This window comes from Malus sylvestris, chromosome 11 (genome assembly GCF_916048215.2).
Source record: "Malus sylvestris chromosome 11, drMalSylv7.2, whole genome shotgun sequence".
Taxonomy (NCBI): domain Eukaryota; kingdom Viridiplantae; phylum Streptophyta; class Magnoliopsida; order Rosales; family Rosaceae; genus Malus; species Malus sylvestris.
Window position 1 is genome coordinate 14,591,106 of NC_062270.1, and position 68,473 is coordinate 14,659,578.

At 36.4% G+C, this 68,473-nt stretch overlaps 4 protein-coding genes across 6 annotated transcripts; 2 read left to right on the forward strand and 2 right to left on the reverse strand.

The window, feature by feature from the left end:
• Positions 1-32,436: 32,436 nt before the first annotated feature.
• LOC126590582 (agamous-like MADS-box protein AGL61) lies at positions 32,437-33,358 on the reverse strand. Its single transcript, XM_050256043.1, has one exon. The coding sequence runs from the start codon at positions 33,236-33,238 to the stop codon at positions 32,681-32,683; it is 558 nt and encodes a 185-aa protein (XP_050112000.1). The 5' UTR covers positions 33,239-33,358; the 3' UTR covers positions 32,437-32,680.
• A 771-nt stretch (positions 33,359-34,129) lies between these two features.
• LOC126590581 (nucleobase-ascorbate transporter 12-like) lies at positions 34,130-44,367 on the reverse strand. Its single transcript, XM_050256042.1, has 10 exons — positions 43,612-44,367; positions 43,247-43,344; positions 42,977-43,147; positions 40,600-40,700; positions 38,080-38,215; positions 37,899-37,949; positions 37,448-37,735; positions 36,503-36,737; positions 35,644-35,930; positions 34,130-34,691 (listed from the first exon to the last, which is right to left on the reverse strand). The coding sequence occupies exons 1-10, from the start codon at positions 44,120-44,122 to the stop codon at positions 34,470-34,472; spliced, it is 2,100 nt and encodes a 699-aa protein (XP_050111999.1). The 5' UTR covers positions 44,123-44,367; the 3' UTR covers positions 34,130-34,469.
• Positions 44,368-52,949: 8,582 nt separating this feature from the next.
• LOC126590769 (probable ribosome biogenesis protein RLP24) lies at positions 52,950-55,637 on the forward strand. Of its 2 annotated transcripts, none has more exons than XM_050256271.1 (5): positions 52,950-53,112; positions 53,900-54,009; positions 54,615-54,728; positions 55,041-55,177; positions 55,276-55,637. In XM_050256271.1, the coding sequence occupies exons 2-5, from the start codon at positions 53,929-53,931 to the stop codon at positions 55,430-55,432; spliced, it is 489 nt and encodes a 162-aa protein (XP_050112228.1). In that variant the 5' UTR covers positions 52,950-53,112; positions 53,900-53,928; the 3' UTR covers positions 55,433-55,637. The 2 variants fall into 2 exon arrangements, with proteins under 2 accessions (XP_050112228.1, XP_050112229.1); XM_050256272.1 differs by having other exon boundaries at positions 52,974-53,151.
• A 325-nt stretch (positions 55,638-55,962) lies between these two features.
• On the forward strand, positions 55,963-59,757 carry LOC126590767 (probable 2-carboxy-D-arabinitol-1-phosphatase). 2 transcript variants are annotated; one of them, XM_050256270.1, is made up of 9 exons: positions 55,963-56,444; positions 57,402-57,507; positions 57,631-57,847; positions 57,943-58,061; positions 58,269-58,367; positions 58,530-58,583; positions 58,674-58,772; positions 58,975-59,082; positions 59,269-59,757. In XM_050256270.1, exons 1-9 carry the CDS (start codon positions 56,050-56,052, stop codon positions 59,386-59,388), a joined length of 1,317 nt encoding a protein of 438 aa, XP_050112227.1. In that variant the 5' UTR covers positions 55,963-56,049; the 3' UTR covers positions 59,389-59,757. The 2 variants fall into 2 exon arrangements, with proteins under 2 accessions (XP_050112227.1, XP_050112226.1); XM_050256269.1 differs by having other exon boundaries at positions 55,966-56,444; positions 59,303-59,757.
• Positions 59,758-68,473: the final 8,716 nt, after the last annotated feature.

Here is a 68,473-nt window from a genome sequence, read left to right on the forward strand (position 1 = left end):
TTTTTTTCTTTTTTTTTTCTCTTCTTCTTCTTCTTCTTCCTCCTCCTCCTCTTTCTTCTTCTCTTCCTCCTCTTTCTTCTTCTCTTCTGGATTCGGTCCCTTCTCTTCCTCCTCTTTCTTCTTCTCTTCTGGGTTCGATCCCTTTCTTTCTTTCTTTTTTTTTCTTCTTCTTCTACTTCTTCCTCCTCCTCCTCTTTCTTCTTCTCTTCTGGGTTCGGTCCCTTTCTTTTTCTTTTTCTTCTTCTTCTTCTTCTTCCTCCTCCTCTTTCTTCTTCTCTTCTGGGTTCGGTCCCTTTCTTTTTCTTTTCTTTTCTTCTTCTTCTTCTTCTTCTTCCTCCTACTCTTCTTTCTTCTTCTCTTCTTCTTCTTCCTCCTTCTTCTTCTGGGTTCGGTCCCTTTCTTTTCTTTTTTTCTTCTTCTTCTTCTTCTTCTTCCTCCTCCTCCTCTTTCTTCTTCTCTTCTTCTTCTTCCTCCTTCTTCTTCTGGGTTGCAGAGGTTCGGTCCTTTTTTTTTTCTTCCAATTTTAGGTTTTTTTACAAAAAATTAAAATTTTATTTTATTTGCCACGTGGCAGACATTTGGCAGCCACATGGCATATATGTGGTAGCCACGTCAGCATTTAACAGATCCATGGATGGAAAATGTAACGGTTGTATGAAATTGAAATAAAATAGTACTTGAGGTATGAAAGTGAAATGTTTTAAAGATGTTGTATAAGATTGCAAATAGACCTCAAACCTGAGGGGCTACTATGTAATTTACCCATAAATTTAATAAATAAAAACCGAATTTCACTCCAATTAGAGGCCTCAGAGAATGGAGGTGGAGGGCTGGCGTGCTCAATTCTGCATGCAATTACCTGCAAATACAAAGCCAAAGCTATAGAAAATTCCTTTTGGTCCAACCCCTATCTTAATTTTGACAAACCTATCACAAAATTCATTCATAAAAAAAAATCACACCAATTCACAAACCCATCACAAAATTCATTCAGAAACTTACAAAGATACAAATATCAGATCACTTACCTCGGCGAGTGGAACCATTCTAGCTGCAAAGTCTCGAAAATTGAGTGAGGTGGGAATTGGAGGTTGGGGAAGTGGGTAAGCTTGATTTCTGAGGTGAGATTTCTAGGTTTTGGTTGTGTTTGGTTGGAGGGAGGGAGAGAGAGAGAAGGAAAGAGAGAAGAGGACCTTGAAAGAATTGGGAAGTGGGAACGAAGCAACTACTGGCTAGGGTTAAAAGAAAAGTTGGGAATTTGGATGAAAGATGGGAATTAATAACCCATTAAACAATTATGATTCGGATTTTATAAATATGTTAATCATAACAGTACTACCAAGAATTAACTCGCTATCAAGTTGGTTTAAGGGAAAGATACTCAACAAGAGGGAATGTGTTCGAACCCCCATGGTTGTATTTTTTTTGCTTTTTATAATTAAAATATATTTCGCTTCGGTTTGGTTTTCGAACCTTAGAAACCGAAACTGAACTAACCAGATTCTATTCGGTTCAGTTTGACAGTTTTGGTTCGGTTTTTTTCGACCTCGCTCTGGTTTTCAGTCCGGTTTTTTTCGGTTTTCGATTTTTCGAACCCACCCCTAATTGGAAAGAAGAGGTCAAGGGTTCTCATGGCTTTTGATTATGTAAGAAGCTGAAGTCCGTCAGGATGAGTCTTAATGGGTGGTATAAAGAAAGAGGTAGAAAGTCTAAAAAAATCATTGACAAGCTGAAAGGTAAGCTAAGAGAGGCTTACCAATCAAAAGGTTTTGCCTCGGTGGAGGTGTACCTAAAGAAGAGAGAGCTAAAGAAAGCGCACAAAGAGGAAGAGACTTTTTGGTGGGTTAAATCGAGGGTCCAATGGCTTAACGAAGGTGACAAGAATACCAAATTTTTTCATTCACAAACGATGAAACAAAGGAGATCAAATAAGATAAAAGGCTTAAAGGATCCGCAGGGGGTATGGCACATGGGTAAAGATGGGATTTGTTCGCTCGCGGTTGACTATTTCTCTAACCTATATCAGTTCAGTAAGCCGTGCCCAAATGATGAAATTGCGAGCAGTGTGCAGACCAGAGTTACGTATGAGGACAATCTATTATTGACAACTCCAGTAACAAATGGTGAAATTTAGGAGGCTGTTTTCCAAATCCCACCATCGAGATTCTAGAGGCTTGGAAGAGAAATATCGCTGAATATAGAGATGCGAATGAGCATGGGAGGTAGGAGGCACGGCCAGGTGAGAGCATGATAGCCTTGGCAGTGGGACGAAGAAAGGAACAATGTCAGAAACCGTGTTTTGGGGAGATAAAGATCAACACATATGCGACTTGGTGTAAGGACACGCTACGTTCGAGGCTGGGATGGGTGGCTCGGGATTTTGTTGGTTTGCTTCAGGGAGTGGGTGGCTCAGGAGTATTGTGCTTCCACTCTGCAACTGTGGCGGAATCGGCAGCAATTAGGGAGGCACTCAAGTTTTGATTGTTGCAGGATTTTGACAATGTGGTTATCGAGTCTAATGCAAAGGCAGTTGTCCAAATGATTAGGAAGGAACTAGCCCAAGATTTTAGGCTTGAATGTATCCTTGGTGATATTGAGTCTCTAGCACATAGGTTGCAGTCGGTGTCGTTTGACTTCGTGCCTAGAGAGAGCAACCATGCTGCTCACTCAGTGGCCAAGTTTGTATTTAAGGAATGAAGGGCTTATGTTTGGGATTGTATTGATCCTGAATTCTTGTTTAATATCTTAGCCCAAGATATTAATCTTTCTCTTGGAATTTAATATATTTTACCAAGATATTAATCTTTCTCTCAAAATTTAATATATTTTTGTTAGAAAATATTAGGATTTTAGTTTATTTGAATATTTGGTTTTCTGTAGCCCGTTAACATTAGGGTTTCGGTTTCTTACCTTTTTAGGTTAGGGTTAGTTTATTATAAATAGCATGCTTGTTATTCAGTTTAGAGAAGTCATTCACAATGTAGTATCTTAGGGTTTTGTAGCCGTTCCGGCATTGTTGTTTGTTTAATAATATTCCTACTATTTTGTAAGTCTTATTCATTGCACACTGATATTCAACTATTTTATCTTTGGAAAAAAAAAAGGAAACTAAAAGGGAAAAAAATTTAAGAAGAAGAGAATCCTACTCATGCATTGATAATGACTGCACATGTAGGAAGCTGGACTGCTTGCTACCGCAAGGCTGTCCTGTAATGTGGAGGACGTACGGAGGACCACACTTTCAATTTCAAATAAAGGGCACATGGCGAATTATGGCCCCTAAAAATGAAGGATATCTAACCTGAGATGCCCTTTCATTTTCCATTCTTGTATTCGTTCATCAAATTCAACACCACAATGTTCACGTGACTGGAATACTTAATTTGCTCACTTCCCTCTTAGTTTTAGCATTTTTCTAACAAATATCTCATTCCATTGGTTGAGAAATTGGGGTTATGTCAAAACAAACTAATTATAATCTTATATGAAATGTAGACTACGCATACATTTTTCATGGAATGCATGCATTATTGAGCAAAAACTCTGGCCAAAATTTCGTAGTATATAGTATTTCTTTGCTTAATATCGAAAAATGTAAAGCGTTATTTTGAACTCAGACACTTATTGTAATTGATCGGAATGTAGAATATGGACAAACAAAACTACTAAAAGAGTGGTCATTAGTGCTACAATGTAGTGATAATCATTTTCACTTGTAAGTATGAAGTTTTAGCTTCGACTCAAATGCATGACGAGTTTGATACTTATTATGACTTACTCAACTTGTAGGGATAGGCATCAAATTCATCGATTCAAACCAGTTTGGTCGGTTTGGTTTGGTTTGGTTTTAACCAAGAAAAAAAAAAGTAAAAAAAATTTAAAAACCAAATTGAGCAGTGATAGGAGCATATTTATGCGATTTAGTTAGCTTGTTTTCTTGGATTTTCATAGTGAGTTTGTGTTTATTATAGTGATTTAAGCTATTTTCGTGTATTTGTAGGTCTAATTGGCAAAGTTGGCAAGAAAGTGCATTTTGAAGCATTTTAGAGCACTTTTGGGCTGGATTGGATTGCATGCATGTGGAGCACAAGGAATGGACGTTTTTGAAGATCAAGTGAAGCTAGGAACGTGCTAAAGAGATGGAGAAATCAATTCAAGACTTGGAAGATGAGTAATCAGTTGCAAGGGAACCTAAAACCCTTCTAGAAGGCCTATCCCTTCTCTTATACATGTGCCACACCAACTTTTCTAGAAGCCCTAGAAAGGTGGCGCCTTCTTTCCTTCTAGAAGCTCAAGAACCTACCATAAGACATTCCTTCTAGAAACCCTAAAAGAATGCCGCACCTTATACCTTCTAGAAGCCTAAAAATCTGCCAAAAACCCTAGTTATTTCCCCCTTGGATTGGGCCAAGCCTTGTGCTGCAAAACCCTAGCCTTTTCCCTTCAGAAATTGTGAAAACCCTAGTCTATAAATATATGTTTTCAGCCACAATTTCAGACGACCACCCCCATATAATTCTACATCACATTCAACCGCAATTTTGGAGAATAAGAAGTCTTGCCGTGGCTTCCATTGGAGAAGGAGGACCTTGTGCTGCAAGCCACCTGCAACCATTGGAGTTCTAAGAGTTCTTTCTTCCATCGTTTCGTTTCCATGTTTATTTTCTGTTGCTTTTCAATTGTTATGAACATGTGGAACTAATTCCTTTTTAGTTAGAGGTGAATTCAAAGCCATGGGCATATGTTTAATATGAATTGATTACCTTCAGTTATTGTTTCGTAAAACATGAATGTGATTTACTTATCTGTTTGATTGAGAACTTATTCTTGTGTGTTGATTAAGGATGCATACTTAGTTTGCATGCATGAATTTGATGCTAAAATATAAAGGAGTTTCACCTAATAGTTACAAACTTATATTTACAAGTAGTGGAGATTGCTAGTCACAATCATGTTAAGTAGATTCTTGGCAGGAGTATCATGCAGTTCATAGTTACGATAGCTTTGTCAATGCTTATGATTTTCATGGAACCTAATGATCTTTGAATGTATCTCTATCATGTTGTTCATATAGGGAACTTGAGAAGAATAATTTGGTTGCGATGCGTTATCCATTCAATTCAATGAATTTAGGGAAATCTGAAAGTTAATTAGTGCATTCACAATTAATTTGGGGCATTGTCATTCATAGTTTGAAGAAACAATACTGGAAATCAATTTATGTGCATTTGTTTCATGTGTGGAGAAGGACCCTTTAACTAGTCTTTCACCCCTGAATTCACCTTAATTTCGTTTTAACTTACTTGATTTGCTGCAATTTACTTAGTTTTGTCAAATTCGTTCAAAAACCCCCTTAGTTCTTATTTGGTGTCTTAGTTTAGTTAATTTCGTTCAAATCTGTACCCATTTAGTATTTTGACTCAAGTTAGTTTAAAATTCGTTCAAATCACTCCTTCGTAGTTGTTTTGAGTCTTTTTAACTTAGTTTTGCTGTTTTGAGTCAATTTGGTCAGTTTTGAGTTATAAGAGTCTAGTTTAGTGTTTTATAATTCAAATTGAGTAGATTCGCATCCTTTCTAATCCCCGCCCTAAAACAATCTCTACTTACATATACTACAATCATAGGGTTTTAATTTGTTGGAATATTTCACATCAAGTAGTACTAATTTTGGCTTCATCCAACTTTGATACTTTTAATTCCAACCAAACCAAACCGACCATATGTCTAATTATTAATTTAATTTATTTAGGTGTCTTACCATTCACATTATAAGTGTGAACATATTATAAGTAGTAATGATCATTAACAATTAGTATATTTGTTTGCAATTTATGCTTATGTGTGTTTGTAACTAACAAGTCATTGGCTAGCATGAGATTTTAATTAATTGAAACTTTGTCCTAGCTGACAATTGATGAATTTGTTATGTTCTGAGAAACTTTATCTTTTTTATTGAATATGTGTGAGATTAGAGGTGTGTATGTTTAGAAAACTAGAACCTTTGGAATGTTGGACCTATTTTTATTAATTTATCGGAATAGGCTTATACTAATTGAACTAAACCAAACCAAACCAATTAACAATAATATGGTTTTAATGATAATATTATTCGAAACCAAGCCATATCAATCTGTTGAATTCCAATTGATTTGGTTATATAATATTGTTGGTGTCAAATTGAATCAAGACGAACTATGGTCACCCTTAATAGCCTGGCTCAAATTCTCTTTCCCAAATTTGATTATATTCTAAAAATTTAAACTTAGAGAACAATTTAGGTTTGTTCGTAAAACGTCATATCATTTTCAGCACTGTCGTTAACGATCAGAGTCATTGACTCATTTAATCATCATATCTGCACCTGCAATTACTCAGCAACATGTGCAGGAAACTAACAAGGCCACATAACGGTGTATAAGTAATGGGTAAATAAAATGGTGACATGTTTCTGACTCCGGTCATGGGCTTCCACAACCATTGGAAACCTACAAAGCAATCATGTCTGTAATGTGTAGCCGACCGACAACACACTCATCCGGATAAGACTAGCGTGAGATCTGTCAGAAAAAAACCACAGAGAAACTCGTCGTTTTGTGTTGTCGTTGTATGAGTGACCTAGTTCGGGCGGGCCCGATTTACAAATTTATCTTTAATTCTTAATGGGAAATCAGTATTAGAGATAGGACTAAATGCATGCTAGTTCCCTAGTTCCAGTGGCTCGAAAATATTAACTGTTTTTTTATACGACATATGTTATTATTGCTAAGTGGTGAGCTAATAGAATAAATTGGTTTCGAACTCGTCATGTGATGAGTAGATTTTATATTATATATTTTACCCTAATCTTAGTATATTTTGGTTAATATATTGGAAGAATTTTGATACTTTGAATTGTATTTTCAATATAGGACTTTCGACTTCCTCTGGAGCAAAACAGGACCAAATGGACGAATTTTGGAGTAATTCCAATTGGAGGACGTTCGTGAGTCACTTAGCTTGATCGTATCAAAATTTGGGATTTTTTCAACAAGCGGTTATTTTCTGGCAATGAAATAAAGAAGCAGTGCGCAGTGCTGGAAAATGACGTTTTTGGAGCCGAAGATGACCTCGGATGGGTTCGTGGCCTTCTGGAAAAGTGTTCAGAATATTCCAAACATTAAATCCAGCTATATTGGGCCAGTTTTGGAGCAGCTTATGGGCCAAAACGTGGCTGTTCAGATTTTAGACGAATTTTACTATTTTTATTTAGGGTTTTTATTAATTTTAGTTTGTTAGGGTTTGTGTGGGGGCTTAGCAAATATATTGCTTGGCCGTCTACCATATTGGGACGACGTTTTTCTTCTATACAATTTTGGAGACAGAGAATTGTTAGGGTTTAGAAGACTTTTTACTTGAAGGTGCTTTCAATCATTTTCTTGAATATATTTTCTATGATTTCAATTATGAATATGCGGAACTAATTTCTTTTGCTAGGGCGAAGCCTTGAGCCTTAGCATGAATATGTGATTTTTATTTAATTGCTTATGATTGATTGCATGCATATTTTGAATTGTTAATCACCGGGATAAAAACTATCTAATTGTCTTAATGCCTTATCACCATTAGGATCTTTAGAAAAGTAATTTGATGCAATTTTGGTCGGAAGGTTCCCTGAAATTGACGCTGGCTTCTTGTGATTAATAATTGTAATTTCTCTTAGGATGAATATCACGTCTTAAGGATTGCATGGTTTTTCAAAGGATTTTCATAAATCATAATGAGTCTTTCATGTTTAGATTTGATCCGAACGTCCGGACGGGTTGCATGTTAGATATACGTTCTATGTTGGAGGTTCCAAGTAGAATATGAATTAGGAAAATCTAACCTTCAAAGTGGCATGTGTAGATCATAAGTAATTGGTAAAAATTCATAGGATTGCTAGGTGATGGTGGAACCCTAGTGCTTTCTTAATTTGATTTTCTCAAAACTGTTTTCTTCTCTCTAGTCCTAATATTGCATATTGTTTATTTTAATTCATTAAATTCGTTTTTATTTTAATTAGGTTATAAAATCAATCACTTCAATTTCTATTTTACAATAATTAAATGGAATCTGATTAGTTCGAATTATTTAATAATCCCTGTGGAGATGACCTTGCGAAATCCGTTTATACTACAATAACCTTGTGATTCTTGCAAGTAAAATAGAAGATTTAGGCCCGTTAACATAAGTAGTAAAAATCCCTATCATCATGCATGAGATTAATTTGAATATAATACCTCTCACTTATAAGTGGAGAATAATATCATTAGATCGTAATTATTTCTTTTATTTATTTTTTAACTATAATTATTATTAAGAAGAGGGGAGTTTCGACTCAAAGACTTATGGATGGAAGATCAACACCTATGGACGGAGGGAGGGAAGGGCTTGTGCGGCGGGCGGGCGGGCAGGAGGGGGGGTTGGGAATGCCCCCTCTCACCTTTTTTTTTTGCATAAAAAAATTATTCTATTAAACATATTAAAATGGTAAAAAAATCCTCTTTTGTTGTAGGCATAATTTACTGAACAATTATGGAGGCCTTAGAGAGAGAGAGGGTGCGGCAATAGAGAGAAGAATAGAGAGATGTGTAATTGTGGGTGTGTGTTATCTCACCTTATTGTGCCTTTATTTATAGTAGTAGGAAGGGTAAAACCTTTCCCTTTAGGATTACAACATTTAATAGGTAATCTAATCCTAATAGGAATATAAGATACATTCCCATATTTCCTAGGATTTACACAATCACATTCCTATTCTAAATAGGACTGCAACACTCCCCCTTGAGTGTGTAAATACTCAACTAAATGGCGCATCAAGTCTTCATTGATGAAGTAAGTACAGTTGATGAAGTCGTCGGCACAATGGGCAAATGCGAGTCTCAAATCAACGGAAGAATGCATAAAAAAGTAAAACTCACAAAACCTCGCTATGATAAAACCCAAGATGGGAGAAAAACCCATAGTCTAAGGAGAAAAGTGAGAAGTTGCATTAAGTCAAAACTATACGTCTTTTGGACGCAAGTAGAAGAGCTCTCAAGGGTATGATCAGCCTAAGATGGGTGCCTCGTTAAAACCTAGTTAGGTAGCAAAAACCCAGTGGGAAAAATGCTCCTAATCGTAGGGAAAAAGAGTACATTAAGATCAAGTGAGTATACTTCTGGAGACTCCCCCTGAGTTTGACATAACTTCCAAATGAGAACTACAAGCATTGCATATGAGTAGTTAGGCATACCAATTCCTCAGACAAGCTTCTGGAAGGTTGACTTCGGCAGTGACATCGTGTAGAGATCGGCAAGGTTGTCTGGGATCGGTTTGCATGACTTCAATCTTCTGATGCTTTGCTGATGTAGATGTAGACGCAATATGTCTTGGTGTTGACTTCGTTGATGTATCATGGCTTGGTTGGGTTGATACATGTGGCATAATCTTCATGGATCGTCGTTGGGACTCAACGATGGATGAAAATATAGCAAGTACGTCGAATATGCTCACAAGAACTCCTAACCATGTCTCACTTGTGGCATAGTGAAGTAAGGTGAGTCTTGGAACGATTCGAAGATTTCGTAACTAGGGTCATATCGTGGACCTCCAAGATATTGCGATATCCCTAACGGTAAAGACATAACCATTCGGGAATTTTGCCTTGTGCGGGTTTGATAAGTAACCAGTGTCAGCATAACAAACAAGGCAAGCATCATTTTGAGGATCAGGGGGGTTAGATCCGCTCAAGATGCGTTGGGATTTTGCCCACGTAATACCTTCAGGGTACGTCTTTAATACCAATTCAGTGGTTGCGTGTAGGCGCGGTGCTGCATCTTTATCAAGATCAACAGCGAATGAGATGTCCTGTCTAAATACAATGAGCTAAGTACAACGAAGCGCAAAGTTGAACTTTTAGATATGGAATTTCGGATTCCATAGACTCTTCAAGAGTCTCATTTGCATATAACGTATGGATGATCATGGGTATACTCAAAGGTGACACATTCCGGGTGTAGTTCAACTAGTAGACCAAAATACCGTCAGAACAATGCTTCAACTTCAAGTCAAGGCATAAATGAGTTTTCCCAAGATCCTTCATCTCAAATTCCATCTTCAGGTGCGAGGCAGTTTTCTCAAGCTTTTCCAAAGTCTTAGTGAGATTTGTGTTAACTACATAAACTGTAACTCTAGCAATTTGGAATAAGACTTCATAGTTTAACACGCAAGGGCATAATTCATATCCTTGATTGATCAAATAATCACTTAGACGGGTATACCACATCCGTCAGATTTTTCAATCTATACGTGAACACCTTAAAACAAGTTAAAAGGGTGTTTCGTGGTTTTGAACTATTTGAACCAGTCCATGTAATTCTTCGGGAACTTACACGTAAATCTCCGTATTTATATCCCCATGGATAAATACTAACCACATTTCATAATGCTGCTATCAATCACAAGACGTTTTGAGAGAAACCTTGCGCCGTAAGGCGTGCATCATATCGCACTATTTCATACATCTCATAACTTTTCCTTTCCCACTTGTAACTCAACAGGGTTACCTTAGGCAGTGTAGGAACGACAGGTCCAATACACACTTTGGTAAGGAATTTGACCTGGATTGTAACTTTAGTTGTCTAATCAGTTTTACGTTGTCACTTAATCAACGGAACACGGTTCGATATCGTCGCTTTTCATTTATGTCGGTAGCTACCATATAAGTGAAAACATCATCGATTATAATCTCATTTCAATTCCATTTTCTCATCCAAACTAGTATACTGGACCAAGAACTTCAAGTCTCGGGGGTAATCCAGATTAATCTCATGAGATGGAAATGATTTGAGACAGTGATCGAGTTTAGATTTATTGTTGTGCCGTGTCTTCCTCTTCCAGGAAAGTGAATCCTACGAACCGAATGATATGTCGTGCTCTAAGCCAAGACATATTGATTGGCTATCTGCCGGTGTACCGGACCGTCCAACAGGGGCGTCCAAACCGTCCAACATGGGCGGCACACCCTCTAAGGATGTTGACTCGACGTCCGTTAAGTACGTCTATCCTTGCAGGCATGTTTGCAGCTGGTATATGATCTCATCACATTAGCTAGATTAGAGGAATGCGTCTGGAGCAACACTCTGAAATCTAGAATTCGTCGCACTTACTTATCACACTTGTGCGGTATGGGGATCGAGATGAGACATAGTGGGCAACGTCCATGCAAATTCGCGCCGTTTTACAGGAACGTTGACGTTCTTATCTCCCCCTAACGGCGGGAAGACTGTCTTATTAAAGTGACTACCCGTAAATAAGCAGTAAAGAGATCGTGTGCAAGGGCTCGAAGAGAGCTAGTGTGAAGGAGAATCATGATCGAAAAAAGATACACATCCTTCTTTGAAGACCCATGGTGGTACGTTGCGGCGGCGCAACTTAGCACATGGAATGCGCACCCAAATGCGTAAATACGAAAGTCGTCAGGTTCGTACCCAGTAACCAATTGTAACGTCATATAGGTTGGGTGGCAATGGGCCTCAAGGCGGACCAACATAGCTGCGTGCAAGATTGCATAGCCCTAGGCAAAGACCGAAAACTTGGTACGTTTACCAAAATTCGGGCGATCATTTAAATTGCGTTTTATGATCGCTAGCCTAGGCTATTTGGGGTGAACATGGGAATGCGATGTTCAATTAAAAACCCAAAATGACATGCAATACTTTATCGAAAACCGTCAATATAAACTCTCTAGCATTATCCAGTCTTCCAGACCAGTTTGTCGATTCATCAACCAAAACCATAAATATTTATATGGTCCGCATTTTGGTTGGATTAGTCCACATATATTCCCTTGAATCCACTGCGAAAATGGAGTCGTGTCGTATCTTTGCAAGAAATGATATAGAAAATCAATTTCCCTAATGAGCAGGATTGGCAAAGTGTGCTTGTAGGCACAAAATCCTTACTTCAGATAAGGAGATGTGTTGTAGCATCATTGTTCGACCTAAGTGTCCCAAAAGGTCGTGCCATAGCAAGTAAACTGCTCAATCACCAGGCTATAGGCCGACCACATGTGGTGTATTCCCAGTTTGGAGACAACCCATTGGCCCCAAATCAAAGCTTCAGGCTCATTTTTGGAGGTGGTGCAAAGATATTTCACTTTATTTTCTTCAGTCTCGAATATCCTTAAAAACTCAACGTCAGGAAGAATTTAAGGTCCTTTAAATGATAATTCAGTATTATTCATACAACAAGGAGCGTGGCAATGCTCTTAATCAGGTTGGATAGACCTGAAGTCGTTGTTAGAGATGTGATTTAGGTGTAAAGTTAGTGTGCGTAGTACGCATTCATCCAGACAACTAACTTTCCCACATTCCTACCTAATCACGTGTTTAATTGAATCGGTCACATGTATTAAGAAACATGATTCAATTAACTCATATTCGAGGACAATATCAATAAGATTATCCATAAGTAAAACATACACCAAACTTGAATCCAAGAACATGGGAAAATGTTCACAAAGTAAATTTACTAAGGGGATTCGGTCAATAAGGCCATCCATGTCGAAATTTTGGTCTGCCAACGATGTTCGGTGGAGCAAAATCAATCTCACATATTGACTACTAGAATGGTACTCCTCAACAACATTGGTAGGGGCACAAACATGTGCATAACCAATGATCTGTTCCATCAAAACGGGAGTAGATTCTTGCAAGGTTGAGGTTCGAGAATATTATCCCTTATTCTTGAAGTTTTAGGTCTTATGTACCAAGGATCATGCTTCGGGCATGATGCCACACCTTAGCAGACCCTGATTAACACAAACTCGAAATTGTATTGTGAAAGAATATGTCATTTAGTGTATCCCTGCTGAAGCAGTGCATCACCATTTGGTTAGGTTTTAACCGAACTGGGTCGAGCCATTCGGTAGACTCCAACCGAACTGGGTCCATACCTTTCTCTCACGTTTATGGTAGTAATCAGATTCGAGAATTTGCTAAATTTCCGCTATCTACACTGCTGCTTCAAGGGTGAGTTAGAAACAAGGAAGGATAAGAAAAGTATTCTCCAGTCAAAATTCGATCGGATTTATAAACTTCAGAATTGTACTCATTCATGGACGTAATCATGGTTTGCTTTGGGCTATATCTTTCATGATTAGACGGTCCGTAGAAGCGAGCCAAAGAGCCATGGAATCCTCGTCCGGGGAGTATTTCCATTTGTAATGCTTTGAGCATAAGTCTTCGAATAAAGATTATGGCGGGGGCTTATTTAACTCTTCCTTACCATTGTTGGCATCAATGGTTTCTCAGCTTCTTGATAGTCAAGTGGAGATTCACGTCTTGTACCCCACCTAAAGTGGTTTCTATTAGAAAACGTCCAAATCAGGAAAATCAAACTTGTGACGGTTCGACAATCCACTGAATTTGAGGGAACAAGATTGTGATTAGTGCTATGGGAATGAATCATCCATAAGCATCAAAGTTAGAACAATCGAGTTCTAAGACATGGTTTTCATGAAAAACGTTGGGTTTTCATGGGTGTATTGTTTTATGAAATCTTCAGGTTTCAAAGGCACTAAATTTGAAACTACAGGTTCAATTTAGTTTATGAACGTTTAGTTCATAAAGGAGAGGTTCCTACAAGAAACTCAGAATGCAATAAACTAACTTAGTGTAGTGGATTTGAGTTGTCTTCGGGAACTCAAGTGTGAGAGCTTCGTTACTACGAAAGTATGTGACGGTTCAAAGAAGAGAAATAAATTATTGAATCGTTAATGTCTAAAAGTGATCTTCAGGTCAATAATTTTGGATTCATTATCAGATTAATGGACTGCAGGTCACTTTTAATTAATTCAATAGATCGGGACCATTCGAGGTCGATCGTAGAAGCAAAATAATATTAAAATAATATTATTGGATCGAAAATAGAGCCCCAATAATTGGGCTTAATGCCGAGGGTTAAGAGGCACGGGTTGGGTGCCTTAAGCATAAGGCGAGGCCCAAATGTTCCTTTGGTGGTGGCTGCAGGCCACGGGTGAGGAATGGGAGACCCTAGCCGCAGCTGGGTCATGTTTTAGGCCACAAGGGAGTGCACAGACAGGTCTAGCGCAAGCTAGCCTGTGGGTTGTCACGGGGATTCTAGCAAAGGCGGGTTGCGTAAAAGCAACCCCATAGTGACTGCAGGTCATGGGCTTGGGTATGGGTGGCGCAGTGACAAGCCCAGCATATGCTGGCTATATGTATGTAGGCCAGAGCAACAAAATCCAGCAACCAAAAAGGTTGCAGCGTGTGTATGGGAGGACAGCCCAGACAATTGGGCAGGTTGGATGGCTGCGAGCCAAGGCCAGTGTGCATAGGCTCAAGGCTACAGGCCCTACCAAGGTAAAATCCAGGCCTAGGCCTGGTGATTATTTGCACAATGATGGTGCGGTGGTGTGCCGCGCCATGTCCTGATTCCCCCATTTTTTTTTCAAATCCTTTAAGGTTTAGGAAAACCCTAATATGCTTCTAATTTCTTTTGATTCTTTGACTCACAAATTCCACATAGCAATTATTGCGTAATGCATGAAACAAATATATATATTGACAATTATATGAAACATATACAATATATATATCGGAAGGTAAATATAAATGTAGGGGGTTCATGCATCATGGGGAATGTTTTCATGCTTCATGGGTCATTTCAAATATCTTCCTTTATTTTAAGCGTACCTGAGTAGCAGAAAACGAATAAGCCTTTGAATTTGTAGAAGATCATTCTCCGAAAGCCGAAATTGCATCTCCAATTCGTTGTATCACGTTCAACATAGAAAAATTAAATTGAATCAATAGCATGTAGATCAATTCAATAAAATAATTAAATTAATCATGAAAAGAATGATTAAAGACGTAATACTCCCTAGATTGAAGATCAAACTCTCTTGTCAGCGCATCGTCAAGAGCGTACTGATAACGTGTTGTAGGCATAATTTACTGAACAATTATGGAGACCTTAGAGAGAGAGGGGGTGTGGCAATAGAGAGAAGAATAGAGAGATGTGTAATTGTGGGTGTGTGTTATCTCACCCCATTGTGCCTTTATTTATAGTAGTAGGAAGGGTAAAACCTTTCCCTTTAGGATTACAACATTTAATAGGTAATCTAATCCTAATAGGAATATAAGATACATTCCCATATTTCCTAGGATTTACACAATCACATTCCTATTCTAAATAGGACTGCAACATCTTTTAGTTTTTAAACATCCATCCTCCCTTTTTTTACCCATCATGTACTAATGTTTAAACCTTGTTGAGTTGCATATATTTGGTTAATTAGTACGAATGATCATTAGATTGTCAATACAACAATTAAAGATAAAATTAGACAATAGAGTAAAAATTAGGCATTCTGTAACTAATTTTTTCAGCATTTGTAAAAACACTAGCTTTATTTGTCCAAAAAAGGATCTTAAATTTTTAAGGTGCCTCATCTTAGTTAAATTTCTAACTTCGTCCTTGCCAACACCATATTCATTAGGATATTTAACCATATGCAAATAATATTTACTTTATCTAAATATTGGGAGGGAAAAATTATCAAAAATCCCTAATGTAACTCACTAATATACATTGAAAAAAAAAAAAAACTAATTGATAAGCTGAAAGCACAATTGCTTTTAGTTGGCATATTTCTTTTATTATACTTAATTAATACGTGTCTGTAATCGTTGATATTAACGTTAATCTCTGATCACTTTGTTGACACGACAACTTGATGAGAAGATCTCGTGGGCTTCATTAGGTAATCCATGTGTGCATTCATTTGGGAAATCACTTAGTGATTGAATTATTTTAGGAGTGTGAGATCAAATCATTTAGTTATTATAGGTATATATGACTGTTATTTTAGGTTGGTTTTAAAGGAAAATCAGTTTTGATATTGCCTAGAAATTAGGCGTTGAATTCCCTACAAATAACAAGGTTTACATCGTTCTATCTTCATCTTTGGCATAACCCTAATACGCACTATTACATCTGAGACCAAAAGCAGAGGATTAACGTTTGCTAGCTAGGTTTTGGGAGTAGCTTTTGTGAAAGCTTTAGAAACCTTGCATTCACATTCATACATTATCATTGTTGTAAACAAACTGTGTGCATCTCTTTGCTCATTGTTCTTGAACAAGTCGTGTGCATCTCTATGTTCATGAGGTGGACATTCTGCGTGTGTGACGTGATCATCCGAACGATTGCAAAGGCAAACTTTTGTGCGTGCAATCATAACCTAAAATAGAGGTTTTATGAGTATGTAATAGATAAAATATGAATTCTTTTCTGCGTGCAAACAAAACCTAAAAATAGAGGTTTTGTGTTCTATATTTCGTTCTTTGCTACCTCGTTACTGATAAAAAGAAAGGTAGTTTACTACCAAAACGTAATCTATACCGGCAAAGATGTTATTCTGATTTTCAGGTAGTTAGCTTATCATTTGGTAATCTTATTGTTTGTTTGACAACCATTTTGTTTTCAGTTTTTAGTTATTCGTTTTCACTTTTTTAAAAATCAAAATCTTACTGGTATCTAATTTCAGTTAAAAGAAATAAAAACTGAAAACCAAAAAGTGAAAACTCAATAAATTAGTTTTCAGTTTTCATTTTATTAAAGGGTTTTTGTCACAAATTGTCATTTATGTTTTACCAACTCATCAATTAGTCATTCATGTTTCAAACTCATCAATTTCGTCCCTTATATATGTCTAGCTTCACTCATCAATGTGGCAGTACTTGATTCATTGGGTGAACCCCACATGGTTCCAAGTCAGCATACTAATAGTTTTTCAACAGAGTTAAATGTCAAAGACAACATTGATGAGTGAAGTTAGACATAAGGGACAAAATTAACGAGCTTAAAACATAAAAGATCAAATTGATGAGTTTGTCCATTTGTGATAAAATTCTTTTTTGAAAACTGAAAGTTGAAAGTAGTAATTAAACGAGATTTTAGTTATCAGTTTTGATACAAATGAAAACGAAATGGTTATCAAACGACTCCCTAGTAGACTATGACTAGATAGCTAGAAGGTTTCAAACCTAAACAAATCAAGGTCATTTATCCAGGACTTAAATTATACACGTCTTGCTCTTTTTCTTATTTAATTTAAGAGAGTTTTCATAAAACTTAAGGATCAAATACAACTTAAATCTTAGAGAAAAACGTCCCGAATGAAGTTAGGAGGAACCTTGCTCCATACGAACTTTGTTAATTACAATTCCCTTTCCCACATTAATGTGTTTATGAACGAAATATAGAACACAAAGTGTGGAAACTCTTCGCACCACGACAATTAAAATTGAAGGCAATTGAAGTAGGTGAGGAAAATAATAAACAAAACATTTTCAACTACAACCATGCACTTGTCAACTCCTCGCCTATGTGATGACGGTGGCATAAGGTTCATTTCAAAAGTGCTTTTAAAAATATTTTTAAAGAAAATATTTTTTGAACTCCAAAATTATCTGATGTGCTTCCTACATGAAGCATTAGTTATATGATTTTTTGTAAGAAGCACTTTAAATATTTTCTTAAAATTAACTTGCATTTTACTAGGAATTGGTTTTAAAAACATTTTATCTTAAAGCACTAAACCATGACAATTAAAATTGAAAGCACACAATTGAAGTAGGTGAGGAGAAAAATAGACAAAATATTTTCAGTGCACTTGTCAATTCTTCGCCCATGTGATGATGACAACATAGGATTCGTTTGAGAAATGTTTTTAAATGACTGAAAGTGTTTTCAAAGAAAATATTTTTTGGGTTTCAAAATCACTTGAAGTGCTTCTTGTATGAAGCACCAGTTATATGCTCGCTGCCATAAAACACTTTAAGTACTTATCTAAGACTAACTTGCATCTTTATTAGGAATTAATCATAAAAACATTTTTTCTCATAATGCTTTCAGTCATTTAATTAAGGGAGACTTTGGATGCGGTCCCTAACTATGAATATTATTTGACTAAAACCTTGTTGGTTTTCAATTTTTTTGATCCAAGTCCCTGAAATTAATGTGATAATTTATTTCTATGTACGTTACTATATTTTTTAAAAATTAAAAATTGAAATTTATAGTTGTTTGTATTAATGAGATTTTAAATAAAAAAACCATAATTTGTGGGATTAAAAATATTAAAATATAAATATATTATTGTGTGTGTGTATAAACATGGGTACATTCATAAAAAAATTAACCAACAAATTAGTGTATCAAAACATGGGTACATTCTTCAAAATCACAAAAAAAAAGAAAAAAAAAAGACATTAGGCTAAATAAAATGAGTAAATTTCTTCGATTAAACTTAACATGGATACATTCTCAAATCAAATAAAAAAGAATGTACCCATATAAGTTTAAAAATGGATTAGAAAAAAATTGAATATATTTTATATAGAAAAAGGCACATTTTACATATAACAAATTGGTATATTTAATAATGAGTACATTTTAAGATTAAAAATTTGAAAAAAATTACATGAATGGTACATATAATTAGCATGGGTACATTTAGCAAAATAAAAAATGGGTACAAATTAAATAAATAAAAAAATATGGGTACAAATACAAATAAAACTTTATAAAATATGGGCACAAAAAAAATTAATATATGAGTACAAATTAAAACTGAAAAGAAAATTGGTACAAATTAAAAAAAGATAAATTAAAAAATGGTACAAACTAAATATAAAAATATATGATAAAAAATTTAGCCATAAATATTAAATATACTAATGGTAACATTTTTAACATTAAGTGAATATATTTAGAAATAAAAAATATTTTATTATTGAAATAATTAATGATGTTATTAATACCAAGGACCTTGGTCAAAAAATGAAAAGGAATAAGGTTTTGATCAAAGGAGTAGCAAAAGGAAGGATGAGAACCTAATTTCTCCTTTAATTAATAACACTTCCCAAACAAGATCATAATCATGTCTGCTTTGGCACTCTAATTTGCTACAATATTACGAAGACATGTGTTCGGTTTTCTTCCCAATAATTTATATTTTTAGAGAAATAGAAAGACATGTGTTGCAACATGAAAAGCTACGTACCATATACGTATTGCATTTCGCAAACGTGCAAATAGCCAAAATACACACGCACCCATACATTTCACAATCTTCTTTCCTTGCTTCATTTTTTGTCCTTATATATTAAATGATAATACTGCTGGATTCTGTTGTTCTCTATATCGTGGACGGCTAGTAGAACAAAACTTTATAATTTAAACAAATAAAACGTGTTATATGTGCTTACATTTTTTTTTTTTTTTGAACTATGTATTGTTTCAGATCACAGAACTTTGTCAAAAAAAAATTCCCAGTTCCTCCAAAAAAAATTTAAAAAAAAAAAATCCCAGTTTGTACAGTTGTTTTTAGAAGAGTACGGTATTTTATTCACTAAAAAAAAATGACATTACAGATACATATTATGAAAGAGCTCAGTCTAAAAAAAATTCATGTAAACTAAATATAAAAATGTTACAATAAATATTACAATGTCTCTTATGTTAAATTACTAAGTATTACTTAAGGTACAATTGAGGCATATATTTTGCTTATGTATAAAATTAGAAACGAGTGATAAAAGAGACGTCAACTTAACAAATAAGGACATCATACTTTCAAGTCTTAATTTACTTTATTTAACTCAAGTTTAGGAAATGCTTAAAGAATCTTCACCTAATAAGCCCAAGCAAAGACAGATGATGTTTTATCGCGGTGGCAGAAAGCAATGATATCTATGCATAGTGTGGGTTAGATTCTCACTGATCCCCCTCCTCCCTAACAACTAACAATTTAACCCATTAACACTATTGTTTGTAAAAAAAAAAAAATTAATTGAAGCCCAAGAAAAGTCCTTGAAAATGAGTTAGCTTCAGTATAGTTGATCTCATGTGATTGCTTATGGTGCTAGGACGTTTTTGGAAGATTGCTTGAAATTCAGAGGTGGTAATAAATAGAGTCCAAATGATATATAGATGAATTTCATATATTTAAATGAAATTCTAACTTCAAATCTTTCACTTTGGTCGTATGGTTTTCTTTCATACAACAATAGTCTACTTCTTTAAACGATAAGAAACAATATTCTACTTTGAACTCATCTAAAATGTAGAGAGAAAATTTTACATTTGGATGCATAAAGAGACGCACAAATGCTCTACCCAATATAGTTAAACTGACGTTTGTGTCGGGAGATTCAACTTAGATACATTTCGTGTGCAAAAGTTGTATGTATAATATAGGAAATCTTTAAGGGAAGGGATCTCTATTTTTTTTTTAATAAAAATGAGGATTAGTTGTGGGGTTCACACTTTATCGAACTTTAACGATCCAAATCGTCTATTTTTCAAGTTGTACCTCATAATTCATCCTTGCAAAATAGTAGCCAAATCGGAAATGTTTAAGACATCTAATTAGTTCAAAGAAATTAACGAATACTTTGTTAAATAAGAAACAATGAACTTTTATCTTGATAATTAAATAGGCAAATGGTTTCCGATTGAGTTGAATTTTTGCAAGGATAATCTATGAATCGAGACTTATAAAATAGACGGTTTGGACCGTTGAAATTCGATATGAAGTGAACCGCACACCTAATCCCCATTTTTTGAAAAACAAAATGAGGATCCCTTTGCATTAAGGGCCTAATATAATATATTTGTAAGTGTATATATATAATTGTTTCCCTCTATATCTTATATGCAAAAGAATATAAGTATGTAAAAACAATTTTGACCTATTTCGAATGTATTCAAAATATAATATACCTAAAAAACTAACTTCCAATTTAACGAAAAAATGATTTTGTTGGAACATAACATAATCTAGTTGAAAGCACGAACATGCAGGCTCATTTATAATTAATATAACTATGTGTGTGTGATTTTTTATATAGGTTGGGCATGTTATCACTGACTTTTCTGGATTTTTTTAGGGGTTTTTGAACTTTAATCCCTCAAGAAGATTAAAATTTAAAAAAAATCCTGATGTTAGATTAAATATTGATTTTAGTCCCTAATGTGCCCTTAATTCAAAATAATTAATGTGCATTTTATTTAATGTATCCCATTAAATATTTAAATTTATTAATACACAAATTTTAATTTATTTTTTGATCAAAAAAGAGTTTTTTAATTTATTAATTTTATTTAACATTCTTCAAACTTGAAAGAATCAATTAATGTACCTAAATGTTAGTACCGAAATGTATGTACCTAAATATATGCACCGAAATGTATTAATATTAAATTAATGTACCTATATATATGTACCGAAATGTATGCACTGAAATGTTAGTACCGAAAATGTATTATATTGAATTAATGTACCTAAATGTTTGTATCGAAATGTATGTACCGAAATATGTGTACCTAAATGTATGCACCGAAATTTATTATAATGAATTTAATATCCCTAAATGAAGAAGATAAAGTACATCAAAATATATTGTATAACAAAAATTAGTTTATCTAAATGTTCACAACAAAATATATTACGATGAATGAAATGAAAATAAAAATTATAATGAAATAAAATTAATACATTAAAAATTAGAAAGATAAAGATAAATAATTAAAAAATCAAATTATAATTAATAAATGAGGTTATTAATATATCAAGGGACTAAAATTAGATTTTGATCTTACTCATGGTTTTAATCAAAAAATCATCTTTGCCAAAGATTAAAATGAAGTTTTCTATTTTTTTTTATAAACATATTGTAGCGCATCATGTGACGAAGGTGCATGACTCATACAGAATATTATGCAATTCTTGTAATTATGAGAAAAATATAATGAAATGATGTGCAGTATATTCCAGTAAATTTACACTATGATGATGGGTGTGGAGCCAAAAATAATCACAAGGCGACACGTGGACTCTTGGGTAAAAGAGGACAAAAATACCCTTGAGGCATACTGGGATTCCTACGCACGAGCAGCGGGCAATCATCCCTAAACCAAGTCAAAAGTGCCCAAAATAGGTAACAATTTAAAGCCTATTTCATCAAATCTTTTCTATAAGGTAATTCCTAAAACCTAATTTATTCTATATATTTTGTGACACACCCCGTCCCGAAGGAGGGCATGCTGGCCGTCACGTGAGAGTGACGTAACCATTTACACAGTTCGGAAGCTTTAAAAATACAATTACTAAGATATAACACCCGAGGGTGAATCCTACTTTTGTGAATTCTGTCAGAACACCATTGAATTCCTCGTGGCCACCAAAGCTCTGCTATCTAGAACCTGGAGGGGCGCAAAACAAAATTGAGTGGGTCAGTAAAACAAAGTTTTTCTAAAACATTTCATTTAAAACATCTCTAACCCCTCGCTGTAAAACCTGTATACTTTCCCAGAAAAGTAGTATATAAACATATATATATATATATCATCAAAAGCTCAAATCACAATCCTTCAACGCTTTTCAGAAAGAATATGTCATGCCATGTCATATGCCAAAATATAATATGAATGCATCAATATAAATCAGGTGAAATAATAAATCAACCGGAGACCCTACAGTGGTCCTGTACGGCTGATTCTACAGCTCAATATCCCATCCAGCCGGAGTCACCAACTGTGACCTGTACGGCTCTGCCGGAGTCACCAACTGTGACATGTACGGCACTACATTGCACATAAGTCGGAACTACCTATAGTAGTCTGTACGACTAAGATGGTGAAATGATACGCTCTAGTGCTTCTCTCATCAATCATCTGTGCACATAATCTAAGGTCACCCACCAGTCGGAACCCCTCTAATGGTCTGTACGACTGGCATGTCAGAACCACCTCTAGTGGTCTGTACGACATCCACCTACTTGGATCCAAGGCGAGCGTGCGGTGTGGTGAATAATATAAGCACTATCACCTAGGGTGCAGGTTATGAGCTTTCAATGAAATTCACATAAAATAAATCGTATGAATAATGTAAAAACTCACCTGTGCGTCAACAGCGTCAATTCACATATATATGCATCAATTATCAATTCAAATATCTCATCGATTGCATGCATGGCATTTTAAAACATATTTTCATATAAATGCATTTTCTGGGAAAAACAGTAGTATATAGGTAATACGAAAACAAAACTGCCCACTCACCTGGAGTTCGCCCAACAACTCCCTAGCACAACACATCAAGGCGTCATAACGATCAACGCCTAGAACGATAATCAAATCAAACCTCAGAATTCATATCGATAGAATATAACTTATATAAAACAAGTCACTACGCAGTTCTATCCGGAAGATCTGCAACTCAGATTTCAAATCCATAACTTCCAGAGGTACACAATATACCTCTAGGACAACATCCTACAATTTCATTACCATCCGACGGTCAGATCTCCGCCAATTTCCAAAACCAAGTGACGGTTAACATTCTATTTTATGAACTTACAACTCCAATTTCGAAAGATCCGTAAATCGGATTCCCGATCCGTAAGTTCCCATAATCCTCAAATATTACGTATTACAACATATCAAAGTTTAGTGACGATCCAACGGTCGGATCGTCAATTCACATTTTCACCTAACCACGAATCGAAACGAACTGAGGTTCAATTACTCAATTTACGTCCATCAATTATCAAAACTGAACCTAGAACATTAAATATATGCTAAGAATGACATTGGCGGGTCACTGGCCATGCGCCGCCGCACGGGCCTCCGCGGGTGGCGGTTGGCCGCCCCGGCTCGCCGGAAAATCCAACTATTTCAAAAAATTCTCAAAAAATACAGAATTGGGTTCCAATTCGTCCTCAAATCAACTCCAATGCTCCAACTAATGCTTGGGCTTTGTTCTAGGCCTCAAGAGAATTGTATGGGTGGTGGCAATTGAAAGAAATTGTTCGGGATTGGGTGAATTTGAGCAAGAAGGTCGCGGCACCCGTGTGGGTGTTCTTTGCGAAATCACCACGAAATTCATTGATTTTTGGGTCAATTAGGATGCTAGGATATCTTGCAGGTGTTTGGGGTTGATGGGAGGTTGAAGAAGACCAGAAATTTGGACGGAAACCGTCGGAAAATGGCCTTGCGGGAGCGGGTCGCCGCGCGGGTCATGGGTTGAAAACCCATTTCTGTTCTTCTTCCTCCGCTTCTCGCCCTCTCTCCCTTCTTCCTTTCCCCTGTTCTGATTGGCCATTCTCTCCATCTCTCTTCTCCTGATTCGTCAGCTCTCTCTCTCCTCTGGTTGGGCAGTTTTTGCCCAATCTCTTCTTCTTCTCCTTCCTCACACGCACACACCCACACACAAAACCTTCCTTCACTTTTTATTTATTTATTTTTGTTTTTCCTTACATCCAAGCCATCCATTTAATTCTTCATTAAATCTGGGCCATCCAAATTTTAATAATAAAATTTATAAAACGCCCAAACTTCAAACTTTAAAATCATTTTCGTTATAACTCCAAATAACGAACCGTCAGCGCCCACACGTCCGTAGCGACGAGTACTACGAGGATATGTCAAGAAAACAAATCTTAGATGGCACGACACAATGATTAATCTCGAATAATGCACGTGCCTCAAAGGGCATTTTTGTAAAATCCTTTATTAAACTTTAAAAACTCTTAAAATCAAGGACAGGTTGTGACATTTTGTATTCCATTATTTAGCTAATCAATTAGCTAAATGATATTTTCCTTTCATATTCCCTAAAAATTGATTAATTAAGGGATTAATTACCTAATCAATCCCTTAATTATCAAATAAAACACCCATTCACACCTAAAACTACTAAGAGGCCGGTCACCTCCCTTTTCCTAACCTTTTTCACTTTTCTCCATTTTATTACCCCATTTATACAAATAATCAATTTTGTAACTCCTAATTAAACCTAAATTAAACCCAAAAAACCCTAGCCACCTCCTATCCCTATAAATATACTCTCATTCTCACCAAAAACGCCAATTCCAACACTTTGGCAAAAATCCCAAAATTCTCTAAACACTCTTTCTCTCTAAATTCTAACTTTGGCATCGGAGGTTCTTCGGCCAAAGCCCCCCCATTCATCATGGACGCGTGAGGCTCTTAGCCTTAACCTAAGGTGTTAATTGTTTTGTAGGTGCAAAATTGTCCAAGATCAAGGATGAAGAAATTTGCATCCACAATGGAGAGCGGTCTAAGTTTCACAAAGGCCTAGTCATAATAATTCGGTTGGAATTCGTCTTTGACGAGAATCAAACATAAAACCGTTCACTTACAAATGAAAAGAATTGCACTAGACTGTAGTACTTAGGGAAAATCTCATTATATTGTTCCAATATTAAAAATTGAATTTGACATCACAAAACTTATTTTAAGAATACATGTTGATCATCCAAATATAAATTTAATTGAAGATATCATCGGTAAACTTCAATGGTCCGACTTTATATCCATTAAACTTGTAAATAGTAAAAATATTATTTTCTCAATTCAATTTTGATTGTTCATTTTTCATATTATTGTGTAGTTCAAACTATTGAAGAAAAATTGAATATTTTAAGCTCAAACTCACACGCAAGTATCAATTTGGGATGTACACCATGAGCAAGAATTGACAATCAGTTTTATTTTACTTTTGACGAGGGAAAAAAAAAAACATGCAACGACAGTCCAACTTCCGCGTGTCAAAGCTTAAAATCTCGGAAATTAATATAGTTAGATGAGAAATTAAGTTCATAAATAGGACCAAACCATGTCAATGCCGTCTAGGAACCACCGGGCCGCGACCCAGAATTAATTACTTGAACCGTAAGATATTGCCCTTGGCTGTCTGCAATTTTCGTTGCAGAAAACAAAATGTAATACGAAACAAAAGTCATTGGTACATTTTTAATTACATTTCGCTACATAAATTTTTACCTTAATTTTCTTTATAGTATCAAAATAGGTTGATCTACTTCAATTTTCTCTATGATATTAAGGTTGATTCACGTGTAAAATGCAATGTCCACACATACTTCATGTCATCTAATTGTGTTGTCCAAATATTAGACTTAAAAATTCGCCACAATTGAGCGGATGTGTGAGGATGTGTGAGGATGTGAAGGTAAAAGAGTCTCACATTGGTTAAAAGAGAAAACATTGCAAAGGCTTATAAAAGGTTGAGCTACTCCCCATATTGACACTTAGTTTTGTAGTGAAACCTCAACTTTCTTGTTGATATTAGAGCATGTTCTTTCCTATATGAAGCCCAAATGTCACACTTGCTCCATGCCACCTAATTTATGTTGTCCATGTGTTAAGTTTGAAAACTCGTCACACGTTAAGAGACATGTTGAAAGTATGAATCTCACGTCAGAGAAAAAAGAGACATTTCATATGCATACAAGTAATTGAGTTATTTTCCATATTTTTAATTAATTTTATGTGAACCTCAACTTCCTTCTAAATATTCTTAGTTTGGGCTTAGCTTGAACTCCAATTTGATCACCTCACCTATCAGCTAAATATGAAAGTCTGGTTATGCTGTGTGACTGAGAGAGCAAGGGATTTATTTGTTTTTAATTACAAGCGATAATTGTTAAGGATACAATAGGACCACCAACTAAGTCTATATCTGATTAAAAGATTTCTTATCTGTTAAGATATAGTTGGTAGAGTAGGTGGTTGTATCTATATATATTGTATTGTACATATTCTGAAAGTGTAATGAAATCATTCTATTCAATCATCTCTCTCTCTCTCGAATTCTTTCTCTCTCTACCTCTAATTGTTCTCTCACAGAATCATGAGTTTCTACAATAATACTATTTTAAACTATATCACAAAAAAAAAATGAAAAACTTATATGACACGAATACACCGTCACATGAAATCTCATGCTAGTAAAACAATAACATGTTGACAAAAACGTGCACGTGAGGCCGCCATCGGTGTAAAACGAGTCGGGTGTGGTTGAACAAACTGTAGGCGTCCCAAGGAGAGAGAAACAGAGGGAGATAGAGAAAGAGTGAGTACGGGTGAAGAATATTTGAGGGATTTGCGGCAAAAAAAAAAAAAAAAAAAAACTAGGAGTTTGCTGATGTTCCATTAATGTGTCTGGGATTTTGCTGGTACGTAGTGGTGTTGGAGTCGTAAGAGATTTAAGGGATAAGTCTTTCCCTTTTCCTTTTAAAATCTTCCGCATATTTTTATTGAACAAAAGAAACATCTTCCGCATATTTCTTTTTGTTGCGTCATAATACTACATAAATAACATTCTTAATAAAAGAATGTCATTAAAAAATTTACAAGTGTCATGAAAGTCCAATTTTGTAGTAGTGTTAACACAAGATACTAGTGTGACAGTGTACCCGTATCATATAAATTATTCTCAGAAAAAGTTTGAAACTGAAATATAGTGAGTTGGAGAGAGATTAAATAAGGAGACATATGCACGTACAAACTTAATATCTCAGAGTGATATTTGGTGATAGCAGCAAATAATATGGTAGGAATTGGCACCGCGTATGCGTTGTCGGAGATACAGATATATTTATATCAAGTGTTGCGCGCTTAGTGCATGATCAACATTCCACATATGTAATCAACAATTCGCAGTAATCATCACTTATGCAAGATCAAGATCTCGACAAGCTTCTCAGTTGGAAACTCATGATCGATGTTCCACACATGCAGAATTTAAGAGGGGAGTTTGTCACCATTTAGCATTCTTAGAATTTAGAGGTCCCTCTTTAATCCAAAACTAAAACTCTAGGACATGATAAAGAAAATAATTACAATTCAACTATATATTCAAGGCGCATCTAATTGTTCTGTTTGGCTCGATATTATTTTCGGGATAGATTTGGGTACGAAAGGATTCGATAAGGGGCAAAAAAAAAGAAAAGAAAAGTCTAGCAGTGGGCGCTCGCTTAAATTCCCAGCTCATTCGGGCAAAAAGTTTCTTCCCGAGTGAGAAAGTATTTCCAGATTTCTTATTCTTTTGGAATTCTCATTGTAGTTTACTATAAATAAAAGGGAGTTTTAACGAAACTTCTGGTACTCTTCATTTTTAACGGAAAACCACATTTTTACCTTTCTTGGAACTATTCACTTACACCTTTATTTGTCATTTTTCATTAAAACTAAATTTTTTTTAACGTTTCGTTAGTTTTCCTTAAATATAAAATTCTATGGGTTGTTGGATAACCATTTCGTTTTCAATTTTCAATTTTTTTATTTACTTTTTTGAAACCTGAAAACTTTTTTGAAATTTAAAAACTGAAACCTTGTTTGGTAACTATTTTGAATTTCCAGTTTTCCCTCAACAAAATTACTTAAGCCATAACATACATTAAAATGTATTGCTATGAAAATTGAAAACTACTCTCTTTCTTGAGTTTTCAAATTTTGGCCTTGAGTCACTTTTTGGTTTTTATTTATTTTTTTTTTAACTAAAAGTAGTTACCAAACAAAATTTTTGTTTTCTGTTTTAAAAAAAAATAAAAACCAAAAACTAAAAATTAAAAATAAAAAAATTGAAAATGAAATGATTATCAATAAAAAAAAACTTGGAGAATGTAAACCAAAGAATACTCGCTCTGTGATTGTTGTAGAACGTCAAATAAGTATAGTGAAATTTGGCAAGGCCAGCTTCTAGCTACCACTTTCAGCAAATTAATTAAGTTTTATCGGTACTAGTAGAGAGACATGTCAAGTGCTGCAAATCTGTTTGGTAAGTCCGCGTGAACATGTAAAACGTAGTGTTATGACATATAGTTTTATTTGGTGGAGTAGAATTCATATGGCCTTGTAATCATGTACCAAAACGATCAAGTTGAAAATGGTAGGACATGGAAGGAGATTTGTTTATGGTTTCTAACCCACTTTCACTGCAAAATCGTTGGCCTTTGGGAGGAGAAAGATGACTCAGGACTATCTAGTCAAGACTAAATGTTATCTAAAGATAATGTACTTCTGGTCTTCTACGATGTGTTATGCGAAGATGAGTTGACGCTCGCTTAAAAAAATGCTTAAAAGTCTCTAGTGTTGTAAATGGAGCTGTGAATGCCTATAGTAATAACCAAATATAACCGTAGCTCTACAATGTTGTCAGAGAAAATGTCATGATAAGATTGTTAGGTTGAAAAACATGCATAACCAAATATAGCCATACTTTGTTGTTAAAGAAAAAGTCTTGGTAGGTTTGGTAAGTTTGTTAGACATTTTGCCATAAAAGACTAAAGAATAAAGGAAAGACGAGAGATGAGAAACATACAAAGGAAAGGAGGAAAGAAAAGAAAGAAGAGGTATGCAGAAGAAAACATCAGTGAGCCAGGTTAGAGAGAATAGAGAAAATAGTGAGAGTTTTTTTGTAATCCTATTATTTCAAATAATGAAATAAAGTAATATTGCTGCTTCGAGGATGTGGGCACACTTGCCAAACCTCGTAAATAGTGTCTCACTTACTTTATTCCACTGCATACAACATATCCTTAATTTCACAACATCTAAATTTTTTTTATTATTATAACGATATTATTTATGTTCAGAAAATGATATTAAATTTGTTAATTACAAAATTTTACCTAAGATCTCCTACTAAATGATGAACTTGTCATCCACTAAATGGCGAGATTGGAGCTTTAGTAATCTTTATATTTATATTACTATTTTTTACTTTCCTTTTTATTCTTTTTTTTTTTAAAGAGTGGATGAGAATTCGCACATCAACTCGCTTTCCTCTATTTGGTGAACTAAGCATGCTGTATTTTTGTAACTACTGGTGCAGTGCAGTGAGCATTTTGAATGGGCTCTCTAAATAGCTCTTAACCAAAATTCAAGAAGAAATAGAAAAAAAAATTATCTCCAAAATTAATTAGAATAATTATTACTTCCTAAGCTGGTTTATTTAATACCCTGCTCGTATACCTGGACATACTATTTTGTGACATCTCATGCTAATGCTTCTGACAGGGTAGTATAGATGGAGGGTGGACTGTTCATACCCATGACAATCCAACCCCACCCAAGGAGCCCAAACCCACTCAGTAAGGCTAGAGGCCCAAGATAAGCTTGGTGAGGACAACTTCAAACCGTCACAAGTGCCAACAAAAGGCCCATCAACCCGACCGACGAGTGGATCCAATCCAACCATAAGCATGAGTTATAAGACTGAATACGCGACCAATCATCATGAGTCATGACATGACCGAATCGGTCGACTGACTGCACACAACCAATCTCGCTCTAGCGGCCCGTTTGGTGTGCTGGATGGGGATAAGATATGGACAATTAAAATGAATATTAATCCTAACGTTTGTTTGGTGAGTGTAAATGATTTCTCGGATTGATTACCCATCTTGGATATGAGTCCATAATTCAATGGGATTTCAATCCCGACTCGACACACAGGTTATGAAGCTTCTTCTTCTTTGTTGAAGCAAGCTATGAAAATGCTAGTCACAAAGTCCAACTCATCTCTCTCTCAAAAATATGAAACTCTTCAATTATATCGTTTCTCTCAGTTTTGAGAAAATTTTGACCATCTCCGATTTAATTTTTTTTTTCAAAGTTTAATTATTTAAAAAAAGATAACCAAAGTCCAGTTTTGCTGGCTTAGTGGGTACCAAACAACGGGGACGTGAACCCAATCAAATCTTATACAGTCCAATCCTGCTGGCTTAGCGGGTACCAAACAGCGGATATGAATCCAGTCCAGTTCGATACTGCAAGTCATATCCATACCGGCCCACCAAACCTAAAGTGATGCAGCAGGAAACGAGATAGGATGATTGAAAACCGTATGGATCTAAGAGCAAGTCCACCGGGGAACTGATAGGCCAGCACCCAGCCAAAAAATCAGCCCGGCACCCAGGCTATCCACTCCAGCGGCGCATTTTGACCGGCACCCAGCCCAAGCCAGGCAAGAGACCAGCCTAAAATCGACAGACCCATATGCCGGGCCATCTGACGTCAGCCGGCCTTCACGGCCATCTGTCGATTTCCCGTGAGGTTGATTCCGGGTTCCCGTATGCCTTCTTCATCTACACCCCATCTCAAATCCCTCCTTCCTCTTCCCGATTTCCCGTACGCCTCACTTCCCCAAGTTCGGATTTTGAAGCCGAACCCATCAACAATGCCTCAATTGCATGTTAAATGCTCTGTTTAGTCTGCCCATTTGATTAGAATTTTGGGAATTTTGAGAAGATATATGCTATGTGCTCAGACCTTGGCGGTTTCTTCCTCAGGTGCATAATCAGCTTCCTTATTTGAAGAAGAAAACATGGAGAAAAAAGGGAGGGGAGAGGGACGGTTGGTCGGAGAAATAAGGGGAGAAAGGACCGGAGAGGGAATGGAAGCAGTGGGAAGGAAACAGAAAGACCTTTTGAGAGAAAGGAAGAAAAAAGAGAAAATAAATTAAATGATAAAATATTAATTGATATGAATAAAATAATATAATATTAGATGGGTTGGGTGCTAGCGTATTTTTAGGGGTGGAGATGCTTTGACCTATTACTGTTCAATGATGTCTATTACTGTTCATTTGAGTGGATAAATGAGCTGGATGCTGGCACAAAGTCCTTAGGGGTGAACTTGCTCTAAGAAAACATAAACATAAATTCATCAGTATTTAGAAACTCACCCAAAAACAAGAAAATCTGTGAATTAAATTACAACTCTAAGCTAGTAGGCATCAAACCTAAATAGAATTAAAAAAGAAAAAAAATTATTTTAGATTTTACTATGATTAAGGGAGAGAGTTCGAAACTAGTACAATAACTTATGACGAATTTCAAACCCTATTCACTAAGATATTGGAACGCATAAAAAAAAAAAAAAGTTTTAACGAAACACTCCTGGTATTGTTTACATTTAACGTTAAAGACATTTTTACTCTAAATTTTGTACTATTCCTTTACAACACATTTTTGTCATTTTGGTTAAAACTCAAAATTTTCAAGCCATTTTCGTTTGCTTTCCTGAAAAAAAAAAAAAAAAAAATCCTGATCAACTAGTAAAAAGAAAACCAAATCCATATGGACGTGTAAAGACAAAATTATCCAAAATTTAAACTTTTATACAATCTTAAAACTCAAGCCTCTCTGTTCTTGAAACGCACTCGAGGCACCAACAAAACAAGAACAACCATATTGGGTGGACTCGAACAAGTCTAGCCACTAGACTAGTGAATGCCAGTGACGTCTAGCCATGAACCCAAGTCCAAAGACCAAAAACGACTCTGGCTAAACTTTGAAGTCTGCATCTGATGTTAGCTTTCCTAAAACCTCTTGCAGATGAATTCAACTCACAGCAGTTTCATTCCCAATCATTAGTAATTCCTGGCCAATCGAACGTCCGGCACAGAGAGTTTCGCACTTGTAATTAATTGGACGAACAAAAAAATTACTGAGACATCCAGAATTCTGGAAATTTAGATTCAAGTACAAAAGTATTGCAAGAAAGAAAGAAGGATTCAAGAAAAAGTCACAAATGCATTAAAACAAAATCTTGCTGAAGAGCTACAAATTCCCTACTTATCCATAACTAAAACAAACAAACAAAATCACACTCCGATTAGAGAATGACGCTCCACTCCAGGGAGGCCGGCGGTTGCCTACCGCTCTCTCGACCCATGAGTCCTCTGGGGAAATGGTGGCACCGCCACCATCACCGCCCCTAAAACTAAAACCCAAAATTGCCAACAGAACCATTAATCTCATACATCTCTTCCGTCGGCAGGAGTAGAAGAGCTCGAACCAATCTCGAAATTCAAACCTAAATAATCCTTGGTACAAAGTTCTCTCCTATTCATCTCATCCAACTTGATAGCCGCATTCTCCCTCAAACGTTCTAACAAAGACTTGTACTTTTTAAGCTCCGGCAGTTCCAATCCTTCTTCAATCGGCTTCTCCCACCACAAACTCCCCTTCTCCTCGTCCATAATATCGGAACCTTCTTTCACTTCCTCTCGACTTGATTCCAAATCTTGGTGCTCATTGCCGGCACTAGCCGACCCAAGAACCTCCTCTCTGCCATCATCCGATGCACACCTCGCTTGTTCACCAAGAAATCGATCAATGACAGATTCCGCAGAGGGGTGGCCGAAGAGGAAAGGATTGTTGCCGGGCGAAAAGGCAATAACCGCAAGGGTGGCGCCAGTCAAGCAGCAAAGATCAGTGGCCTTTCGGAACAAACCCTTGCGCCGCTTTGAGAATGTGGCCTTGAGGTAGTTCTTGTTGGTTATTTTCTTGATGTCGATCTTGTTCTTCCCCATGATGATTCGTATATCATCTGCACGTATATATGTATATATACACGTCGTCTTCTTCCTCTGAATCTTCTTCTAAATTGGTGGAGGGAAGTGGTGGGTACCCAAAAGAGAAGACGCGGTATTGTATTTATATTTGAAGGGTTAGTGGGTTAGGGTTTCCAGGTTGCCCTTTTTCTATAGATTAATTGTTTCCCAAGTTAACACGGCATCCTTCATCCCAATGACGATAGGAAAACATTCAAATGGGATTTTGCCACGTATCAAATCGAAGTTTCCCACTTTTTTTTTAGTACATCAATATTGAAGTTTCCCTCTTAAATCTCTGTCTATGTTTTTATGAGAATTTTTAGGATACGAGTTAGGTTTCCTATTTTCGGATGAATCCCAATTGTCAATCGGAAAGGGATCCAAGAGGGGAATAGTGTTCTGGAGTTTCACATATTCCAATGTATACTTTGAGATATTGTAGAAAGTTTCGACTTTGGTACAAGAATTTGTACTTTTCTATTCCATTAGCTCTCATTATATGTATTCATCAAGATTCATCGTGCTCGTTATGTCTTTATTTAGTAGTTGACTTTTAAGTTTCAGGAGTCAAAATGAAATTAAAATCGAGTTTCATGGAGCAAAATGAAGCGAACTTTGAGTTTCATAAAGTAAAGTTGTGACTTTTGAGTTACATGAAGCAAATTGAGATTAAAGTTGAGTTTTAGAGGGCATAGCTAAAAATAATCCCTTAAATCAATCAGAAACGTAGTCCAGCATGAACAGAACCATAGAAGAAAGTAAAACATTCCACCGTCCAAATCTCACTCGCTGTGAATATTTTCGTCTCCATTGAGAATCCGACATTCGTGGAAGTAGCTGTCTAGCTGATCAAGGAAAACAAAAGCGAAACAACAAACGAAATAACATATACATGAAGCTCACTAGACAGCATGAAAAAGGTCCACCTGATGTTTCCAATGACTCAAAACTACATACATTAATCTAAGATTACAACAAAACCAGGTCCTCTGGTTCCTCAAATGTACACCAATGTCTCTATAAGACCTACGAGCCTAACAAGTTGCAACTCCGTTCGTGCAGGAAAAAAGAGTTTCCAGACCAATAATTAAGAGTATGTGCCCCGAACTTACATTTAGAATCGCAGTAGAGTACAATCGTCCCCTGAAAATGGCCGCTGGGAAAGCTTGAACTTCTGAGCAATGCTGACACCAACCACAAAATTCTGTCAAATGCCAACCCATTTCACCCATCTGAAAACCCGGCTAATTCTGAAGGGCAGCTGATAGTCCTTGGCAACAGCAGGCTCCCTCTTAGCAACTTCAGATTCAGACCACACATACACCCCACGTTCTTGACGACTGCCAGGGACAGTGTTATCCAGGATAACAGCCACAAGGAATGCAACCACCATGTGTAATGAGAATAACGTGTTCAGCACATAGTTCACCTGCAAAAATAAAATCTCAAGTAGAGTTTCTTGGTTTGAAAGTTCAACTACGCATGCAGGCCCAGCATGTTAATGAAACATTAGACTAACTACGCCACTGATATATCCAGTGTTCAGCAGCACATAGTGCACCTGCAAAGAGAACATCTTAAGTAGAGCTTATCATGTATGCAGGCCCAGCATGTGTATTGATACAGTAGATCGACCATGCCACCCATGCTATCCAACACACATACCGCTTTCATCTTCACAAAAAATGACAATCACTGAACAGAATTCTAAAAATTGTCCAACAAGAAGGCAGAAAATACAATGAATAAAGTAGAAAAGGACCAGTTACCAAAATGGTTATAAGTATCTAAAAATGTCCCAAGTAATTTAAGTAAGGTGGTTGATTCTATTTCCCAACCACCAAGTGCTTTGTCTGGGAAAACAAGGTAGAATCAGGGATTCAGGATTCAATGAATTGATGACTTATGTATGCGCCACAACTAACACACAGAAGGGTAAAAAGGGAAAAGGAGGTAAGTATCAACATGGTAATTTCTAAGTGTTATGGTATGTTAAGGGAGAAATTTATGTATGAGCATCGTGTCTTAGATAAGTAACATGTTAGGGGCAAAAATTGTAGTATGAGTCTCAAGTCTTGATCAGTCCACTAGAAGTAGTCGAGTATAAGTGGGACATTGAATCAGTATAAGATGATTCCACCACTGTATTCAAATAGTTTTGGAATATGAGTAGCTCAACTTGTTTTGACTTTTCCAATGTTCATGGGATTGTATGAACTCTATTTAAAACAGTAGAATGAACAAAGAAAGGCAGCTTATTATCTTATGTACAGTTATGCGCAAAGGACATGGATTCTTTTGTAGTATGGCAGTTATTTAACATGGAAACACAAACAAACACAGAACACATTCTTATAGCAGAAGGTCAAGTAGAAGCATACCCCTCCATATTTGCTGCGGAAGGGCCCATGAGAAGCTATAATGTATGGCTGAAAATAACTTGGAACAGATAAGTTGGAGTTTGGAGAGATGCCATATTGCTGAAAGTAGGCCGGTATTGAAAGCGAGAAAAACAAAGATAACCCGACTATGATAATATTCCTAGAGCTTCCAGCCTCACTATAACGTAGATTTGACAGGCCTAATGCAGCAAGCATCGCCCACATGAAGCACAGCAGTGCAGCAACCATGACTTGGGGAATAGATGCTAGAAAGCCTCCAACTTTACCTGCAAGTATAATATCTGTGATTAGTTGCAATGAGAAACATGCCCTCGACTCTACATCTAATTTGCATCTTTTGAGTTGTACCAGGGGTAATGGATATCAAATCACCATGATGTGGTGATATGAGGACATGAGAAACAGAGGAAACACTCAAAACAAATGTTGATTATGAGTTTCTAATATGGACAACGATGTTCAGGATCAAATAGCCAATTTCTACAGCAGAAAGATCTGTTCGGTCCAAGATAAAAAAATACAAACATATTGCACAACAATACGCTAACAATTTAATTGTGGTGGTGAAATAACTGCAGAATAAGCAAATGGTAATCCCAAAATGTGCATAAAGAAGATTGAGAAAAATGTGTAACCAAGCGGGCCACAAACATATCAAATGAGCAATTATAATCCACTAACAAAACCAAATACATAACCTGCTATTATAGATATTCAAACTATTATTTAAATGGTGCAATGCCCAACCAAAAGAGAAACTGACTAGTAGTCATACAAATTCTTGTTCAAGTACAGTCTCATTGTTACAATTCAAAACAGAAGTTTAACACACACTTACCGACAAGGGATAAGACGATCAAAATGCATGCACCCAATCCAACAGCTCTACGGCTTCCCATCTTAGTGACCGCTATTGTGTGCACATTTTCAGTTAAGCTCGTGGACCCTGTTCCAGTACCCCATAGACCAGCCAAGACACTAGAAAGACCTTCCAGACCAATCCCTCGACTAAGAACACCAGGAGTAGGAGGTCTGGATGCCACCAATAATGACGATGCATGATATGAGCCAATCTAGGAAGTTCATACACAAAGCAAAGGTCAGAAACCAAACTAATCAGACCGTCTGACACGACATATTAAACTAGCAGCTTAATGAGAGAGAAAAAGAAGAATAATACCTAATGTTGTAAATAGTTTTCATTGTAACCAGTAGTTTGGTAATTTTTTAATATTTCCATGACGCAAGTATAGAGGGCATTCTCAGGTGGCCATCTCTTGCACTGATGTAACCGGGATCGTTAAAGACCAATACAACGTAATCAGACTGGTGTTTTTCTAAAGTGAACAATTAAGACCATGAGACAATAGTTTTTTCACCTAGCAACAAAGAAATTATGAGTTGCTCTCAGTTTATTATCCTAATCAAAAAAGTTCTATGGGATCAAGACAAATGAAGAGAAAAAAATTATCAAGCATTAGTCCAGGATGTCAAACCTTCCAATCAGGAACGCGTTAAGGACTAACTTATGAAACTGGGTTAAAGCCAACTCATTCATTTCATACTCGTCTATTTAATGGAATTAGACTTCTAATAACATATATAAATTTGGAACTCTCATACAAATACAATTTCCGTGTCCATTAAAATCACGAGTCCAGTATGTGCTTAACAGTGGAACTAGAAAAAAAAACGAAAATATAAGATTTTATGTTATAATTATGTTATAAAGGACTATAACTCCAAGAAGTTTATAGCCAAAATGAATGACAAGAAAACTAACCGAATCAACAGACGCGATAATTGATACCACACACATGACAAGGGCCATTTTCCAGTGGAAGACAGGAGTACCCCATTGCAACGGATAGGGAAACCTAAACCAGGGGGAAGACCTTAGTGCATGAGAAGTATCAACTCGACAGCTCTTCATCCTCAAAACATGCTTTCTGCAATGTTCAGATACTATGTTTGATGCAGGTACATTTATATCACAACCTTTATAGCTATATGCTCCAGCTTCAGTTAGTAGGAAAGCAGCCGACCATGTGATTGCCAGACCCAACGGAACCTGGCAATTCAGACAGAGCCACATCAATTTACGGAAGGCATGCATACAAGTGTTACATACCTGCTGAGATTAATCATCTTAAACAGTATGAATCTGATACAATTATGAATCTTTCTAACTTACTGAATATATCTTTTTTATTTTGTTACATGGAGGAACTTACTGCATATATCAGAAATACACGATGACCAAAAACAGATATCTTTCGTAGGTACTGCAGAAATTAAAATAATAGTGTGTTAGGTGTTTTGGCACAGAAAATATAAACAGCTCACATGAAATAATCTATAAATTACCTATAAAAGAAATGGCCAAATACAAATAAAAGGGTAGCATATGCTTACAAGAGAAAAAAGAATGACAACTAATATCTGCACTGCACCAATCTCGAGACAATTACCAACTAACGGGAAACCATAACTATAGAAAGAAAGTCCAACAGCAGCAATCGTTGGTGACACAACCACTGGATTGATCAACCTGAAAGGCAACCGAACTGACATTGAGTTATGATTTTGCAGTACATGACCCAATTATTGTACAGAACAAACCCTTCTCCTCACTCCTGCAACCCCCAAGACCAAAAAGAAAACTGACTTGTCCGGAAAATACATATGCATCTGGATTCGTCTTTTGTGGCATGACATGGAAAATTAGGAAAAAGTACACCCAAATACTTGTGGATACAATTATTATAGCCTTGAGCATAACAAGATCAACTCTTAGTATCACTCTAAAAACCTCTCACTCATTCATTACACCAAGAATAAACTAGAGATGACTTAATTAATCACCAATTACAATAGGTGAATTAGCACAAGAGATTTCTTTCGCCACATCTCATGAACATTGCAAACACCATTCACAAAAGTGGTGTGGGTGGTGTCCTCACAATACCTTGGTCTTAGTAACAACAATAGCTCCTTATAAGTGGCAAAAAAAGGGCCAAATCACATAGGTTGGTGGTAGCAGTATGCTGGTAGAACGAATATGACATGCTCAGAAGTGGCAGGAACCATTTTCACTAAATTCCATAGACATACAAGCCAAAAACATTTTCCATACATTGATCCATGAGCTCCAACACACCAAGTCTGACTCAGAGACCACAAGAAACCTAAGTTCAAAAATACATCTCAGTGCTCCTAACTTTTTTCTATCTCCCACTACACAGTACTCAATCTCCTTCACGTCTTTTCAAGGCACTCACTTGAGGTTGATTGACAGAGTACTGTTACACTTTCTTAGTTTAGGGTGATGATTTATAATCTAGGTTATTCTCAAATATAGGAAGATGCAGAAGTCACTCTGCAATGTGTTGCATATGTGATTAAGATTGTTGCTCTTCCCCCTAACCATTTCAGACCAATAAGCTGACTAAATTATTGAGCATATATGCCAGCGTCCACTAGATGAGTCAAGTCTTAAATTAATTTAGGCAATTTTTGCTACTCCCCTATCCTCCACACAAAATCTCACTTAACCCCCTGCACTCTATACTTTACCCTATTTCGTTAACTGGCTAAACGAGGCTTAATTTCGGTGATGTGGAAAATGATCTTTGGTCTTTTCAGCTCGTTTACACATTTAGAATATCTGAAACAACAAAAATACCCTGGCACAAAGAACAAAAAACCAAAACACTCACAAAAAACACCCCAATTTCTTTCCTTGGCAACCCTAAAATGACTCAATTTCCCAAAACTTCCTTTAAAACTCACAATTTCTTAACCTATCCCTATAATTCACGGCTGAAAACGCCAAAGAAACACAACCACATCAGCAAAACTAATGCTTCTCTCAACCCAGTTGACAAAATAGGGTAATATGGGGCATAAAAAGTGAGTGCAGGGGGTAAAGTGAAACAGAATAGAGTGTAGGGGTAAACTGGTAAAGTGATTTTTTTTTCTAGAGTACAGGGGGCATAGCAAAAAATAAGCCTTTAATTTAATCAGCTCCAGCAACAACCAAGATTAATATTTCTAACATATTAATTATCTATCCATTGGTTTAAACGTTAGGCTAGTTTACAATATCACCATGCACTCTACATTATTCATGTGATTGCTTACCTGCACTCTTCACAAATACTTGATCCCCTTCAATATATTAAAAACTCAGTATATACTATTATCATATAATTGTCCCACAGTTCACTCCCCCTTTTCATGCATAATAATGATGGCATATCAAATCAACCACAGCCAAGACCAAACCCCATGGAATAGTGGATCACTGCCAACTAAGCTGCATCAAATGATTCAATCCCAAATACCCAGTCTGAATAAATCGAGACTTGAAAATCTAATCGGTGGTTTCCAGGAAGCATTCTGTATCACTTTTTTCCCCTTACACTCATAAAATTGTCTGTTTTCAACAGTTTTTTCCATATTCGAGAACCCGTTACCTAGCTTGTCAGAATTGAAAAGTAATTATTACAACTTACAAGCCACAGATCTCACATACAACGATGAAGCTGCTATTTACTAGTACTAAAGATCATTACATTAGTAACATATGATTAAATAAACATGTCAGCTATCAGCATAAACACCAACAAACATTCAAAACCACTACCACTACAGCAAATGAAACTAATATTTATCAACTCAAGCTCTGATTAGGCAATCCCGGTTGGTAGGTAAGGCAAGTATTTGAAAGTAAACGATCAAATACTAGTCATTCTGATTTTTCCCAATTAGCACAACAACAACAACAAAGCTTTATCCCACTAAGTGGGGTCAGCTATATGAATCCTAGAACATCATTGCGCTCGGTTTTTCCCAATTAGCACCCAAAAAAAAAACGAAATAATATAAATAACCACACTTGAGGGGGAAGTGGTAAAGATGCTAGAATCAAACCTCAAAAATACTGACATTAGTCCACTATATCCAAGTATTGCTTGAAAAGCTGAACCTATTATTACAGCCCCCTGTAGCTCCTTCATGATATGCTTAAAATTCTGCCATGACAAAGGATTACCATCAGTTGTGGATAAGACTTCATCAGTAGTTAAATAGCTATTCAATTTCAAAGGGAATGTAAAAGTTGAATGAAACTAATAAAATAAAGAAAACAGCAACTCTGAGGCACTCATAGATGGTAATAGCAGAGTTTATTACACATAACGGATAACTGATGTTTGTATGTGAAAATGACCTGTAGTTTACTACTTAATTGCAGTCACTGAATATCATGAAATATATATATATATATATATATATATATATATATCAACTAGTGGCTGGACAAATTTCCCAACATTTATTTTGAAATGTCGAGATTTCCTTCCAAGATTTAGGAAAATCTCTATTTCAAGATTGAGATTATTCAAGCTAAATATATGTCAATTATTTTTTGAGTTGGAAAGACATTTCTTTAAGTGCATAATTGTGCTTTATAAACAAAGGACTACCCAATGTACATTCAGCACTCTTTGCCTTGGCACTGATTAAGAAACTTTACAAAATCTTCTCTTCATTTAGCACATGGCATGTAATTTGAAGTCTCAAGAACTGCCTAGGTAATGTATGGGTGCAAAAATAAGTTCATGGGTCGTTGAATACTTGTGACATGGTCTAGAGGAGCCGATATTCTTGTTGTCCATCTCCTCATTGGTGTGCTATGTGTAAAGGTGGGGATGAAAGCTTGGAGTATTTGCTTCTTTACCGTCCAATTGTGTTGTCTTTGTGGTCCCTGTTTAGGGTTGGCCTGAGTTGGGTGATTCCAGTCTCATGTGCTTCTATGTTATGGGAGAGGTTTCTGTTTTTTAGAGATAAGAAGGGAGTGGTAATGGGGAGTTGTGCTGCGATGGCTGGTTTTTGAATAGTTTGGGAGGATAGAAATAGAAGGAAAATTGATGACATTAGGGAGCAGAAGGTCAACAATTTATGAGAACGAGTCCAATTTCAGGCATGGGCTTCCGTTTCTCCAGAGTTCAGGGACTATTCTTTCTCTGTTAAACTATCTTACTGGAATGTAGTGTCTTAACATTTTGGTATTGTTATCTGTTCTATTCTTTATGTAATTCTGCTGGTGGCTGATTTTATTCCTTAGAATTGCTAGTCAGGTATTAAAAGCAAGCAGGCTGGAGGAGAGTGGAAGGAAAGGAGATTAATAATTTATACAAACGTACATAAATGTGTGCACATCTTTATTTACAGTTTAAGATGAACATTAATTTTCGCAAACAATCTGAATGAATTAACCCACAAGAATAAAAAGGCATTTCAATAAAGTAGAGGTGAAAATAAAGATACAACTGATATGATCCACTGAAAGACAGCTTTCTAATCAGTGAGTCTTTCTTCTTCAGAAATAAGTAACAGTTCATAGAATATACAAAATAAACAATGCAATAGAATTTCTTCCTTGCATGTAAAGTAATCCTGATAACTTCCATGAACCCCAGTAAAATGCAAATTTTATACTGAAGCAACAAAACGCAACTTTTAATAAATTTAACCATACAAGCTAACCAACAAAGAACAGAAAGTACGAAAAGCAAACAACATTATTACATGGCAAACATCACGCCTATAGCAATCACTAAGATGTGCACTGGCTGGTTTGGTATTGATGTGCTTTGAAAAAAAAACTGTTTCTGTTGTGCTGTGAGAATAAGTAGCTATGAAATAAAGGAGCATAGTGTTTGGTAAACTTTTTTGTAAAAGTGCTTTTGGAAAGAAAAAAAGCAATATTATAGTGTTTGGTAAACTTTTATGTAAAACAGATGTGACTGTGAAATGACCAAAAAGGGTATAATACTAGATGTGTCATTAATTTAATTTTCTTAACAAATAAAGGCGAATTACTAAATATACTTTATTTTTAAAAGAAAAATATTTATAAACTTTATCTTAAACATATAATCCAACGTTTAACAAGAAATCATAATCCAACATTCAACATATAATCCAACATTTATGCTACTTCACGTTTTCAGTTTTTTTTCAAAGCTCATTTTTGCTGCTTCACGTTTTCAGCTTTTTTTCATCCAAAATTGTGAAAATAAAATGTTTTTAAGTGTTTACCAAACACCTTTTTGAGCTCAACTTTTTTTTATGCCCACTTTTTATAAAAGCACCTCAGTACCAAACCAGTACTTAAAGCATTCAGAAATTTTGTAGGACAACACTACAAAAATTCACTTTGTTTTGGCTGAACACCTAGCTGTTGATGGGCCTGTGATAAACACAAAAAGATATTCACTAAACAAAAGCAAGAACAGAAACATACATTTCCATTGAGTCCTTGAAATTCTGGGGAGTTGATTATCGCCAATGCAGGAGCTAGGTAAACAAATGATGGGCCCTGTATCAAGGGCAATCTGGATCCAAACGATGTCTGCAAGAGAGTGGTCACTCCCGAAACAAAAAGCACTGTGGAGACAACATTTGCAGTATCCTCCTACATACACTAAATCCAGTCAATTCAAACCATCCAACACTGTACCCTCCAGTAAACAAATGCATAACATAAAATAAATATATGTGCATAACTACTCACATAAGTACCACCCATTGCCGGAACTATGACGAGTGGAATTAGAATTATCGAACCCAACATGGAAAGATAATGCTGAAACCCATAGAGACCAATGGGAACTGCAACATTGTACCAACAAACACAAACCATATCAATCACATGAAAATTTGACATTACAAAAGCAAAATCCATTACATTTACAATGCTTAATCAAGGCAAATACAAAAGTATACCGCCGAACAATCACAAACAAACATAACACATTTTGAATTATCGAATAACCAAATCAAATTAGACAATCAACGATTGTACAAACACACCGAGCTCAAAATTTACGAATTAAATTTATTGAAAGATAGCACATTTGTATGAGAAAATACACTCACCCAGACCAGGAGTATCTCTGAGCTCATACATCATATGAGAGTGTCTAGACACATACCCATCATCGTCAATCCCGTGTGGCAAAACATCAACCACCTCCTCACTCCTGGCCGCCCTCCGCGGTTGCGAATTGGGCTCCGTAGTCCCAGCCGCAGCCTGCCCATTAGCCCCATTGGGCCCATTAGCCGCACTCTTCGACCCTCCATCAGACTCCTTCCTCCTCTTCGCCTTATTATCCTTATCCAAAGGTGCCGCTGCCGCTAGCTCGGGCACACCATTTGGCACCGGTTGGGGGCGGGCCCGACCAGCCTCGAGATCGGGCTGGGCTTCCGGCTCACGGGGCCGGGGCGGCGGCTGCGATATCTGGCCAGAATCACTGGCATTGGTCTCGCCGGAGAACTTGGGGCGGAACCCGGTTTTCTTAGCCCAGGAAGAAGGGGGCATTGGGGAGGACTCCGGGACCGGAGGCCATGGACCCGGACGGGGTCGGGTTTTCGGGTCGGAGTTTGACATTGGGGGGTGAGTGAACTAGTGGAGCATAGCTTGAATTGAAAGAATGTCAGCGCAATCTGGTGTTGTACGCCAAGGTTAGGGCTTTCTGAGAAATACACGAAGTACAACTCCAATAAAACCCAGAGAGAGAACGGTGGAGGGTTTTGGAGTGAGAGTGAGTAGTGCAGAAGGGAGTGAAGTGAGAGAGGAGAGAGAGACAGAAGAGGGAGAGAGAGAGAGAGAGTAAGAAACGACAAGAGAGTTTGAAGGATGACTTAACAATTAGGTTAATTACCACCTCAATTTTGAGTAATATAACAAACTTATACCTTATCTTTTAACACATGCACTATTATACCTTAATTTATAAATTTGGTGCAATATTAAACTTTTTTAGGCAATCCGTTAAACGTAACTACCACATCGACAAAATTTAGGCCCTGTATTTTCTACATTATCACTTAATGGCTAATTTAACAAATTAACTAATGAAGATGGAAGCATTTTTGTTCACCATCATTTAGTGCAGTGTATGTTCACCACCTTATTTATCACAGTTAGATGAGTTTGAATTTCAAGATTCGTGTAGTGGATAGTCACAAATCTCAAAATTCAAACTTATCTAACGGTGATAAATAGGATGGTGAGCATACACCGCACTAAATGATGGTGTGCAAGAATGCACTCAATGAAGATATGACATTGCAACGAATTTGTAAATTGTTGTATGACATTGCAATGTTCAAAAAATGAGATACATGTTTATTATGTGACCCAAAATTGAGGTTGTAAAATATAATTTACCTTAACAAATACCACCACTCTTCACTATGCACATGTGAGACATGTTTGAGAGCTTTTGTTGAGTATATTCAAAGTACCTATGGTTTTTCATCCATCATTGAGTCCCAATAACGCCATGAAGACTATGTCACATGTATCGACCAAGCCAAGACATAATACATCAATGAAGTCATCGATAAGCATATTGAGTCTACATCACATCAGCAAAGCATTAGGAGATTGAAGTCAATCAATCTGATTCTAGACAACCTTGCCGACCTTTTTACGACGTCGTTGCCAAAGTTTACCTTCCATAAGCTTGTCCGAGGAATTAGTATTGCCTAACTATCTCATATGCATTGTTTTTAATTCTCATTTGGAAGTTTTGTCAACCTCAAGGGGAGTATCCAGAAGTATACTCACTTAATCTTAATGTACTATTTTCATATGATTAGGAGCATTTTTCCCACTAGGTTTTTGCTATCTAACTAGGTTTTAATGAGGCACTTATCCTAGGTTGGTCATACCCTTGTGAGCTTTTCTACTTGTGTCCAGAAAACGTTTAGTTTTGATTTAATGCAAACTTCTCACGTTTCTCCTTAGTCCGGTTTTTTTCTTTCATACTCATGTGGTCATATTCATATATGTTTGTATCATCTATTTCTTTTCGACTTTGTATATTTGAATGCGTTAAATCACTAATTTATATATATTTTATCCTTAGGCAATCAATATCGGAGTTATCCAAAAAAAGAAGTGGAAAATAAGATTTTTGGGTGTCTAGAGTAATTTCGGTAGAGCAAGAGGCTAATTAACTGCACCAAGACATATGCATTACAACAAGAAGAGAAAACCGAGCAGTTTTGGAGATCAAATGGACATGAGAATGCTATTCAATGGATTTTAGGAGAGATATAATTATTTGTTTCTATTATTTCTGTTTATTTTATTTTTATTTAAAAGAAAAAAAATGTATTAGTTAGGGTTTTAGTGGGATTTTAAGTAGATTTTTACGAGGATTGATTTTCTTGCCATGGGTTTAGCTTTTATATAAGGAGAATCATTCTCTTATGAAGGAGGTCAGCTACCAAACAACCAAAAAACACATCTCATTGTTTAAGTGGATATTTAATAATGGGCTTACTGTGATTGAGGCCTAAGAACGCAAAAAGTAGAAGGATGATTGGGCTCGGACAAGTCGATAGCCCATGATGAATTAAAAATCATTTTTGCCAAGGAATAGGCAACAAGCCTATGTGAGAAGTGACACTCAAAGGGCAACTCACCCCCAACAAAAAGTACTTTTCAAGGGCATTGATAGGTAAATAAATGGTGACTCACCATGCTCTGAGGCCATCACCAAAAGGGGAGGCTTGGACAGTCGAGCTAGAGAGTCAATAAAAGAAACGAAGGCCACAAGAAAGAATGACACTCAATCAATCAATCAAAAGACATCCAACTTTGCACTCCAACAAGTGAGAACCCAGAAAGCTTTAGTTTGTCAAACTTTACCATTTTAGTCCTAGGTCTACCATAGAAAGTCATATTTTGTCAAGTCTTAGAAGCTATACTACCTTTCCCTTGTGTTGTAGTATCAAATCCTTTAGTAAACTCGATTTATATTTCATTCTCCAAAGATTACAACCCCTGTAAAACACAAAGAGAAGTGGTACCTTACCTGAGAATGTCATAATCTTGCCCAAGTCTCTTTTGTTTGTACTTACATAAAGTAAATCTGTTGTTTTATGCATCTTTCATTAGATCCTATATCATTTTCGACTGCTTTTCATTCAAAGTTTCATCTATGATTAATATTGCTAAACTAATTGACGTTGCTTCTTTATTGTTAACCATAACCAATGAAGTAGTTTGAAGGGCCTTGAACTCCCTCTAGTTAGACATATGATATTATGAGTAAAAGTCATTGTTCACAAGGTAAGAAAAAATAACCTTATACAGACTTAAACCATCTGTAAACAATCCAATCGAACTAAGAAGTCTAAATAATTTGTGGGGCAAGTAATCAACCCATTTAATAAACAAAAAGAACAATCTGTTATACAAAGGTAACGATGGCACGCTCAGACCCATATTAGTTTTGATTGAGAGCCTCAAAACCTAACAAATGCCCCACAAATGCACCATTCAAATTAATAACAAACTTATATTGTAGTATACCAAGCAGCAAATCTTGCCCAACAAGAAAAACCAAGGGGAGTTGTGCTGGAAAATGTAGATCGAGCAAAGATAGTTAATCTTTTGCACGAATTCAAATATTGTTTTGCATGACACTACACAGAAATGCCAGGATTATACTCCAGCTTATTAGAGCATAGAATGCCTATTAAAAAGGAGTACAAACCTGTAAAGCAAGCACTAAGGAGGATGTCAAAAGAAATAGAAGAAAAAGTCAATGAAGAAATTGAAAAACTAGTAAAGCCAGGCTTTATTAGGCCTACAAAATATGTAGAGTGGTTGGCCAACATTGTACCTGTATTGAAAGCTATAACTAATGTCATTCGATGTTGTGTCGATTATATAAACATTAACGAATTAACTTTCAATGATGAATACCCTATGCCTATGGCTGACCTATTCATTGATGCAGTTGCAAAACATAAAGTATTATCTTTTATGGATGGAAATGCTGGATATAATAAGATAAAAATGGCTAAAGAAGGCATACATAAGACAACATTCAGATGCCCATGACATATAAGAGCTTATGAATAAGTAGTCATGCCCATCAGGCTGAAAAATGTTGGTCATACTTATCAAAGGGCAATGAATGTTATTTTTCATGATTTAATCTAGCATAGCATGGAAGTATACATTGATGACATTGTGATGAAGTCTAGAATTGAAGACCAGCACCTAGAAGACCTTAGACGAGCCTTGCTGAGAATGAGAACCCACAAGTTGAAAATGAATCCTAGAAAATGTGCATTCAGGGTTAGATCAGGTAACTTTGTGGGGTTATTGGTCCATTAAAGAGGTGTGGAAGTGGACAAGAACAAGGCTAGGGCTATAATGGAGTCACATGCCCCTCTAACAAAGTGCAATTGCAGAGGTTGCTAAGGAAGATTAACTTTTTGAGGAGATTCATTGTCAATCTTAAGGGCAATATCCAAGAATCCAAGGAGGAACTCGTCATAACTCTGGAAATGGCTAACCTCTGGATCCCACCTAGTGAGGCTCATTTGGGTAAGAAGGAATGGATACAACAAGAAGTAAAAAGAATAACCAACCTATGGATCACTCATTGGAGATTATATTTCAATGGATCAGCACATAACATGCTATAGGAGTTGGAATTGTCATCATTGATCCAAATTGAATCCAGCATTGCTACTTATTTCTTCTGGATTACAAGGATACTACCAACAGCAGGGCAGAGTATGAAGCACTGATTATTGGCTTATAAATTCTAATAGAGTTGGGAGCAGCTAAAATAGAAGTATATGGTGATTCCGAGTTAGTGATTAATCAATTAAATAGAGAGTACAAGTGTAGACATATCACAATAACAGAGTATTAGCTGGCAGATACTCAATTATTAGAATATTGGGGTAATTAAGCAACAATTAGCCATATTCCCAAATAAGCAAATTTGATTGCCAATGAAATGACACAAGTTCAATAGAGATGACTAGAGATGAAAGTAAAGATACGAAGGAGAAGTCACCCATATATCTTTGAAAGAGGATTTAGCTTGAATGTAATGACTAAAGAGCCCGAGATAGATGATTGAATAACATCTATCATTCAGTATTTGAAGGACCCTTCTATTCCCACTAGTAAGAAGATCAGACGACATGCAACTAAGTTTGTTATGTGGGATAAAACTTTGCTGAGAAAGACTCCATATAGGCTTTTATTAAAATGCTTGGGTCTAGAAGAATCAATGAGGGTGATGGTTGAGGTACATTAAGGCATTTGTGGAGCCTACCAAGCGAGAACAAAAATAAGATGGTTGTTGAGAATATATGGCTACTTTTGGCTCGACATGGAGAAAGATTGTAAAGCCTATGCTAGAGGATGTGAGGAATGTCAAAGGCATGAACCTCTCCAACACACACCATCAGTACCCTTGAATACAATAATAAAGCCATGGTCTTTCAGAGGGTGGGCCATGGACTTTATCAGGCAAATATACCTAACTTCCAGCACATGACATACCTGTATAATTATGGCAACTTATTACTTTACTAAATAGGTTGAGGCTTCAGCTGTAAGGACCATTAATTCAACTGCTGTGAAGAAGTTCATTGAGACCAAAATACTACACAGATATAGTGTGCCTGAAACAATTGTTACAGACAAAGGGCCATCTTTTATTTCAAAAGAAGTAGAAGAGTTTGCAGTTTAGTTCAAGATAAAGATGATCTAGTCTAGCCCCTATTATCCCCAATCTAATGGTCAAGCAGAAGCTAGCAACAAGATATTGGTGAACATCATTAAAAGAATGATGGCAGATAGCCCATAAAGGCGGCATGAGAAGTTGGGAAATACTATTTGAGCTTATAGAACTTAAAAAATAGCAGGAACTTGGACTACTCCTTATGCATTGACATTCGGGCAAGATGCAGTGTTCCCTATGAAGATTAATGTGAGTTTTGTAAGGCTTTAGAACCAATTTGGCCTACATAATGATGAATTTATTCAGGCCATGTGTCAAGGAATTAAGGATCTATTAAAGCTATAAACAAAATCCAAGAAGGGAAAAAGGATGTTGCCCTAGCGTACAATAAGAGAATAAAACCGAAGAATTTTAAAGAAGGAGAATTGGTATAGAATGTGGTTTTGCCCTTGGGAGCTCAAGTTAGAGGTTTTAGGAAATAGAGTCCCACTTGGGAATACCCTTTTACAATTACCAAAGTATTAGACAAAGGGGGGTATTACTTGGCAAATTTAGAGACTTACAGAAACATCAAATCAATGCTAAATTTCTAAAGAAGTACCACCCAACTCTTTGGGATGTTAGAGATTGTTATATTAATGAAGTATAGTGATTTAGAGAAGGGGTGAGGGCCATTTTGTATGTCTAAATCAGTTGTTTCTATCAAAGAGTAAGTAAGTAAAATAGTGAAACAATGAGAGATCTTTTCATTCAATAATTGGGGAGGTACAAAAACCCTAGATTAACAAGTTTGCATCTTTAGCTAAGGAAACTATCCTAGAATGATAAGTCTGCATGATGGTAAAAATGCGACCCGGCTCTTCTAAAGCTATATTGCTGCTAGCTAGCTGGGCTTTAGACTCATCAACTTCATGGTTTACTTTCTTCACTTCCTCAATCTTCTTGTATAACTTTACTCGGCCTTCAGAGTAGAAAGTTGTTCCTTCTAGGCGGTTTTTCCTCAAAGAAAATGAACATATTAAGGTTAGCCTGAGGATGATGAAGGCCGTTGAGTCGACGACACAGAGTGACAATCCTTTTTCCAGACTCGTATGCAGGGCACGATTTGGGAGCCATTGTTAAATTCAATAGAAAAGAATGGAAAAATGGCTAGAAATTGAAGCAAGAAAGGGCTGAAAAATCAAGAGATTTGGGAGTTTAAAGAATCAAGTTTGTTGAAGGAGATGGGCGAAAAGAGTGAAATGGAAGTTATTTAACTAGCAGGTAGTTAATGTTGGAAAACGTGGGTTAGTGCAAAGGTTTACTTAAAGCGGCTAATTAAGAGGCACTAATACCTAGTTTCGGGCATGCAATTGATTTTAATCATTATAAATGTCTTGATTAGCAGACTTAACAATGATTAAAGGGGGCACTGTTTGAGTGGATATTTAATGATGGGCTTAATGTGATTGGAGGCCCAAGAACGCAAAAAGTAGGAGGAGGATTGGGCTTGGACAAGTCGACAGCCAAGGAAGAATTAAAAATCATTTTTGCCAAGGAATAGGCAACAAGCCTATGTGAGAAGTACTCAAATGGCAGCTCACCCCAAGTAAAAAGTACTTTTCAAGGGCATGAATAAGTAAATAAATGGTGACTCACCATACGCTGAGTCCATCACCAAAAGGGGAGGTTTGGACAGTCGGGTTAGAGAATCAATAAAAGCAGTGAATGCCACAAGGAAAAATGACACTCAACCAATTAATCAAAAGACATCCAATTTTGCACTCCAACAAGCGAGAAACTAGAAAGCTTTAGTTTGTTCAAACTTTACCCTTTTAGTCGTAGGTCCACCATAGAAAGCCATATTTTGTCAAGTCTTAGAAGCTTTGCTACCTTTCCCTTGTGTTGTAGTATCAAATTTCTTTAGTAAACCCGATTTATATTTCATTGTCCAAACATTACAACCCTTGTAAAACATAAAGAGAAATGGTTGCAAGAAAACAAACCTTACTTGACAAGATCATAATTTTGCCCGAGTCTCTTTTGTTTGTACTTACATAAAGTAGATCTAGTGTTCTATGCATCTTTCGTTGGATCCTATATCATTTTTCGACTACTTTTCATTTAAAGTTTCATCTATGATTAATATTGCTAAACTAATTGTCCTCGCTCTTTATTGTTAACCGTAGCCAATGAAGTAGTTTGAAGGGCCCTGAACTCCCTTTAGTTGGACATATGATATTATGAGTAAAAGTCCTTGTTTACAAGGCAAGAAAAAAGAATCTTATACAGACTTAACCCATCTGTAAACAATCCAATAGAACTAAGAAGTCTAGATAACTTGTGGCGCAAATAATCAACCCATTTAATAAACAAAAAAGAACAATCTGTTATACAAAGGTAACAGTGACACGCTCAGACCTATATTAGTTTTGATTGGGAGTCTTAAGGCCTAACAAAGGCCTCACAAAGGCACCATACAAACTAATAACAAACTCATATTGCAATACACCAAGCAGCAAACCTTGCCCGACAGGCAAGACCCAGGGGAGTTGTGCGAGGGATAGATCTAGCCCGAACACTTATCAAACATAAGGCTGCAACAAGAGGTGAAAAAGGAGAAGAGTTTGGGGTTTTTCTTTACTAGGGCTATAAGGTAGTCTGATTATGAATACTTAATTGCCTTGTGGCATTGTTATATTTCAAGTTTTTCTTCCTTATTGAGTATGTTTTGCTTTTTGTAATGCGCTTGATTTTTATTTAGATGTTTGATCACCATCTATGTTTAAACTAAGTTGATTTGATGCAAGTTAGAGTAGATGCTATACTTCACTTGGGTTTAGCTTCTTGCAATTAATACCATAAACACCTATTTGTAAATGCCATGCAGTTAGGGTTTATGTGATTTTTCAATGATTTCCATAGAGTTTAATGAGTTCTTACTTGTTTAAATTTATCTAGATGCCATAGATAGTTAACACATAAAGATACTTTTGATGCAACCAGATGCCATATCCGTTGAATAATTGGGGAAAATCAATCATCAATATTGGAGAACTACTTGAGCATAACATATTAAGGGAAGTAAGTATAATTGGTTACGGTGAATTCGGATGCCCTAGGTTTTCTTTTCTTATGTTTTCATTTTATTATTTACATGCATTTTATTTTCAAACTTTATTTTATTTCAATTTAATTCAAAATCTCCTATTTTTTTCTTTAAAACTTTTCAATTATAATTTGTTGCAATTTAGTTAGTAAGATTTTTAGAATCAATTCGAACTTTGTGGGATGACATACGTGCTTATATGCTATATTCTCATATGATTCGTATACTTGTGAGCACTAAAATTCGATACTTAATAAGATTAATTTTGGTTATCTAATTTTCGCAACACATACTTTATTTTATCATAGCGAGGTTTTATGAGTTTTACCTTCTTATGCATTCTTCTATTGATTTGAGACTCGCATTCGCTTATTATGTCGACAACTTCATCAACTGAACTTACTCCATCGTTGAAGACCTGATGCAACATCTACTTGAAGTATTTACATGCTCAAAAAGGAGTGTTACAGCCTAATTTAGTTAAGGATGTAATTGTTTAAATCCTAAGATATCTAATTGGATTCTACCATATCTTTTAAAAAGGATTCTGTTTAAATTGTAATAAAGACGCTATGATACGAAAAATCATGCCTCACAATAAAAAACAAAACTGCTCCATTATTGTGTAAACCCGGAATTGCCCGGCCCAACTATTACTAAAACCCTAAACCCGACTTCTCTCTTCTTTCCCCCCTCCTCTCGTCTCCAGCGACGCCTCTTGCAGGCGCTTCACCCTCTCCCACCCTCGTCTTCCTCTCTCTCTCTCTCTCTTTTCAGTCGGTGAGTTCTCTCTCTCTCTCTCTCTCTCTCTCTCAATAGGTAATCTCAATCGATTCTTTAATTTCACTTCTAAATTTTGCTATGTTTTTCTTTCGTGATTCTGATGTTGGAAATGGCCTCCACTGCTTGTTATTTGTTGATAGGCTAAATCCCAACCTGTATGTTCAGATTCATGTCGAAATATTTTCCTTTTTCTACCCCTCATATTTTTTTTGGGGAAAAAGATTGAAAACTGGCCACAAATTGCATCCTGATTTTAGAATAAAAACAATAATACCCAAATTAATATGGATTCAGTTATTTTCTTTAATTTTGAGATATTGTAGGTTACAATTTGTAAGTAATATTTCTGATTGACGTATCTATGCCGTACCTGTATCCTGAATTTTTGAGTTTTCCCAAAATGCTTATCGTGTTGTATTGTATCGCCATACTTGTACCCATTTTGTGTCATAGGTGGGACTTGGGATTTTATTTTTTGGCCACTATGTTACTTTCGATAACTTTTTCGTAGCCGTGGTTCTTTAGAAGATGACTGTTAGAGCTAACTTTGAGATTTGAGAATGTGTGCTTTTTTTATAAATCAACCGATCTAATGCCTGGTAGGTTAATGTGAATGGAGGGTATATATTGTGATGCTGCTTGGCGGGATCTTTGGAATCATTTAGGTTGTAATTGATGGATGGATTTGGATAGATGAATAAAAGGGTTCCATGTACTTTTGTAATAATTGATGTGGTTGTTTGTGTATTCTTAATTACAGTGTCCTTATTGTTTTTTTTTCCAGAAAGTAGTACTATATAATCACAGGGCGCAATGAGGTTGGAAAAATGCTGGTTTTGTTCCTCTACCGTATACCCTGGACATGGGATTCAGTTTGTTCGCAACGATGCAAAGGTAAAGTTGTTATATACTCCCTACTAAAGCACAGAAGTTGTTGTATTCATATTGTAGTATTCTCAACATGGACCATGGTATAGCTATACAGTGATGCACTCGTGAACTCTAAATAAGATATTTTAACTTCAGATACTTTGTCCTGGTCGTTAAACTTGAATTTACCTTTGACTACATGTAAAAGTTTGAAAATGGTACTCACTTTAGCCCCGAACAGCTGAACCTGTATGGTTTTCCAGTCTATACTATATTCAACTGCTGCCTGATTTACTGTTGGTTGGGTTGATAGGGAAGTATAAGTCAGCCTAGATTAGATTTGTTTACATGGTTATGTCAAGGATGCTATGTATGCTCATTCCATTCATAGTTGAAGTTAGAATGAGTCAATTTATATGGCACTCAAGTTGGGCTTTTTTTGGGGGTTTTGTTTTGGATTGAAGTCCTCAAGTCGAGTTAATTTCTTGATCTTTTAGTTCAGATTTACTCCACGAATAGTTTGCATTTTCTGTACTCCTTATGGTTTCACTGTTAAATGGATGATGGTTACTGATTACATTCACATATATGATGTGGGACTAGATTACCTGACACCATTCCTCCTCTAGATTTTTCGATTCTGTAGATCCAAATGCCACAAGAACTTTAAAATGAAGAGGAATCCTCGTAAAGTGAAATGGACTAAGGCTTATAGGCGGTTGCGTGGAAAGGATATGACACAGGTAAACAAACATTGATCTCTCTTAGTCCAATCTTGGTCATTTTATTGTTTCAAACATTTTAGTAAGATTAGAGGTCGCACTTGGTGCGATGGCAAGTGCCTTCGCCCATGAGAGGTAGGTCTCGGGTTCGAGACTTGGGAGCAGCCTCTCCATAAATGGGGGTAAGGCTAGCCGACATTCACCTCTCCCAGACCCTGCGTAAAGCGGGAGCCTTGTGCATTGGGTACGACCTTTAAACATTTTAGTAAGATTGTTGAAGTGCTTGGGGTAATATACTGTTAGTTATGTTACTCTTTGCTTTCTTCCCTGTAGGACTCAACCTTTGAGTTTGAGAGAAAGCGAAATAGGCCTGAGAGATACGACAGGAGTCTTACAGAAAACACTTTGAAGGCAATTAAGAAGATCGATAAAGTCAGAGTGGAGAGAGAGGCCAGACACCACAAGAATAGGTACACTTTCTTCCTCTTCCCTTTTAACCTTTTGTAGAAATGGTAAACCTGTTTTTCGGTTTCTTCATCTTACGAAACTTGTTGAAAAACTTGTGCAGGATGAAGGGCAAGAGTGCCAAGGAGCACAATGAGGCAATTAAAGAGATTGATCAGAGCACCATTTTGGTCAAAGCTCCGAGTGCGCTACAGCAAGAGCCTTCACTCGTCAAGGTTTCCCAACCGCAACTCGACAAAAACGTTGCCATGGAGGAGTAATTTTATTGTTGCAGCCATGGATTTATGTCTCTTTTGCGTCCACGGTTCCATCAAATAGCAAGACGGTTGTTTGTGTGGATTGAAGTTTTGGATCCCGATTTCCTTTCATGAATTGTAGCTACTGATTTAATCTAAATTATGTTTGTTGAGACCCAGATTTGCTGTAAACATTTATAACAAGATATGCTATATGTAGGTTTTTGAATTTATGCTCCAAAAGTTAGTTATTTTTGCCTAGGGATTGCGTTAAGTCAATTTTTCATGCCCTTCCACTTATATTATGACACGTAGAATATCAGATTGTATCCCATATATTTAAAAAAATTTCTCTTGAAGATGAAGCCAAATAACTTCAAGATGACGTAGGTTCGAATTCCGTCGATAATTAATCTAACATTTAATCTATTGAAACTTATCGTTTGACAAAAAAAATTTAATTTAAAAAAAAAAATCTTCAAGAGTCAACGTGTCACTATATTACCTTCCCCCTCCTCACCCTGACCCACAGAAGCAACGGTAACCATACAAAACCCCCTCCAACTGATTTTTCGAGCTCTTTAGCGCCAAACAACCCAAAACAAAGAGAAACAAACGCTTCCAAATCCAAATTCCAGATTATGATCTCACTCACTCCCACTCCCTCTCTCGTCCACCGCACAATCTCCGCTGTCGTCGTCCTCTTCCCGATCCCAAACCAGACAAGGGTGCACCCTAGCAGTAGCACCAGCCCCTTCAGGATCCGATGCTCTTCGGCTGGCTCGGGCTTGCAGGAGGCACCCAAGTCCTCCGAGGAGAGGAAGCTGAGCTCCGAGCTCGACTCGTCGGTGCCATTCCCGGCGGTGAAGGGGGCAAAGAGGGTGGTGCTGGTAAGGCACGGGCAGAGCACGTGGAACGAGGAAGGCCGGATCCAGGGGAGCTCCAATTTCTCTGTGCTCACCAAGAAAGGCGAGGCTCAGGCTGAGACTTCCCGCCTGATGCTCATCGATGATGCCTTCGATGTCTGCTTCACCAGGTTCGGATCTTTGCATTTCGATTTGTTTTGTAGCTTATGTAATGCTCGAGAAATAATTGAATTGTTGGGAATGTGGTCTCATTGTTTTAAGCAATTGTTAATGCTGTTAATTTTTGAGGATATGATTGGGGTTTTAGGTTTCACATGGAAAAATATTTACGAGATTATAAGCATTAATTAAATTACCTAAGTAAAAGACGCGCTGCGTCGATGCAAGGAGTCATTCCTACTTGCAGACAAATCACAGCCTTACATCTCTGCATTTCTCTTTGGTGTGATTTTAAATGAGTTTCTTTTGCATATGTGTGAACTATGATTTGCAGGAGCCAAGTAATGTTCGTTGCGTAATACCTTTCCCATGATTCTGAAAATCCAATAGGAAAAAGGGAGCATTTGGTGGGGGTATCCAATCAATCTGTTATGTCAGGACTCAGGCCTCTATAAATCCAATCAAAACATAGACTTTGTACTAGTTGTAGAGTAGTCGGAGCCAAGGTAGCTGTCCTGTTAATCGTTACAGCCTTTCCTGTCCAACTTTCTCCTATTTGAGTATGAATAATTGTTCCACCTTTTACAGCTTAAGTTTTTACAAATAGTGGTAACTCAAAGAAAACCTTAACCTATAATTCTGGAATTCAAATTCTTGATACGAAACACAACCTTTCAGTTGTGCAATTTGCCAATTTCACATGCTGGGATCTCCAGTGATGCAAGAGGCCACAAAACCATAAGTGAGGGGAGTGTTGTTCCGATAAGCAAAGACAACGTAATAGCTTCAACCATCTTGAGCATTCCCACCAACCACATTTTAGCATATATCAAATCTAATGACTGAGCCTGGCCAATATAAAACCATCTTCGTGATATTTTAGTTTTGTTGACTATCGTTAACTGTCCTTGTACAAGATTTCTTCTTTTGCATTTCGTCCCTGCTAAAATTTGCATTGTATGCTGCAGTCCCCTGACAAGGTCAAAGAGAACAGCTGAAATTATATGGGGCCCTCGCGAAGAGGAAATGATTATGGACTCTGATTTGAGGGAAATTGACTTGTATGCATTCCAAGTGAGTTCTATTTTCTATGTTCCTTAACTATTTTCCTTTTCAAATTTTGCATCAGCAGGAGTTAAACTAAACAAAATGATGTGAAGATAGTCCAATGATTGCTAATATAGTTTCTGATTTTAGGGCCTCTTGAAGCATGAGGGAAAAGCAAAATTTGGTGAAGCTTTTCATCAATGGCAGGTAGATGCTGCAAACTTTATTATTGATGGTCATTATCCTGTGAGAGAGTTATGGGCGCGTGCTAGGAGCTGCTGGAATCGAATACTGTTGCATGAAAGCAGGTCTGTTCTTGTGGTTGCTCACAATGCTGTTAATCAAGCTCTCATTGCAACTGCTATTGGTACTTTCCTTTCTCAGATATATGAAATTTCTTTCTTAACATACTTTTATCCATTTCATTAATTACATTTTTTAACTTTCCTTTTGAAAATTCAGGATTGGGAACGGAGTACTTTAGGGTTTTAGTTCAGAGCAATTGTGGTGTAAGTGTGCTGGATTTCATCCCACGAGCTGAGGGTGGATCACCATTTATTTGCCTCAATCGCCTAAACCAGGTATAGGGCATCTTTATTGATAGAAGAAATAGATTAATTTCTCCGTTCTGTTATTTACTAGGAAGTATGGAGAAAAAGATCGTCAAACCACCCTCTGTCTCTCTCTCTCTGTTTGAATTATTTGTGAGGTTCATGGAGCTATCATTGTTATGTAGGTAGTGTAACTGGATATGCTGTCCTCTAAATGGTATTGCAATATTAATGCAGACCCCAAGTTCACCGGTTGCTAGTGGAAGTTCAGGAGGAAGGAAAGCAAGTAAGCGCATTGTACTTGTTTGTCATGGATCCACACAGAGTGACACAGAGGTATGAGGTGATAATTTGAAAGTGACTCACGATTTTTTGGTTGATATTTTGTCACTTGTTTTTGTTGAGTATAAATTTATGGTTGGACTGTCAAGGGAATTCACCAAGCTGAATGTTCCTCAGATGTTTTGTTTATAAATTGTCACCTTCAATGTTAAACAGACTGGTTTTCCTTCGACCGGGGATCAACCAATGGACATGCTTGGGGTTATAAAGGTGTGGCATCCACTTTTTGTCTCTTTTTACATTTTCATAACATTGTCTTATGATCTGAATTTGAATGTACTTTTCGGGGATGCATTACAGTCCCAGAAAACTGCAGAGCTACTTCTTGATTTGAAAGTGAGTTCTATAGTTAGCAGTCCGAAGAAAGCTTGTGTTGAAACAGCAGTTACCATCTCCAAAGTAAGCTCATCCTAGATCTTCCGCGGCCATTTGTAAAATAAAGTATTCTCTCCTTTACTCTTCCTTGTTTGAAACTAAAATTTCTTTTTCTTTTGGGCGGTTTGGTGGGTGGGGGTTGTGAAAGAATTGGAGATTTAAATCTTCTGTTTAAAAGTGTATTAAGTTTTGTTCCATAGTTAATTACGTGCTAAAGCAATTGTAGGTGCAAGAAGCTGCAGATTGCTTGGGTGTTGATTGTGTGCCGCGCGACGTGGAAATGAAACAGATGGAGAACCTTGATGTTGAAGACATCCTTCAGCGCTCATCTAAGGCAAGACATCTGAACTTGATAACAGAAGTTCTTGTTTCTTGTTTACATCGTGGAAAATAATCTCACTTACTAACCTAAACTGAGATAGATAACTGAGTGATTGAGCCCAACACAATAAAACAGTACAGCACTAGCATCAAACATTCATGTTGTCGCCAAGCTAAGTCGTGTAACGTTGTTTTTCAGTGTGTTTTATTGAGTGACTGTTTTCTTTCTGAAGGGTGGAACAAAGATTCTACCTATTCGGCCTGGTTGGTTGAATGGATACGAGGACAGTGTGATGGGAGATGTGTGGGACCAATCTGAGAAGGCCTGGCAGTATCTCATAAACGAACTAGCTGCTGAAGCCGAACCAGAAAGAGTTGTTGTAGCAGTTGGCCATCCTGCATTGCACATAGCACTGATGGGCCACTGCCTGAATCTGACAAAAGAATGGTTGGGATCATTTCATCTTGATGCAGGAAGCATCAGTGTCATCGACTTTCCTGACGGTCCTAATGGAATCGGAGTTATTCGGTGCATAAACTATACCGCTCATATGGGGAGATGGGCGACCCCCATCACCAGATCAACACTCGACGACGAAGAGTTTTAGATGAGAGAATTTATAAGGATATTAACTAAATTGGAAATGATTCATCTAGTAACAAGTACATAAGTATATTGATCTTCTTAGTTTTGACAGGCTGCTTAGATCATGAGAAAATGAGGTTAAATTCTACTCCATGGAAGCTGATATCCTTCAATTCCTGCTGTTTTGTACATATACTAAAGTATCTAAACTAGGAGAGTTTGGTGAAACTTTCAAAACTTGTCTAATAAAGGAAAAAAAGAACGGAAAACTAACCAAAACCCCCCCAAAAACTTTCAATTTAACCATAAGGACAAAACATTTCAATAATACCCAAAATGGGCATGTAAAAGAAGACAAGGGAGAGAGTATTTTAAGGAAGAAAACATTTCAGGGATATCACATGCAAAAAATTGTGCACCAGGAGACAAATCATGCAGCAGATTCACATGCCAAAGAAAATGTGGCAAACACTATTCACATGCAAAAGAAAATGTGGCAAACATTGCAGCAATCAAGACAACATAAATTCACGTGACATGACAGACAAAGTGTTGTCACTATTCAAAAAGTTGTAAATATTGGAACGTTATTCTACTCTAGGATTTGTATATAAGTGAGTTTTTCTTCCCATACAGACCACCACTATCTTAACCATTCAACACCTGAACACCCTACTTACTCACACCATCTTCATACTCTCAAGCATTCGTAGTCTTCATAGCATCTTTGTAAACACTTTCTTGTAAACAATTATCTTTGTAAACATTCCACATATCAATAAAAGTTCAAGTGTACATATTCAAGCAATCTCTAAGTCTTAAGTAAGTTTTCTTTCCTTCTTTAGTGTGTTTGTTTAATTAGACTTCTAGTCCAAAACAGGGAAACACTATTGTAGTTATATTATTAACCTGCTAAACTGACGATTATACTTTGTTCGAGCACTCTGTTATAGTTGAATGCTTGCCATACAAATAACTGGACATTAACCAGGGTACCTCTAAGTTCTTCATACCTCTGAGTTCAGCCATTAAGGCCTTATACTTGTACTGTGAGTGGCCGTCATGCTGAAACATGTCGAGTTCCATGTGCAAGGTTCTATGTCTAGTTGTTATAATGGCCATCCGATTATTTAATCGAGCATGTGTTTTCTGAATTTGGTATCAGAGCCTAGTTTTTAATAGTATAATTATAATAGTAAAATACCTTGAGGACGGAAGTCATTAACACAACTAATATCACACTTGTTTGTTTTATATGAACAATAGATATTATTGTCCTTGTATACCTTGTCAACCACAACCACCAGGTATTTATTGTCCCAGACACCCAACTATAAATAGCATAAAGAGAAGATTAGCATATATATTTAAAAGAATTATCAGTACTTTGAAGAAGCAAAAGTTTTATCTTGACTATCTTGAACATCCTTCATTTATTCGTAAATATAATAACACAGAAGTGCAACATAAAGTTTTAGAAGCAAAAAGAGCAACAAATCAAGTTTTAAAGACCTTGAGAGAAGAAAGAGAGTTTCTAAGAAACCAATTAGCCGTAACTCTAGAGAAATGAAGACTATAATTTATGATAGATTATCTTAATTTAGAAATTAGTGAACCTCAAAAAAGAAAAATAACTTTAGACTAAAATAGTTTAGTTTGCTATTTTTCATTGAGAAAACATAATCATATTTTGCATAGTGAAGAAAATCCACAAGCCAATAGTATTATAGATCTTATTATTAGTCAAGCAGAAAATATAAAATTAGAAAATAATAAGCATAATCATTTGTTAAAACAATTGTTAGAGCATTTTCAGAAAAATTCCATAAAATTTAGATTATATTACATCTCAGTTAGAAGATAATAATAAAAATATTCAAAGGTTTCCTAGCAAAAGAGAGATAAAAGAGCTTGTTAACCTTATAGATAGTAAGCTGAATCAAGTAGAACTTAGGTCATTAGAAATAGTTGAATAGCTAAAATTCGAAGTTCAAAAAAATTCAATTAGTACAAAAGGAGTTAAGCGAACAAGTAGATAAGTTGCATAATAAAATAGATAAATTATTAGTTTAATGACAAATTCTAGAACTAGCAGAAAATATATCCAAGCTTTGAAAGAAATTAGTAAATTAGATAAAGAACCAGTAGGTTTAACAAATTTTTCAATACAAGTTTTACATAATGCATTTTCATCACTTCCACCATCTTTGCTAGATAAATTAGAAAATTTGACTTTAAGTGCAAATAATAATAGAAGACTTAAGCTAAATCATTTTGATAATAGAAAATAGAATTCTTTAGGAAAAAAGGAAAAGAAGTAGTTAGATCTGAAGATATTTATCCAAATGAAGAAGAAGTACAAGAATTTATTCGAAGAGGTTTTGAGAGAACACAGAAAAATAAATATAACTTGTATCAATTAGGTTTATTTGAAAACAGAAATAGAATTGTAAGTAGTATCAGTCAACATGAAGTTAGCTGTATTAATAAAAAAGTCACATTTAATCTAATCAGTAAAGAAACAGTTGCTCATTTGAGAAAATCACATTTTAGTTAGATTCATATAGGAACAATATTAATTGGAATAGTAGGATTAACCAGAGCACAAGTAGGCACAAAAACATTAGTATACATATATGATGATAGATGAGATAATCACCAACAAGAAACAATAACAACAGCTAAAGTAGACTTAAGTTTAAACTTAGCAGTCATAGGTTGTATTCCAAATTATGTTATGATGATTAATGAATTTAGTAAATATATTAAAGTGAGCATAAGAACAAAAAATTATAATAAGAATGAAGAGTATAAAAATTTGTGTATTAGCTTAATGTATATAGGTAAAGTGTCTGATATATATAATCATAAGTTTAATTTAGAACTTCAAAATTTAGTTCAAACATTTGGCAGTAAACATGTAAATATGATAGAAGCAAAATCCGTGGATAATAGCTTTTTAGAAGGAACTCAGTAGACATTGCCTAATTTATAAATAGCACCAAATAGACAACCATATAAAGTACAAATATATGAAACTAATATAGGTCAAGCAACAATTAGGTTTAGTAATTATAAGCAACTAGAAAAAATAGAAGAGGATGAGAGTGAGATAACAAATGAGAGTATACATATGGATTTTGATAATTTAGATATTAATTTAGTTGAACAAAATTTTAATCATATTGTAGATAAACTTATAGAAGATATTGATCATTTAGATGAAGAAAAATATTTGAAAAAATATAAGACATATGATTTAGGACTACATAAAATTTCAAATGAAGAAATGAAAATTTTAATCTTAGAAATAGGAGTAGAACATATTTTAGGATCAAAAGAATATAATAATTTATTATAATTGAAAGCAGAATGTAATCCAGCAGAAGAAAGTAGTACATTAGGAGTAGAAAATCTAGGACACGTAAGTAGAACTGATCAACAATTTTTGAGACCATCAAATGAACAATATAATGAAAAAGCAAAAATAGACTATATGGAAGAAAGTATGATAAAACCTAGAAAAAATAGGATTTCATATTTGAGAGGGTTAGAACAAATTAATATAGCTGGTAATATATTAAATTTAGATAATGTAGATCCACAAGATTGTGAAAGAACGATTGAGAGATGAGAAAAGGCTGCGTACATGCAACATTATTGTTAGATTTTAGTAATTCACAAGATATGTTAGATTACTTTGAGCATACTTTGGATGGTTTAGTTTTTGATTATTTCCAGTCATGGAAAGTCCAAAATCCAGAACAGCATCAGGTAGCTAAAACACATTTTAATATTGATGGTTTTGTTACCTTGATTAAACAAGAGTTTTTAGATCATAATAGGTTAGATGGCAGAAGCGAACAAGAACAAATAAGAGCAATTAGAAATTTAGAACAATTACAAATTTGCGATTTGCAATATATAGCTGAGTATATCACAGATTTCTTTAAATATTTAGGAAGAACAGGTAGAATTGTGATATTAATTTATTAGATACTTATATGACAAAAATAAAAGGAACAATAGGTGAAAAGATTTGAAATGAATGGCAAAAGCATCCGAAGAAGAATGATATTGCAATAGGACCTAGAATTCAACATGTATATGATATACTTAGACAAGAGTGTTGTGATAGCCCGTCCCAAATTTTACGTTTTTATTAATTTTAGAAGTATGAATTTACGAAAATGCCCTAGAGCCAAGGACTTTGACTTTCATGGATCATTGGTTAGAGTGGCGTATGACTTATTCTTTTAGCATATCCTCGTAGTACTCGTCACTACGAATGCATAGGCGAAAGCCGTTTACGAGTCCGAATTATAACAGTATAGTTACGAACGTTTGAAGTTAGTTATTTAAAGGTAGTTAAATTATTTGAACTCCCACCTTGTGGGAAGACTAACCAATCAGCCTTTAAGCAAAGAGAAAAGGAAAAAAAAAAGGGGAAAGCTGGAGCTTTCCCGTGGGTTTTTCCGCTCACGACCACCCATTTTCCAAGGCTGATTCCGGCCAACTCCGGCGGAGTTTTTCGAAGCCACCACCAACATCTTGAAGCTCTCATTCTCCTATACAAAACCCACCCAAGAACCACCTTGTTTAACCCCTATATGTGGCGGTTCGAGGCCACAAAACCCGATGAAAACCAATGGTGTTCCGGCCACCCTTTTCATTTTTCTGACGAATCGGCAAAGCAATGGCCGACAACACCACTTGGGCTTTGTAGCCCATCATCCCAGTGTTGTGCGGAAGCGTTAACAAGTGTGAGTGAAAAATAAACCACAATAACTGACAAAAGGTAAATGAAACGTATCAACAAGAATACCAAGATTTATACTGGTTTGGCAATGCCTACATCCAGTTTGGAGACAACGGAGTATTCCACTATAATCAATGAGAACATACAATAGTGTTTATCACTTAATTTCCCAAAGACCCGAATAACCCAAGCTCACACACTTACAATAGGAAAGGAAAAACCAAAAATACAAAGCAAAACAATTTGAGAAAATTCTTCTCTCTGCCGAATGGCTTTTTGCTCTTCTTCCTCTCTTATCCTATGGGCTGCTCCTGCTTCTCCTTTTAAAGCCAAAGAAAGTGGCTCATCAAAGAGACCAATGGTCAAAGGCCTCCCATCAAGTCAAAAGAATTAGGCATAAGTGCGTCCACTTTTGTTTGTCTCCCACATGCAGCATGCCAACCGACAACCACTACCACAAAAGTACCCGAAAGTATTGTTTCACTTTTGACTATTGTTTGAGCCAATAATCAACAATCTCCACCTTGGCTCAAACCCTCTAAGTAGAACTCCTAATAGTTGTCTCCCAATTCCTCATAGGGCAATCAACAAATTTTACAAATGCCAATCAAGTTTAAGTAGTGCTTAAACTTGAGTAACGAAACTGGCTTTGTCAACATATCTGTAGGATTGTTAGCGGTCCCAATCTTCTGAAGAAGAATATCTCCCTCGTCAATAATCTCACAAACAAAATGGAACCTCACGTCAATGTGTTTCGTAAATGCATGATGAACTTGATTCTTTGCTAAATGAATAGCACTCTGACTGTCGCAATGAACATCCACATGGTCTTGTTGAACCCCTAAGTCATCAAGCAACCCTTGAAGCCAGATGGCCTCTTTTATAGCTTCTATTACAGCCATGTATTCTGCCTTAGTAGTCGACAAAGCAATTGTAGATTGCAGAATCGACCTCCAACTTACTGGACCTCCAGCAATAGTGAATACAAAACCAGTAGTGGACCTATGCTTGTCCAAATCACTTGCGTAATCAGAATCCACATATCTTTTTTTTTTGGTCAATAATCAGAATCCACATATCTAACAACACATTGACCAGTAACTTTATCCTGCTGGAACAATAAACCAACATCCACAACACCCAGAATATACCTTAGAATCCATTTCACAGCTTGCCAATGCCCTTTTCCTGGTTTATGCATATATCTATTGACAGTACTACTAGCTTGTGAAATATCAGGCTTAGTACACACCATAGCATACATTAAACTACCAACAGCATTTGCATAAGGAATTTGAGCCATGTACTGACTCTCTTCAAGGAGACATAGACGCGCTAAGTTTGAAATGAGGGGTAAAAGGTGTACTAACCGGTTTTGAATTTTCATTCATCTTGAAACGTTGTAGTACCTTCTTCAAATACTGCTTCTGACACAGACTAATCTTGCCCTTTGTTCTATCTCTTTCAATTTCCATACCTAGTATCTTCTGAGCTTCTCCCAAGTCCTTCATCTCAAATTCATTACTCAGTTGAGTCTTCAACCTTTCAATCTCCACTTTGCTCTTACATGCTATAAGCATATCATCAACATATAAAAGCAGATAAATGAAGGTTCCATCTTGTAGTTTGTGAAAGTATACACAATGGTCATAGTGACTTCTTGTGTACTTTTGCCCGATCATAAATCGATCAAATCGCTTGTACCATTATCTTGGAGACTGCTTCAAGCCATACAATGATTTTTCCAATTTGCAAACCCAATTTTCCTTTCCAGCAACCTTAAAACCTTCTGGCTGAGACATATAAATCTCTTCCTCCAATTCACCATGTAAAAATGCTGTCTTGACATCAGGTTGGGCCAACTCAAGGTCAAACTGTACGACCAAAGCCAACAGAATATGAATAAAAGAATGTTTTACTACTGGAGAAAATACCTCATTGTAGTCAATGCCTTCCTTCTGAGCGTAGCCTTTAGCTACCAATCTGGCTTTGAATCTTACATTGTCTTTTCCCAAAGATTCCATCTTTTTGGCATACACCCATTTACAACCAATTGCTTTCTTCCCCTTTGGTAACTGAACCAGCTTCCAAGTCTCATCTTTATAAAGAGATTTCATCTCCTAATCCATAGATTTCTTCCACAACTCGCACTCTGAACTCATGACAGCTTCTTTGTAGGCGGATGGAATATCATCTTCAATAACGGGAAGTGCATATGCCACAATATTAGTAAATCAAGCAGGCTTTCGAATTTCCCTTATCGATCTTCTGGTTGCAATATAGTCTTGTTGATGTGAAGGCTCTTGGGTAGGTGCTTCCTCTTCATCATCCTCGTCCTCATCATCAGAATTAACTGTAGGACTAGTGTTTGTGACATCAGAACTTACTGGAACAACTGGAGTTTTCAGTAACTCCACCTGCTTTGAGCTACTCATAGTCTTGGTCGCTTCAGTTTCACCTTCATGCTTGTTCTAATTAACCATAGCAGCCTCATCAAAAGTCACATCTCTGCTTACAACAAATTTCTTCTCATCTGGACACTAGAGTCGGTATCCCTTCACGCCAGTGCTAAAGCCCATAAATAGAGCTTTCTTTGCTCTTGGATCCAACTTGCTTTCTCTGACATAATAGTAAGCGGGACAACCAAATATGTGTAAAAACTTGTTATCAGTACAAGGTTTACCAGACCATACCTCCATGGGCATTTTGCCTTCGTTTGCAGCAGTTGGCAATCGATTAATGAGATGGCTTGCATAAGTAATTGCCTTAGCCCAAAATGCCTTGCCTAAACCAGCATTAGACAACATACACCGGACTTTCTCAAGCAAAGTACGGTTCATGCGCTCCACCACTCCATTCTGTTGCGGTGTCTCCTTAACCGTGAAGTGTCTCACAATACCCTCATCTTGACAAACTTTCAAGAAAAGATCAGACTTATATTCACCCCATTGTCTGATCTGAGAGTCTTGATCTTTCGACCGCTTTGCGTTTCAATCATCTTTTTCCATTTCAGGAATATCTTCAAGACTTCATCTTTACACTTCATGGTGTACACCCATATTCTTCTAGAGAAGTCATCAACAAAGGAGACAAAATAATGGCTACCTCCCCAAGATGCATTCTTGGAAGGTCCCCAAACATCAGTGTGAACATAATCAAGAATGTCTTTAGTGTGGTGAATAGCAGTGCCAAATTTTACTCTTGTTTGCTTACCCAACACACAATGCTCACAGAATTCCAATTTGCATGCCTTTGCACCTTTCAATAAGCATTGCTTCACCAATCCTTTGCAACGCTTTTTCACCAGCATGCCCAAGATGCATATGCCATAACCTCGTGGTGTCTATGCTATCTGCGTCAGCAGTTTCGATGACAGCTGCTCCACCAATAACTGTACTCCCCTGCAAGAAATACAAGTTATTTCATCTTGTACCTTTCATCACCACCAGTGCCCCATACACAGCTTTAAGAACTCCACCCTCCATGGTGATCTTGAGACTCTTGGATTCCAATGTACCCAGTGAGATAAGATTTTTCTTCATATCCGGTACATACCAAACATCACTTAATTATCTGACTGTTCCATCATGTATCTTCAAACAGATTTTGCCTATCCCTTGTGTTTTGCAGGCATTATTATTACCCATCAAAACAACTCCACCATCCAGCTCCTCGAAACTAGAAAATCATTCATGAATGGGACACATATGATAGGTGCAACCTGAATCCAAAATCCACTCCTTGGAGTGACCATCAGCATATGAACTAGCCAAAGCAAACTCGAAATCATCATCTCCAGATTTTGCAGTATTTGCTTCAGAACCCGTTTTCTTTTTCTTTTTGTTCTTCAATTTGGGGTAGTCTTTCTTCCAATGACCCTTTTGGCAACAAAAAGCACATTCGTCTTTAGCAGGAAACTTCGTTCGTGACTTTGAACGAGATTTTCCCCATTTCCCAGATTTTCTTTCCTCTGTTCAAACCCTTGCAATAAGTGCCTCGGTTTGTGAATTGTGAGTCTTCAGTTCCTTCTTACGACACTCATGATTCACCAATGTCGCA

What these genes read in the sequence shown, in the direction of transcription:
- LOC126590581 (XM_050256042.1), bottom strand. Translation starts at nt 44,122, where the DNA reads ATGTCAAACTCCGACCCGAAAACCCGACCCCGTCCGGGTCCATGGCCT. An exon ending in CTAATGTCAGTATTTTTGAG is followed by an intron (nt 38,216 to 40,599) that starts GTTTGATTCTAG and finishes GTTGCCTTTCAG; the next exon opens with GTTGATCAATCCAGTGGTTG. An exon ending in TTATCGCGTCTGTTGATTCG is followed by an intron (nt 36,738 to 37,447) that starts GTTAGTTTTCTT and finishes TGAACTTCCTAG; the next exon opens with ATTGGCTCATATCATGCATC.
- LOC126590582 (XM_050256043.1), bottom strand. Translation starts at nt 33,238, where the DNA reads ATGGGGAAGAACAAGATCGACATCAAGAAAATAACCAACAAGAACTAC.
- LOC126590767 (XM_050256269.1), top strand. Translation starts at nt 56,050, where the DNA reads ATGATCTCACTCACTCCCACTCCCTCTCTCGTCCACCGCACAATCTCC. An exon ending in GCCTCAATCGCCTAAACCAG is followed by an intron (nt 58,062 to 58,268) that starts GTATAGGGCATC and finishes ATATTAATGCAG; the next exon opens with ACCCCAAGTTCACCGGTTGC. An exon ending in CCACACAGAGTGACACAGAG is followed by an intron (nt 58,368 to 58,529) that starts GTATGAGGTGAT and finishes AATGTTAAACAG; the next exon opens with ACTGGTTTTCCTTCGACCGG.
- LOC126590769 (XM_050256271.1), top strand. Translation starts at nt 53,929, where the DNA reads ATGAGGTTGGAAAAATGCTGGTTTTGTTCCTCTACCGTATACCCTGGA. An exon ending in GTGGAAAGGATATGACACAG is followed by an intron (nt 54,729 to 55,040) that starts GTAAACAAACAT and finishes TCTTCCCTGTAG; the next exon opens with GACTCAACCTTTGAGTTTGA. An exon ending in GCCAGACACCACAAGAATAG is followed by an intron (nt 55,178 to 55,275) that starts GTACACTTTCTT and finishes AAACTTGTGCAG; the next exon opens with GATGAAGGGCAAGAGTGCCA.